This window comes from Notolepis coatsorum (genome assembly GCF_963971535.1).
Source record: "Notolepis coatsorum genome assembly, chromosome: 2".
NCBI lineage: Eukaryota > Metazoa > Chordata > Actinopteri > Aulopiformes > Paralepididae > Notolepis > Notolepis coatsorum.
The window spans coordinates 125504157-125576245 of NC_140166.1; positions in this window are offsets into that span (position 1 = coordinate 125504157).

Consider the following 72089-nt stretch of genomic DNA (forward strand, 5'->3'; position numbering starts at 1 on the left):
GCCCTCCCACTCCCCAACCCTGAATGTCCACCACCCAGATCAGAGAATAGTTGCCAGCGCGGACGCCGGGCACCTCGGCTCTATTGGAACGCCCACACCTACCCTGCCACCCTCCGCGCCATCCCTTATCACCATCATCGCACACGCAGGCGCAACCGAGCGGTGTGGGTCCCCAGACGCAGAACCAACCGCGCCGAGAGTCCTGAACACGTACGTCACACACACCCTGATAACATTCACACAAACCACTATAACCGCAAACATCACCACAGCACACAGCAAATACTTAGCAATCGTCCATCCTATGTAGCCCATCCAACCTTGACCCCAGCCCTCCCACGAGTCCTCCCGTGCGGGCTGCATCTCCCTAGTGATATTCTTCAAATGTTCTATAACCTCTGGCATCCCTACTTCATCATTTTCGGGCACATACGTGCAGCACTCCTGGCCTATTAACGCACACGTACCCCCTGAAGCTGCCAACAAAAAATCCATAGCCGCCCTTGTCTGCATCTCCATTAACCTTAATGCCCGCATTTCCTCATTTCCTAGGCTAAATCCCTTTGTCGTTGTGATCGTCATCTCCTCAAACAATGCAGCTAAATGATCAATCTCCTGCTCATTAGCATATGTCCCATACGCAGGATATGCCATCTTAAAAAAAGTACCTGGTCCCACAGCTCGTGCCTTCCTAGCCCCACGGTGCGTCGGCAAAACATCAGTTATCCTCATTGCCGGCACCAGATACCCCAACGCACACCTTCCTTTCCAACCCGCCGGTAACGCCGCATACGCATTCACACCACAAATCCAATATGTACCTTGGGGAGCCCGTGCAGCCATCTTTGCAGCCCCCAGGCTCACCCCCCCTACACAATTCCCCAGCGTGCCCACATATACACCATTCTCGCCGTCCTCACATCTCGTAAATTCCTCTGGCCTAACTGCCACCGGAATAGGCGTAACATCCAACTCAGCCTGCTCCGCCACCGCCCCTAGCAAACCCTTTGTTTTATGATACACCTCTTGCCTTTCCTCACTCACTCCCTTACATAGGAAAGGCAGATTAAAACCCTTCAGCACAGAGTTATGACACTCAGTGACTGGGTGGGCTATAAGCGGTAAACCGGCTGCAGAAGATTCTGGCGCTAGGCCGCACACATAACAATCAGTCTTATTCGCACTTTTCGCCACCTCCCTCGCAATTTTTATAAACACATTCGTGTGAGGCTCACGCAATTCCCGCTTGTCCACATCTATATTTATAAGCTCCGGTGTCTGGTCCCAAAAATACCACATAACCCCTGCCGTACACAATATGACAGCTGTTACCAGAGCGCACGTCACCAAAGCGCACTCCGCATTCCTAGACAAACCCAACATCCTTGGACCGGCCTGCCCTCCTCCTTGTTATCCCTGCTTCTCTCCTCCTGCTGCGCGTTTCCTACTCTCCCTGCAACGCCCCACAGACAACAACCAACAACATCCCTTATTACAAATTGTTCACCATACAACATATAACCCCGTTCTATTCCCCCCCAACCAACCCTCCAATATATCCCTAATAGGAGAGCGGAAGAGAGGGGGTGGGAAGGCGCCCCCGGGCCGGGGAGGGGGACACACACTGGGAAAGGCCCGGGAGGGAGGGAGCACACCCAAATCCCCCAGAGGAGAGGAGACCAGGCAAGACCAGAGTACGTCATGCTAGACAGGAAGGGAGGGAACGTCCCGTGAGGGAGTATACCACCAGGGAGGGAGTGACGTACCTAGGAAAGGAGCTAGGACAGGAGGGGAGGGAACGTCCCGTGAGGGAGTACACCACTAGGGAAGGAGTGACGCACCTAGGAAAGGAGCTAGGACAGGAGGGGAGGGAACGTCCCGTGAGGGAGTACACCACTAGGGAAGGAGTGACGTACCTAGGAAAGGAGCTAGGACAGGAGGGGAGGGAGGACTCGACGGGGGGGGGGGGCCGAAACAACAATACCACCTTATACCACAACACCACAACACAACCTATCCCTAACCGCCGGTTGGCGGTGTCTCCTAACCTTCCGATTTTGGTGGAGACCGCCAGCCAAATCTATCATGGGTCTTCACCAGTGTTTTAAAGGCCGCCTCCGCTTCTTTTTGACTCAAAGACACCCCCTCTGCACCCTCTTCCCCCTTAACCATGCGACTCCGACCCATCACCAAACTAGTAGCAAACTGCCTCACGACAGCCTCCATGGTGTAAGCGCTAGACCAACCACTTGGTGTCAACAATTCCATACATATGACCCCACCCTTACTCACATAACCATGTTCTAATGGCGGAGAGAGCACCCGCATGAACGGCGGAGAGAACGGAAAATCCTGAGGAAAAGAGACACCCAGCAATATAAACTCCGTCTTAGTCTCCTTCATATCCTGCCACAACAAGGAGTCCACATCCAACTGAAACAACCTAACCTCCCAGCTGAACAGATTATCCCCAACCAACTCCACTGTAATAAAACCGCCGCCCTGTCGTCCGATCTCCTGAAGTTCCCTCATAAGCCTTTTCGACCGGACCAGGGCTCCCCGAGTCATTGGCGACGATGCAGATGGCGCACTGGTTCCCCTCATTCTTGCGATCGTCCTTGCGAACCAGCCCTGTGGTGCAGACTGCCGTTCCACCGTCTGGCCTTTCACCATCTTTCACTAGTCAGATTAGTCAAGCATTAGTCAACCTCAATTGCTCAATTAATCCCCACATACAACACCCATACCCGTCAGTACTCTAGACCCTGCCTACAATGTCCCAGACCCCAGACTGGATCCCCCAAAAGGGACCCAGAAATTAGGAAAGAAAGCCAGGGCAGAAATCAGCGCGTGTGTGCCATACTTTGCAACTGCCCAAACGCCTCCTATGGAGGAGGAGGAAGAGAGAGAGAGAGAAAAGAAAGAAAGTCACAGAAGAGATAAAAAGAGAGAGGGGGAGAGAGAGAGAGAGAGGGGGCCAAAGAAAGAGGGGAAGAGAGAGAGAGAAGGAGAGAGGGAGGGAGGGAAAGAGAGAGAGAGAGAGAGAGAGGGAGGGGAGAGAAAGAGAGGGGAAAGAAGGAGTGCGGGAAGAGAGAAAGGGAGGGAGAGAGGGGAGAGAAAGGAGGGGAAGGAAGAAGTGCGGGAAGTTTAGAAAGGGAGGGAGAGAGGGAGGGAGAGAGGGGAGAGAGAGGAGGGGAAGGAGAAAGAGGGGGAGAGAGAGAGAAAGGGAAAGGGGGAGAGAGAGAGAGAGGGAGAGAAAGAGAGAGGGAGAAAGAGAGAGAGAGAGAGGGAGAACGAGAGAGGAAGAGAGCGGGAGAGGGGGAGAGAAGGGAGAGAGAGGAAGAGGGGGAGAAAGGGGAAGAAAGAGAGAGAGGGAGAGAGGAAGAGAGCGGGAGAAGGGGAGAGAAGGGAGAGAGAGGAAGAGGGGGAGAAAGGGGGAGAGAGAGAGAGAGGGAGAAAGAGAGAGAGAGGAAGAGGGAAATAGAGAGAGGGAGAGAGGAAGAGAGCGGGAGAGGGGGAGAGAAGGGAGAGAGAGGAAGAGGGGAAGAAAGGGGAAGAAAGAGAGAGAGAGGGAGAGAGGAAGAGAGCGGGAGAAGGGGAGAGAAGGGAGAGAGAGGAAGAGGGGGAGAAAGGGGGAGAGAGAGAGAGAGGGAGAGAGAGAGAGAAGGAGAAAGAGAAAGAGAGAGAGAGAGAGGAAGAGAGCGGGAGAGGGGCATTACGTACACCTAACCATATACCACAACACTACCTCAGGACGGGAGTCAAAAATGCCTCTACCGCCTCCTAGCGTAACACCAACACCCTCACAACGGTCACCTCCACACCCCTCCAAAAACCGGTCTCGTGCCCCAGGTTGACTCTAACGCCACCTAGTGCACTTCCAACCACATCACAATCACTTAAAACGGCCGCGTTGCCCAGGTTGACTCTGGCGCCACCTAGTGCACTTTCAACCACACCATAATTAATTTCAGTCACTCCGCCTCACACACAACGACCTTTCTCACAAGTGCGCATGCGCGCACACTAAGGCGGCCCACTCATTCACCGTGCATCCTGCACACGTTTAAACTTTCAGCCAATATTTTGTAAACATTAGCCCATTCCTCATAAAAGACAATACAGTTATACTGCAATTCCTCCGCTTCCACAACATACAGTACTGAACATCCCATGCGAGCCACGACGAGCTATTTGTTCATAGCACATAGCTTCGAGCTAGCCGGTCATAGCATGTAGCTTTAGCCTAGCCTCGCGCCATGACACGCACGAGTCCTGACGAGAACACGCTCTGTCCAGCACGAGCACCGACGAGCATGTACGCGCTGCACTTTTACCAACAGCTGGGTGGTTCAATGGACGAGGCGCTCGTCCCTATGTACCATATCCAATATTAAAAAACCGTTCTCAGTCATATATTAAGTGCCAATTTACAGATTTAATCCATACTATATCACACAACGTACAACCTAACCATAAGTCCTTCCACTCATACACAAATAATGCCTAACCATAGCTGCAACATCATTCATAACCAACCCATTTTAGTTCCTGACGCCCGCGGTAGTCTCCACATCCCGTCAACAACCACCGCGCAACTTCCTAAATGCAACATCAGGCATATTTACCCTCCGTACTACAGACAGTGTTTAAGTTTACTATATTGCTTTCTATAGCCTTTTAATAACCTTTTCTTTAAGTACTTATTTTGTTACAGCCTAACGCAGTTAATTAACACGCCTGCTGCGCTCAAAATCAAACAAGACCCTTACAGTCTGCCCGGCACGGTCCTAACACGCACACGTACCACCGTTTAACTTTGAGCACGAACCAGACCCCGCTTTTATTAAAAAGCCACGTATCTGGGTGTACTTCAGCTCCTCCGTAGAACTATTCCCCGTACTCTGTAACCACACACGCCACTCTCCGGTCCCGAAGGTTCACCTCATGCTTACCACACTTAACTCGCATGTTCTGAATGGTAACAGCGCTCTGTCCTCTTCCCATATTCTCTGTACTTCAGCTCCATTTGCGGAACTATTCCTCGCACCCAATTTCACAGAGCTTCCCCTTCCATCCAGAACACCCAAATCATTCCTTATTAACTGCGCTCTCGTCTCGAGTATTATTTTCTAGGGTTCTAATAATCCCTCGAGAAGCGCACCATCGCACGCAAAACGGACCACCGTGGTTTCCTGGCCAGAAAAACCGTAGTCAGTCGCAATACGACGCTTATAACCTGTCTCGCAAACCAGTTTTGGCGGTGCACACTCATCTTTACCATATCTGACTTGCATGTTCTGAATAGTAACAGCGCTCTGTACACTTCCCCATATTCTCTGTACAACAGTTCTCCAGTGGAACTCCCCTGTACCCAATTCCACAGAGCTTCCCCTTCTATTCAGAACACCCAACTCATCACCTATCACTTCATGTTCACATGAGGTTAAGTCTTTAGCAAACCCCCCTTTGGTTCGAATTGAACACCCGTACACTCCATAACACTCACCTTCTAGCGTAACTCTCCAGCTACGCGAAGACGATCTGATGTTGTTGTCGATGTTCGAGGTGAAGAAAGAGGAAGAAAAAAAAATTCTCTTTTGTTGTCGTTCAAAAACGGACGTTTCTATTCAAGGATCACAGCACCAAAAATGTAGTATCTTCCTAGCTTAATCTTCGTACTCTGCGTTGTGTTTAAACCTTAAAAAGCTCTTTGAAGTACTACGGAGCTACAAATGCAGATAACCATGTATATTATGGTTTCTGCTAGTACACGGCGCGGCGGTTGAAGAAATCGAGTTCCGAGCAGTTTGAAGAGAATCCGTTTTTAATGAAAAAGGATTTCAACAGATGTTACAAAAGAAATATGTGCAATGAACCTACGAGATGCATCCAATATGCCGGAGGATCGTAGAATTCAGACTAAATTCTCAATAAAAAAGCTTGTCTATAAACATTCTCGCGTCTCGGCTTCTCCAAGATGGTAGTTGCGGGGCCGTCTTTCTGCTCGTGGTTTCCTCAATATCTAGTGGAGAAAAAGAGTGTGTATTCTGCTAGTTGTTTCCTGGTCTGGTCTCGTGGGGTTTGTGTGTTCCTCTCCCATCGAGGAGTTTGTCATATTCAAATCTAGGCTCCGCCTCTAATGTTACGACAGGCGGGCGTATCCAAGAACTCGCATCGAGCTTTCTAATTGGAGAACACTTGTTTTAGCTCTCAATAGGCTAAGCCCTACAGTGACGTTTAAGACTGAATTTATTACTGGGCGTTTTTCCCGCAGTTCAAGATACCCTATTAGGTCACAGAGTGGACTCAAACGGTCCTTCTTTGATCTCTGCTACATCTGCTGTCCTTTGTCTTAGAAGAGACAGCAGCCCCCCTTAGTGGGGCTTTGTCTGGCGCCTTATAAGGCCGTTTCTTTAGTATCTTTGTATATTCAATCTGTCTGACCAGATGGTTCTCTAGTCGCTTGGTCGATCTCAGAGCTGTAAAACCACACATTTGTTGACTTTCCCAGGAGATCAAACAGCCACTGTCTCTCACTTAATCAGCGCCTGCATGTCTCATCTTCCCCCATGAGGAGGAAATCTGAGACAGGCAGCTGCCTGATTAAGTGAGAGATGTGTGTCTATGCCTCGTTGTGTTACAGAGAGAGGGGAGATGGGGGGAGAAATTTGTGAGTGTATAGTACCTGTTCCTGTTGCCATTCTGTAATCGTTGGTTGTGTTGTACAAAATAATATATAACAGTTTGCTTTGACTGAAAACTACCACACAGTCTCCCGTAGGTGTTTTTGAAAGTGGGTAGTGATTCACATTCCTTTACAGCTTTGGGTAGGGCGTTCCAAATTAATGTGGCATAATTGCGAAACGTGTTTAGTCCCTTGTTTGAGCCGAATCTGGGTTTAACATGATTTGTGGAGCTCCCTCTGGTGTTGTGATCGTGGTATTCACTGACCTTTGGGAAGTATTTTGACATGTACATGGGTACCTTGGTCGCATAGTGTATCTTGTAGACCAGGCCCATTGCAAGTTGCTGTACTCTGTCGTCTACTCTAAGCCATCCTAGGTTGTCAAAGTGAGCAGGGGTGAGGTGGGTTCTAGGAGTCAGGTCAAGCAGTAGTCTGACTAGCTTGTTTTGAGATGTTTGTAATTTGTTTTTTAGTGCCTTTGAGGTGCTTTGGTACCACATGAGGTGCAAGCATAGTCGTAGTACCCTTGAATGAGTGCTCCTGCTAGAGTCTTCAGGGTATTCTTGTTTACCAGAGAGGAGATCCGGTACAAGAATCGAGTTTGTTGGTTGACTTTTTTTATTACATTGGATGCCATTTTGTCACAGGAAAGATTAGCCTCTAGGATGGAACCCAGGTAGGTCGTCTTTCCTTTGACAAAATGGCATCCAAGGTAATAAAAAAAGTCAACCAATGAACTAGATTCTTGTACCAGATCTCCTCTCTGGTAAACAAGAATACCCTGAAGACTCTGGCAGGAGCACTCATTCAAGGGTACTACGACTATGCTTGCACCTCATGGTACCAAAGCACCTTGACGTGTATTTCTAAATGACTGATCGTATAGTGGATCTCTTTCTAGTATCTCTGCTGTTGTACTCACACGTTTTAGTTCAATTCTTATAAAATGAGATGGAGTCGGAGCCAGGCGCTAAGGTACAATGACAGTCGGCTGACGTTTATTGGAAGATCCAAAGACAGCTTAAAGTTCTCGTTTAACTTTTCTTATTCTATAACAGCATCTGCAGCACGTCTCGATTGGATAGGTTTTCAGCGCTGGTGAGGTCTTCTCAAGCTGCTTTCTCCGTGCGTCCTCGTGGTGTTCTCGTCTCCGTGCGTGCTCTCCTTCTCAACCTGTGGTAGAATATATAGGAATTCCCCAACCCACGCCCTAGGTCGAGTTTCCGCTCCGTGATGTCACAGAAGGAGACTCCGATCCCTATTTTCATTGGTTTAACACGATCTCTAACCAAATAAGGAAGGGACATCTATTTCAACCGTTTCCTTCCTTCTACTGAAACGGACTAAACCTTTATTATTTGATTGACTAAATGAATGAATAATTTGCTCACAGATTTGCAGAATGGGTACAACACAGCACAATACACACAACTTTGCCAAAGGGATTTAGATTAGCAAAAACCCTCTTTGGAAAGTTTACATCAGGGTCACTCATTTTCAATTTCCTAGTTTTAACCTTTTTCTTACTAAATGAACACACACTACTTTACTAAATGCTTTTTTACTGTTACATTCCAGATTGTGCTAGACTATCTAAATCCTATAGTATAATTCAGATTTAGATCATTGCGGCCACAGTTTCCTTATAACAACCTGTATAATGTTTGATGCAAAACTCCATATCTAATTAATGTATCAGGAGAAAAGGTAATAGTTGTTTTAATCTTACTTTGTCTTAATTTAAGTTCTAAATCCTGTGTTATTTAATTTAGTCTCTCGCTGGTAATGGTCTTTAACTATTAGTCCTAAATTAACTATCTTATTTCTTTGACAATGATATGTTTTCTCCTATTTTATTAATGTTCTTTTAGTGGGTATTTCAGCATTTGATCCAATTTCCCTCTCTGTCTCCAATTTGAGAGGAACCTATGTGGTGTTTCCCTTTAGCAGTGAGTCTGGTTATTACACTTCTCAGTGATCAATTAGTCTCCTTTTTAGTGTCATTTTGCTTGTACTTTCTTGATTTGTCTCCTATAGTTATCTGTTGCTTAATAACTTGCTTTTTTTAGAGTCTTAACTTTCTGCATTTTTAAGTCATTAAACTGTGTTTTGACCAGCTGCACGCTATTCCCTGCTATCTCTTCCTCAATCTATAGCACCAACTGTCTGGCTGTCCTTAAGCTGTCACAGAGGGGGGAAGGTTACACTTTTTACTTCTGGTATAGGCTTTTTATGGCTATCTGACCTCGCCAGGGGGGATGTGGGGACACAGTCATTTCAACCATTAACCAAAATGCATTCCTTGCTGTTTGCTTTTGACTCGAGCGTCCTTCCTCTTTAGCTGTGACCCTGTGTCTCCTTAAAACCCTAACCTTACTTGTACCATACTTTTTTGATTCAATTAATTTACGACAATCCCTTCTCTGAGGGGTCTACCCTCATTATGTAACCAGTAAATTCCCAAAATCAAAAATGATATAATTTCCATAAAATATAAAAAAAAAATCAAAATTTTCAAAAATTCAAAAAATCCAAAATTTCACTTACCTCTTCTTCTTGCACAGTTATACACATTATCAGTTATTATTATGACATCCAGTCTAGGTCCGTCTCTCTATGCAAAGAGATGATCGTACCATTCTCAGTTTCTTTTTGTTTACGACTATATTTATCCATGTCCTTACTTACCACCTGTGTCTATTTGTGTAATGGCCTCTGCAAGAAAAGATTCTACTTCACACAAATAGAAGACTAACATTTCTAATAAAAACCCCGAAGGAGACTTAAACCATAAACATATAAAAACTAAATTTCTCCTTCGCAAAAGACCTTCTGAGGTCTATTTCCTCTTAGCTGCAATTCTACCAGTTATCCTCACTGAAACCTCTGAGGTCTATTAATAACCCTTTTTGGCCGTGTCTCTTTCGTTGCAGTTGCGCTAATCGCTCTCTCCTCCAACGTCCTTGGTTCCGCTGTTGGTACTCCGCCAAAATCCACAGAGGAAAAATCATCATTTTCCAATTCCAATTCATGATCTCCTCTGTCTGGCTCCTGCAAAAATCCTTCATTTCCCCTAGAGGGACCATCATGTTCGCCTCTGTCTGGTTCCCCATAATCGTCTTCATTCTCCCCTTCGTCGTGCCTTTCCTCCTGTTCTTGATCAATGAACAGGGGTTCGGATTCCAATTCTTGCCCATCTTGCAGGGCTTTTACGCAATGCGAAAGGTGAAACCACATTGAAGATCCTTTTACCTGTAGCGCTCTTTCCGTAGCTCTTACGACCTCGTACGGTCCTTCCCGCCGCGCTCCATACCACTTGCGTCTGAACACTTTAACATAAACGTAGTCCCCTGGTACTATCTGGGGAACATTCCGCCTATCCTCCTCCTCCTCTGTCTCTCGTTTACTAGAGACATAATCATAGATTGCCCCGTGGAGCTTTGACATGTACTTCACGTACTCACGCATCTCGTGGTCTAGAATATCCAAACTCGGACCTTTTCCTGCTGCGCGCAATCCGGGCACAACCATACATCGGCCAAACAACATTTCGTGCGGAGTTAAAACGCAGGCCCCGGATCTCGCTAGATCTACAAGCCATTAATGCTAACGGTAACGCGCTCAGCCAGTTTAGACCGGTGTGTTGACAGATCTTAACCAATTTGTTCTTAAGTACCCCGTTCATGCGTTCCACAGCCCCCTGGCTCTGAGGGTGGTAAACGGACCCGAAACGCTGTTTTATCCCCATCTGTTGGAGTACTAAACGTACTGTTTTGTCCACAAACTCTTTTCCATTATCCGACGCGATTCTATCGGGAATTCCGTAACGGCTTATTATATCACGGCATAAGAACTTAGCCACTGAGGCAGCATCCTTATGTTTAGTCGCACAAGCCTCCACCCACTTTGAAAATCGACACACCACGACAAGAATGTACCTTTTTTGGTTAATCGGTTTTATCATGTCTACATAGTCAATCACAAGTTCTCTCATTGGGCCATTTGGGGTGGGGATGTGTCCCGGAGACACAACGATCCCTCTGCGTGCATTGTTCTTCAAGCAAATTGCACATCTACTTATTACACAATCAATCTGCCGTAGCAGGTTTGGTGCCCAAAACCCATACTCCTCAATTTTTCTACTCACCTCTCTCCGGTGGGCATGACAGAACTCATGCGCAGTTTGGATCAGCAGTCCGACCAGGCCAGTTGGTGCAACCACAAGTCCTTCATGGTTCCGCCACAAACCTGTCCCATCCCTACTAGCCCCTCTTGCTGACCAGAGATTTCTCTCCACCTGACTCGCCTCTTCCTGAAAGGTCAAAACATCTTTGTAAGTAATCTTATCTTCCAACTCCACCTCATGTGTGATAACCAATACCTTACCTGCTCTGTCCGCACCTGTCACTTGCTTGGCAGCGACATCCGCCATGTTGTTACCTCTGGTCACTTTAGACTCATCAGACTGATGGGCAGCACATTTGATAATCGCAATTTGTTTGGGTTTCATTATTGCTTCCAACAAATCGGTTATCTGACTACAGTGTCTTATGGCGGTACCATCTGCTCTCTTAAAACCTCGCCCTTTCCACACTGCTCCGTAGAGAAAAGCTATATTTTGTGCGTAGCTACTATCCGTAAAGATATTACAGCTCTTACCTTCTGCCATTTTGCACGCTTCAGTCAGAGCGACTAGTTCCGCCAGCTGAGCTGAACAGGGTTGTGTCAAGGCTTCGGCCTTTTCTACGACGAACCCATCACCTTGTGATTTTACTACAGAGTAACCTGCTTTTAGGTCCTCTCCAACTCTGTAACATGAGCCATCTGTCCAAAGTTCCAAATCAGGACTGCTAAACGGGAAAGCCTGCAAGTCAGCTCTAAGTCTGGAGTACCTCTCAGCTTGTTCCACACAGTCGTGAGGTTCTCCATCCTCAGGCTTAGGAAGGGTCTGCGCTGGGTTCACTGTGGAACACCTAGTCAAAGTAACATCTTCCTGTTCCAAAATCCTGTAATAGTTTTTCAGACGGGGTATCGTTAGTGCAGATTTACCAGATTCCAACAAATTTTGGATCGCATGTCCTACCATAATATTGACTGGATACCCCATCATGATACTTGCAGATTTCTCGTACATCAGGAAGACTCCGGCGCAATCTCGGTAGCACGGAGGCATTCCCATTTCCACCTCTGAATAGGCGATGGAGTAGTATCCTATTGGTTGTGGATGGATCCCCACTCCGGTGTTTTGTGCCAGTACTGCGCATGCATACCTCTGATCTGAAGAGGAAGAGACATACAGTATGAACTGCTTGGTATAATCAGGCAAAGTCAAGGCCGGGGCAGCTAACATACGGGTCTTTATGGTCTCAAATGCCCTTAGGCCCTCCTCAGTCCAGGTTACTTTAGCACTCAACTTATCATTTCCGCAAACTTTTATCATAGCTCTTAAAGGCCCTACTAGTTCTGTATAATTCTCCACCCAAGTGGAACTATACCCGACGATTCCCAAAAACATCATCATCTGTCTTACAGTCACTGGCTTTGGAGCTTTCCTAATAGCCACCAAATGTTCCTCTGTAATAGCTCGATGGCCTTTTGAAATCGTTTGACCTAGATATGCTACTTTAGGTTGACAGTACTGCAATTTTTTCAAAGACACCTTGTGTCCCTTCTCTGCTAGTAGTTGCAATAGTTCGATAGATTCCTTGTGACATGTTGTCTGATCGTCGGCACACAAGATAATATCATCCATATACTGAATGACTCTGGATTTTAATCTCAGGTCCAACCCGTCCAGATCCTCTCTCAAGATCTTGTTAAAGATGTGTGGGGAATGCTTTAATCCCTGTGGGAGCCTAGTGTACTCATAATGCTCATTCTTATAGGTAAAACCAAAAAAATGCTGGCACTCTTTGCTCAAAGGTACGCTAAAATAGGCGCTACACAAATCTATAACCGTAAAATACTCAGCTTGCGGCGGGATGAATGTCAGTAGTGTGTGGGGATCTGGGACATCGGCGGGATAGTCAATTAAAACCTCATTGACGGCCCTCAAGTCGTGTACCAGACGGTACGAGGTGTCAGGTTTCTCCACTGGCAGCAACGGCGTGTTGCTCTTGGGGCTCTTTGTCTTTCGTAGTACTCCGGCTTCTAGAAGTCCTTTGATTTGTGGCTCAATTCCGGCCACCGCTTTTTCCTTCAGTGGGTACTGACTTTTCCAGGGCAGGGTTGCTCCTGGTCTAAGCTCCACCCTCACTGGTTGAGCAGATTTGATCAGTCCAATGTCGGTGCTATGTTTTGACCACAGCACTTCTGGTATGGCCCCCATCATCTCCTCCTGGAGGCTCAATTTCTGGGGGGTTTCTTCTACTGTCTCCTGTGACAGCTGCACCGTCTGGGGACGTCCCATCCCTGTGCCTTGAATCATTATCTTGACGAACCGTTTGTCCGGGCTTATCCATATGAGTCGGTTCTCCGTCGTCTGTTCGAACTTTATTCCTTCTGCCTCTTTCATCATCCTTCCGATGTGTTGTTGGTCGCACGAGTCGGTCACTTTTAGCGTCACGTGGGGAACGCTGTCTGTGATCTCGTGTTCCTTTTGTAGATAGTTGCTTCGTGCAAGCCGTATTGCTGCTCCTTGGGGACCCATCACTATGCTGGTGGCGTTGAGCTGCACCTCCTCTGGTTGATTTCTCATCCACTCCTCGGCTTGTCTTTCATCCGCATCTTTATAGTATTGTAGAGTGCAGTGGTATGGTGTCTCTGGGTTCCTCGCCGATGGCATATTGGCGGTGATGAAGGTCTCCCATTCCAACGCTGGTCCGAGCAACTCCTGGCTTAGGTTCCCCAACCAGTATACTTCCGGGGGTCGGGGGTCTGTTCTTTGCATCATTTCGTAGTATTGGTCTTCTGGGACGTCGATCACACAACCATCCGGCGTGCATAGAATGTTCATCCCCAACATACCAAGGCCGTCTCTGCCCAGTAAGCCAATGGGTGCGGTGTCGGAGACCAAGATGGAAACCGTCGCCTCTTTGCCTCTGTACTTCAGGGTGACAGGCTCTGTCACTGGAATCAGCTTCTTTATCCCTTCAAATCCAATGGTCCGTACATATCGACTGGACATGGGCAGGTGTGTCGCATCTTTAGGTTGGACCACAGTGTACGCCGCCCCGGTGTCTGCCATCATCCTGACAGATTTATTATTCACCGCTACGTGCACTATCGGTTCCTCCCTTAAGTGTGACAATGACAGCTGGCACCCCCCCATTGAACTCTCTGGGCCTCGTCAGAACTCCTGTTCCGGCCCTCTGGACGGATTCACTGGGCCCCTGTTCTGTTGCTGGTTCTGGTCTTGCATCTGGTCTTGGTTCTGGTATTGGTTCTGGTATTGGTTGGGTCCGTACCACTGCTCCTGGGATCGGCCATAACCTCTTCGACCACCTCCTCTGTTATTTCCTCGACCCCTGCTGCTGGGTCCTTGGCTTCGCCAACCAGCCATCGGACAGTTCCGGCGAAATGTCCGATTTCTCCACAATGCCAACACTCCGCTGACGCTGGCCATTCCAGGGGTCCACTTCTTTGCTGTCCATTTCCTCGTCGTGACTGCCCGTTTGATCCCCTCTGATTTGGTTGTTGAGTGGGTGCCGGTGCTTCCTGTTTGGTGGGCTGTGCTGTTTCCTGGTTGTTCAGTTGTCCACTATTCCCCGTCTCGGCTCTGGGTGGTGTGGCTTGTACCAGGGCTTGGAGGTACTCTACCATCTTGACTGCCTCGACCGGCTGTTGGTACATGAGCTTTCGCTGACTTGCCGTTTCTTTGTCTTTGGCCTGTTGTTCCTTCTTCCTGTGCAGCTCCACTTGATGGCTCACGTTCTCCAGGTATGCATTTAACGGAAGGCTTCCCAGGCACACCACTTCGTTCAGTTTCTGTCTCACCTCATTGGAGAGGCCCTTCTGTATTTTCTCTCTTAGCATCGCCTCTCCCATTGGATTTTGTGCAGGGTCTTGGCCGGTCATGTCTCTCCAGGTGGCGTAGGCTTGTGCCACATACTCTCTGGGGGGGGTATCAGGTCCCAACGCACCAATGTGGATCTTATCTGGATGCATCAGGGTGTGATAGGTCTCTCGCAGGACCCGCCACAGTGCTCCTCGGTGAGCGGCGAAGAGGTCCTGGTCGTGGGCTCCAGACACCACATACCGCACCAAGGCAGCCTTGGTTAGTAGTTCTTCCATGCCAGCGACTCCTATTTTGTGAGAGAGTAGTCGCTTGACATCGCCGATAGCCAGCTGTTGGCCTACCATTATTTCCTCCAGCTTGGCAATCCATGGAAAAGCCCCATTCTGGAGGGAGGGCAACTTCTCCGATATTTGGGACATGTCTGAAGCATTCCATGGCTGGTACTCCAATCCCTGATGTCTTATCATCAAGGGTTGTATGTTGACCGTAGGCTCTCGGGTACTGGATCTGGTCACTCTTTTTTCTTCCGCCCTTTTCAACGCTTTGATTTCATCTCTTGCTTCTCTCATTTGGTCTTCCAATTCTGTTCGTGCGTCGGTGCCCCTTCTCCAGCGTTCGGCGATTGCTCGGTATCCCTCGGAATCAGTGTCTTTTTCCTCTTGGTAGGCCTGTATCTGTGCTTCCATCTCTCGGTTTTCCTTATTCATCCCATGATGTCGTCGCTTTAATTCCTCCATGGTAGCCGTCAGTTTCATCCGCCGGTTGCTTCCTTCGAGGGAAGGTGAGGGCACGGAGAGTGTTGTAGTGAATTTTGGAGCAGGTAAGGTCTTCGGCGTCACTCCTTTGATGGGTCTCTCCCTTCTCTCCTCTTCCTCTCGTTCTCTGTCTTTCTCCTGGTACTTGTTCTGGGGCTCCCATGTCTGGTCCTCGTCCTCTGTGTCTTCCCAGTATTCGCGGGCTTCGGGGGAATAGGACCGGCGATAGCTGGGAGCTTGTCTTGACCTCTCCCGGGGATAGTCTCCTCTGTGGCTGCGACTCCTGACGTATAGACTATCTATTTTGTCGTCTATCTCCCTGATGTCATCGCTTCGACGTCCCTCTCCTTCTGCCCAGAGAATTTCTTTGGCTGCGGAACTGAGTGGTGTATATATGCCTCGATGTCTCTCTTCGTCTTGATATCTCTCCGCCGCCCTGGGATAAGGAATACTGTGGGACTGAACGTCTCGCTCCCTTCTTCTCTCCTGGTCCGTTTCGTCTACTTCAGGTGTTAGGGTGATTGTTGCCACTGCCCGTCCCATCTCTGTTCTACGGCCGCTATTATTGGTTATCTCGTATTGACTATCCATGTCTATTATAGGCAGGATAGGGTAGATTGGTTCCCTATTCCTGCTGGCATATGGTGGAGGTGCTATAATTACCTCAGGTGCTTTTTGGGAGATGACTATTGTCCTTTTAGGGGCCAGGGGAGTGATCAGAATGGGAGCTAGCTCCTCTGTCGGCAGGGCCTCCTTATTGACAGTCGAACTGTCCTCAACCATACTCTTCCTTCTCTCAGCTTCCCGAGCGAATTTTGATAAGGTGTCCATTTCTAACATGCGTTTTTTCCCTCTCTTTGTCAGCTTTCCCACTTTTTCCTCTCCCGTTCTATATGTCCTAATTAGAGCATGCAGATCTGATATTATTTCTAAATCAAAAGAGCCCTCAATAGGCCAGGGTTTGGTGATGTGTGGCCATCTTTTATTCCATTTCTCTGATAATTCAATAAGTCTTTCCACATAGTAAGGATTGTCCTCTGTGTAAGGATTATTTTTAGCAAGCACTTGTATCGGGGTATCCTCCATCCAACCAATTGGTGTACTCACATCTTTACTCGCCTCCGTTGTCATTTTTCTATATGCGTTTCTTCTTCTCATGTACTTTATTTTATTTTTTTTAAATGGCAGCAGGCAAGAGTGATCTTTGTATTCCCTGTCTAAGTGTAGGTGTCTATGCTTGTGTGACTATCTCCTACTCGAACAACCGCTAACGGTACCTGTAGCCCTGTCTATTCTCTCCTTTCCCTTTTCACTGGTGATCTGTAGTCTTACCTGACTTGTGGTGCCCTTGTTGCCTGGCAGAACTGCTGAAAAAATAGAGCACAAAATACAACAGTTCTTTTTAATTTTTCAACTGGAATTTCACTTTTTCCAGTATGAATATATCTTCTATCTAATATTCATACCACATCTAATTTTTGAGAGATTGGTTATCAACAGTATGAATAATCATTTACTTAATTCATACAATTTTTTTCAAATTTTTGAGAGATGTTGTGATTGACAGTGGTGTTTGCGTTTTCGGTGTCTACTCCCTTATTTCCGCTTCTATGTTGACTCCTCCTTCGTTGAATATCCGCTTTCCGATGTTTTCCCCGTTCTCCCGCTCCAATGTTCTGTTTCACCTCGAAAATCACAAAGTTTTTGATTAGTGTCTCAGCCCTTATTACATTTCATTCAATCATCTTGTTCCCATTTTTCAATACTACTTCCCCCCAGTGGACATTTGTCCTCCTCAGACACGTGTCCACTAACTTTGTTTTTACGCACCTTCCGACATCACTCCCTGCACGCCGCGAGGCCCCACCCTCTGTTTTCCGAAGCGTCCATTACAGACTCCCCACAGAGGACAGGATAACCTCACCACAGGTACAAGGTAGTTAACGCCCAGGCACCCCTTCTTGTCACTTACCCCAGGAAGCCCAGTGCCCTGCTAAACGATCATCATCATCATCATTTTATTTATCCGTACATGGAATCACCACAGTCCAACAGTACATATTCACATAATTCACAAAAAATACCATGGCCGAAAGGAACAGGAAGAAGAAAAAATCTTATATATACCTGCCCCTACACACGTACAACACACCGATAGACATATTGTGTAAAACCAAACAGAATATACCCATTTTGCAAAAAATAAATAAAAATTTAACATCAACACAACCAAATTAAATCAACATAAATAAACCCATTTTGTCTATCTATCAGTCAAACTACATATTTAGGTTAATTCATTTACACACACACACCCCCACACACACACACTTATATAATGTATTATACTTCTATATACTATCTAATTTCTATTTTATTATAATATAACTAAATCATACTATTTATTCTACACCATATTGGTACAGTATTATACAATATTTTAATATATTATTATTCTATGTTACGCTGCTATATACTATATTACTATACTCATACTGGCCTACACTACAACTCTATGCTACGTCCTGACACGCTAAACTGCAATATTATACTAAACTGTGCTATACTGTCTATGTATCTTTTCTTTGCACAACCTTTTGAAGTGAAATATATTATTGGAACTCTTTTCATCGTTCTGCAAAGAGTTCCATAGTTTGATACCTATAACTGAGGTGCACCTTTGTTTTAAGGTTGTTCGTGCAAATTGGTGTTTAAAATTTAATTTCCTTCTGCTGTCATCTGGACAGGGAACGAACAACCTCTGTATATTTGCTGGTAATACTCTGCATTTTGCTCTAAACAAAACTAATAAAGTCTGTATTTCAGCTAACTCTTTAAGTTTCAATAGTCTGGATTTAATAAATAATTCGTTGGTATGTTCTCTTGAATCTACATTGTGAACTATTCTTACTGCTCTCTTCTGTAATATAAATAATGGCTTTATGTTGCTTTCATACGTGTTACCCCACACTTCCACACAGTAACTCAAATATGGTAGGATGAGTGAACAATATAATATTCGCATAGAATTATAATCAAGCACATTCTTTGCCTTGTTCAAAACAAAAACACTCTTGGCTACCTTATTTTTTATGTACATTATATGTGGCTTCCATGTCAATTTCTCATCCAACATAACACCCAAAAATTTTAACTCGGATACTCTTTCAATATTAACTCCGTCAATACATAATGCCACATTGTCCTTCTTTCGATTAGTAAATATCATAAATTTCGTTTTTTCCAAATTTAGGGATAGCTTATTGTTATCAAACCATATCTTAAGTTTACACATTTCATTTACAATATCATCTGCTAATTTTTTAAGGTATTTTCCTGAACTGAAGAAATTTGTATTGTCAGCAAATAAAACAAATTTCAATATGTTTGACACTTCACATATATCATTAATATATAAAATAAAAAGTTTGGGCCCCAGGACCGAACCTTGAGGGACACCACATTCAATATTCATACATTCAGATGTGTAACCAGAGAGTTGTACATATTGTTGTCTATTTTCAAGATAGCTACTTAACCAGTTCATCGCCACCCCTCTCACACCGTATGTTTGTAATTTAGAAATTAAAATGTGATGATCTATCGTATCAAATGCTTTTTTTAAGTCAATAAACACCCCTATTGTGTAATTCCTCTCATCTACTGCTGTGGTTATTTCTTCATATATATTCATTAAGGCTAAGGCTGTTGATCGATTTGCCCTGAATCCATACTGACTCTCACTCAGCAGGTTATTCTTTTCAATAAAACTATCTAATTTATGAGCAAACACTTTTTCAAGAATCTTGGAAAATTGTGAAAGCAAAGACACTGGTCTGTAGTTGGTAAAGCTGTGTTTGTCCCCAGATTTAAATAGAGGAATAACCTTTGCTATTTTCATTCTGTCTGGAAAGGTGCCTGTTTGAAAGGAAAGATTAAAAATATGACACAGGGGGTTAATTATACAATCAATGGTCTTCTTCACAATTATCATGTCAATTCCATCACTGTCAGTTGATGTCTTATTTTTTGAATTTAATGCTATTTCTATAATTTGTCTTTCACTCACATGTCCTAGAAACATAGACTGCAACACTTTACTTTCCCCTGTCCAGTCTTTATTTGCTTTCCCTTCATTATGACTTTGGATATTCTTAGCAAGGTTTGGGCCTACATTTACAAAAAATGAATTAAATTCATTTACCACTTCATTCACGTTTTTAATAACCATATTGTTGTCATTAATGAAGTAATTGGGTAAATCTGCAGATACAGCTTTGCTTCCAATGACATTTCGTAAAATCTTCCAAGTTTCTTTGATATTATTTATATTTTCCTTTAAGACATTATTATAGTGTTCTTTCTTTGCATTTCTAATTATAGTAGTTAATTTATTTTTGTAAGCTTTATATTGATTTTCAGCCTTTTTTGTTCTTAATTTGATAAAATCTCTATAGAGTTTGTTTTTCTTTTTACTTGCATTTTGTAAGCCCTTTGTCATCCAGGGTTTTATTTTATAATTACATTTTTGCTTCCGTACTACCATTGGACAGTGTTCTTCATACAGCGACAAGTAAATGTCCAAAAATGCCTCATATGCAGCATTTACTTCTTCCACATAAACCCCTTTCCACTCCTCATTAACCAGATCATTCCTGAACTTGGCTATTGTGTCATCAGTTCTTACCCTTGTGTATCTAAGGGAGTTTTCTTCCTTCTTTGTCTTAATTTGACAGTCATATATTACAAATATAGGTAAGTGGTCACTAATATCATTTATCACAAGTCCGCTTTTAATATTGTTCTCCAAAGTGTTTATAAAAATATTGTCAATTAATGTAGCACAAGTTGAGGTTACTCTACTGGGTTTTGTGATCAGTGGGTAGAACCCTCTGCCATATAGAGCATCCACAAAATCTGACGTGCAGTGATTAGATTGCTTTAAGAGATCAATGTTAAAGTCTCCACAAATCAGACATGTTTTGCTCTCATTTAACCCATTCAATAACTCTTCCAAACTGTCTTTAAATGATTCTATGCTTGACCCTGGTGTTCTGTATACACAAGTAACAACAATATTCTTCACCTTATCCATTTCAATTTCCACAGTTATACCTTCCATTAAGTCATCGATTACTATACTTTGCACTTGTTTACATTTCAAGTCACTGTCCACATACAGGGCCACGCCCCCTCCCCTTTTGTTGTTTCTATCCAGGTGATACAGCTCATAACCCTCCAAGTGAAAATCAGCACAATTCTCCTGCTTTAACCACGTTTCAGATAATGCTATAACTGAAAATCTATTATTAAATGTTTTTAAGTATTCATTAATCTTGGTGAAATTCGCATAAAGGCTTCTACAATTTAGGTGTATCAACGAAAACCTATTTTCTGGTTTAACAATGTCATTAAGCTGTTCATCTGTATAATATTTACAGGTATTATTAATTGCATTAAACACATGAGTCTCAGGATCAACATCATATTCAAAATCATATATTTCTTCCGTATCCGACATTGTGGTTATGTACTTGATTTCCGGGCTCCAGTGAGCCTACTTCTTTAAAGTCACCCATGTATGTATCTCCAAATACAATTCCACCCAAGTTGACCATACCATACAGCTGGCCAACATGAGCCCTTGGCTGCCCAAGACACATCTCCATAGTCCATGCTGTAGTTGTCCACAATGCCTCTCCACAAAAGTAGTCCATGCCATAACTGTCCGTGGAAAACATATACACACCCAGATCCAAAATTGAAAACAATAGTCCATGTCCATAGTCGAGCAAAAAGTAATTCAAGTTATCTCTTTCAGTCTGCAGTATCCATGCATTCAACATGCGGTAGGAAACAGAATCCCAGTCCAAAAAAAGAAAATGGAATCCCAATAGACAGTATAGATAAAAAATAATCCATGATATCTCTTTCAGACCATAGGTTCTATGCCAACCAAAGAATGCCATAAAGTTGAAAATGAAAAAGCCAAAAAAAACAAAGAACAAAAAAAAACATAAAAGAAACATATCTTCCACATGTCCAGACAGAAAACATCTTGGCCATACAGGCCTACCAGAAAAAAACTCAGTCAATAAGGTAAACAGCATGAATGAAATCCAAGTCATCGGTCCCAAAAAAATATATTTAGGCATTGTCACTTGTATTGCTCCAGATCATTCAGATTTCGTACCGCAACCACCCTGGCCTGCTCTGGTGGTCCGTTTAACTTTATAAATACTTTTCCATTTCTTGACCAGGTTGCTTGGATCTTGTTTTGCTTTCTGAGGGCACGGCCATACCAAGCTATTTCAGAATTCTTCTTTGTTAGGTGCTCGTTTATATACACTCCAGTATCTCTAAGGTTTTTGGATTGTCTCAACACTTCAACCTTATGCTTTCGATTTGCAAGCTTGACAACAATCGTGGTCTTGGTGTTTTTTTTGTCCTTGCTTGGGAGAATGTGACAAGCCGAGATGTGCTGGCTCTCTAAGGGAATGTTCTTACTTCTCATGTATTGAACCACTTGCTGCTCTACTGTATACAGTTCCTCAGGTGGTGCATCCTCACCTTGTCGGTCACCGGCTGTTGCTCTGGCATAGCTGCGATGTTTGATTTCCAGCCCAGTGATGATAAGGTCATCAGCACGAGAGTACTGCTCCAAGTCGTCAATCCTTTGTTCCATCAGTTCGATCTTCTGGTCCCTTTGGTTGATTGTGGCCTTCAACTCACGAACCTCCTTCATTAGTTTCATGATGTCACCTTGTTGTTTTACCACTTTGCTGATCTCCTCAGTCATAAAATTTAGTGATTTTTTAAATTCTTCAAATTCCTCTGCCAGTTTTTTGATCGTCATAGTCATCTTTGCTCCAGCCGGTCACAAGTAGACAAAGAAAAAGGCTTAATGAGATACTACTATGTTTCAAACCACCATGTGCTGCTCCCAGGCCTTTAACAATGTCCTTGTTCAAAATACACCAACTTGCAAAGATTTACCCAAAAACTGGAAATAAACATTACTTTGCCATCAGTGGTGATTTCATTCTGTATGGATGGCACTGTATTTTGGTGATTTCTAAAGGATTGTAAAGTATTTCAGGAAACCCTGAGCAGAGGAAAGGTAGTGACGGCCATCTTGCTTTCCAAAAATTCATACAATTTTTTTCAAATTTTTGAGAGATGTTGTGATTGACAGTGGTGTTTGCGTTTTCGGTGTCTACTCCCTTATTTCCGCTTCTATGTTGACTCCTCCTTCGTTGAATATCCGCTTTCCGATGTTTTCCCCGTTCTCCCGCTCCAATGTTCTGTTTCACCTCGAAAATCACAAAGTTTTTGATTAGTGTCTCAGCCCTTATTACATTTCATTCAATCATCTTGTTCCCATTTTTCAATACTACTTCCCCCCAGTGGACATTTGTCCTCCTCAGACACGTGTCCACTAACTTTGTTTTTACGCACCTTCCGACATCACTCCCTGCACGCCGCGAGGCCCCACCCTCTGTTTTCCGAAGCGTCCATTACAGACTCCCCACAGAGGACAGGATAACCTCACCACAGGTACAAGGTAGTTAACGCCCAGGCACCCCTTCTTGTCACTTACCCCAGGAAGCCCAGTGCCCTGCTAAACGATCATGCATAACCGTACAGACTCAGCACCAGACCCCAGGGACCTAACAACTCAACACAGTCCTCCTCCTTGTACCTACTTATGGAAACAAAACTCATTCACAAAAACAACATTATCTTTACAATATCCCCAGGCACGTCCCCCAATATCATACCCCATGCACACCCCATCCCTCACCCCTTGACCCAGACTGTCCAGCAGCCCAGATCAAAAAGCGACAGACAGGGCGTACTCATGGTACCTTTGCACCAACGGAACGCCCACCCCCGCTCGGCCCCCTTCGTCATCCTCCTTTACCGCCATTATCCTAGTCATAACAGGTGCAGCCGAGCGGAGTGACTTCTCGACCACCGGACCGGCTGCGCAGAGAGTCCTAATCAGATACCCAAAGCATGCTCTAATCACCGACACACACACGACCAATATCACAAATATCACTACTGCACAGAGAACGTACTTAACTATCACCCAACCTATATACCCCATCTGCTCCTGACCCCAATCTTCCCACGATGTCTCCCGAGTCTCATGGAGATCCCTCGTAATGTTCTTCAAATGTTCTATCACATCTGGCATCCCTATCTCATCATTTGCTGGCACATATGTACAGCATTCCTGACCAATCAACGCACACGTACCCCCTGAAGCTGACAACAAAAAATCCATAGCCGCCCTTGTCTGCATCTCCATTAATCTCAACGACCGCATCTCCTCATTCTCTAGGCTAAACCCCTTAGTTGTTGTGATCGTCATCTCTTCAAACAATGCAGCCAAGTGATCAATCTCCTGCCAATTAGCATACGTCCCATACGCAGGAAGTGCCACCCTAAAAAAATGATCCGCACTCACAGCTCGCGCCTTCCTAGCCCTAGGGTGCGTCGGCAAAACATCAGTTATCCTCATCGCCGGTACCAGATATCCCAACGCACACCTTCCTTTCCAACCTGCCGGTAACGCTGCATATGCATTGTCCCCACAAATCCAATACGTACCTGGGGGTGCCCGTGCCGCCACCTTCGCAGCCCCCAGGCTCACCCCTCCTACACAATTTCCCAGCGTGCCCATATATTTACCATTTTCGCCGTCCTCACACCTCGTAAACTCTTCTGGCCTAACTGCCACTGGAATAGGCGTAACATCCAACACAGCCTGCTCCGCCACTGCCCCTAACAAACCCTTTGCCTTATGATACCCCTCTTGCCTCTTCTCACTCACACCCTTACATAGGAAAGGTAGATTAAAACCCCTCAGTACAGAGTTATGACACTCAGTGACTGGGTGGGCCATCAACGGCAAACCGGCTGCAGACGACTCTGGCGCTAGGCCACACACATAACAATCAGTTTTATTTGCACTTTTCGCCACCTCCCTTGCTATCTTTATAAACATATTCGTGTGAGGCTCACGCAATTCTCGCCTGTCCACGTCTATATTTATAAGTTCGGGTGCCTGGGGCCAAAAATAAAACAAAACTTCCGCCACAACAAGCAACCAACCCGTTACCAGAGCGCCCAAAACCAACACGCACTCCGCACGCCTAGACAAACCAAACATCCTTGGACCGGCCTGCACTCATCTGCGTTATCTCTGCTTCCCTCCTCCTGCTGCACGTCTCCCCACTCTCCCTGCAACGCCCCACAGACAACAACCAACAACATCCCTTATTACAAACTGTTCACTATACAACATTTTACCCCTTCCTACTTTTCCCCCTAACCAACCCTCCACTATATCCCTAATAGGAGAGTGGAAGAGGGGGGGTGGGAAGGCGCCCCCGGGCCGGGGATGGGGACACACACTGGGAAAGGCCCGGGAGGGAGGGAGCACACCCAATTCCCCCAGAGGAGAGGAGACCCGGTCTAGACCAGAGCACGTTTATGCTAGACCGGAAGGGAGGGAACGTCCCGTGAGGGAGTACACCACTAGGGAGGGAGTGACGCACCTCGGAAAGGAGCTAGGACAGGAGGGGAGGGGGAAGAAATATCTGACGAGAGGGGGGGCCGAAACAACAATACCACCACATACCACAACACTACCTATGTCTAAATGGCGGTCGGCGTTGCCTCCTAACCTTCCGACTTTGGTGGAGATCGCCAGCCAAACCTATCATGGGTCTCCACCAGTGTTTTAAAGGCTGCCTCTGCCTCTTTCTGACTCAAAGACGCCCCTCCCGCTCCCTCTCCCCCCTTAACCATGCGACTCTGACCCATCACTAGACTAGTCGCAAATTGCCTCACGACAGCCTCCATGGTATAAGCGCTAGACCAACCACTTGGTGTCAATAATTCCATACATATGACCCCACCCTTGCTCACATAACCATGTTCTAACTTCGGGGAGAGTACCCTCATAAAAGGCGGAGAGAACGGAAAATCCTGCGGAAAAGAGACACCCAACAATATAAACTCCGTCTTAGCCTCCTTCATATCCTGCCACAACAAGGAGTCCACATCCAACTGAAACAACCTAATCTCCCAGCTAAACAGATCATCCCCAACCAATTCTGCTGTAATAAAACTGCCACCCAGACGTCTGACCTCCTGAAGTTCCCTCATAAGTCTTTTTGACCTGACCAGGGCACCCCGAGTCATCTGTGATGATGCAGATGGCGCACTGGTTCCCCTCATTCTTGCGATTGTCCGTGCGAACCAGCCCTGTGGTGCAGGCCGCCGTTCCACCGTCTGGCCTTTCACCATCTTTCAATAGTCAGATCAGTCAAGCATTAGACAACCTTAATTGCCCAATTAATCCCCACATTCAACACCCCAACCCTGTTAGCACCCTAGACCCTGCCTACAGCGTCACAGAACCCAGACCGGATCCCCCCAAAAGGGACCCAGAGACAAGGAAGGGACGGGGGGGGGGGGGCAAAAAGCGCACCATTTCCGCACGGGGTCTCACCCCTCTGGCGGAGAGAACTGATATCTCAATCCTACAGCGGGGCGGGGGGCATATACCATAGCATAAACGGAAATGAGGGAACGATACACTAGGGAGGGAGGGGAGGGAGGCGTCTAGGGAAAGGGGGGGGAAGGGTGCATCACTGTAGGGGGGGGTACTCCTGGGGAAAGAAGGGAAAGGGAGGGAGGAAGGGAGAGAGGGAGGAGTGGAGAGGAAGGGAGAGGGAGGGAGAGGAGGGGAGGGGGGTTCAAGGGAGAGAGGAAGGGAGGGAGGGAGGAAAGGAGGGAGGGAAAAGGAGAGGAGAGAGGGGGGAGGGAGAGGAGAGGGGGGGAGAAGGGAGGGATCGGGGAGGAGAGGATGGAGGGGAGGCGGGTTCACACTAAACCTCTGCTGACTGTACCACATAGGGAGGGAAAGAGAAGTGAGGGAGATTGGAAGGGAGAGAAACGGAGGGAGGGAGAGAAGTGAGGGAGACAGGGAGGGAAAGGAAAGGAGGAAGGGAGAGGAAGGGAGGGAGGAGGGAGGGAGGGAGGGAGGGAGGAAGGGAGAGAAGAGGAGAGGAGAGGGAGGGAGGAGGGAGGGAGGGGGAAGAGGGAAGGAGGGAGGGAAGGGGGGGGGGAGGAGGGGGGGGAGGAGGGAGGGAGAAGAGGGAAGGAGGGAGGGAGGGAGGAGAGGAAAGGAAAGGAGGGAGGGAGGGAAGGAAGGGAGGGAGGGAAAGGAGAGGAGAGGAGAGGAAAGGAGAGGAGAGGAGAGGAGAGGAGAGGAGAGGAGAGGAGAGGAGAGGGAGGGAGGAGGGAGGGAGGGAGGGGGGGAGAGAGAAGGAGGGAGGGAGGGAGGGAGGGAGATGAGGGAGATTTGAAAGCACCCCTCACAGCAAGGGGACCGTGGCACAACAGAGGCTATATTAATTCCTAAGACAACATCGCCCCCTGCTGCATTTTTTCGCACATCACTTCTATTGCACCACAGTACCCCCAAACATCCTGCAGGAGGCGCCCTCAACCTTCTAACAATACGTGCATCATTACGTAGCACGCCAGCCCACGTGCCCTCTCAATTTTAACCCCAACACCCAGAATCCCCTGCACCGAATTGTAGTTCGTCTTGCAGGCCGGCTTCCTGCAGACGTCATCCCCGAAACTACGTCACGTCCGCCATTTCTGAGATCTCGTTGGACACCAGAATAGCAACACGCGAGGCTTTGTCACGGGACTTCATTTGTTTACAAAATTATCTGTTTCATTCATTCATTCCTAACCTCCTAAACAACTCATCCCCATTCTCTTTCATACAACGCCACAATCACACACATACTCTCATCCAACATTATAATAACCTTCAGCCCTGGGCAGCTCAATACAGCATGTAGCCCCGCCCGGTAGCTTTCCAGCCACCCGACACGATGCTATAAGCTCCACCGGCTCCCAGCATCACCCGTTAGCTTGTAGCCTAGCTTTAGCATGTATCCAGCCTGTCTCAGCATAACATTAGCTCACGGGTTCCAACGGCAACTTTTATCACGGTTTCCGCCGCACCTCGCGACGCTAATGTTAAGCTGGCGCATCAGCCTCCTATCACACCGAATTAATGCATATCTCAATTTACATCCCTTACCCATATTTTTATACATTTCTACACAGGTCTTTATTAGCCCCGCTACTAAACAGTGCTTTATATACTAACTCATAATGCTTCTAAGTGCCTTTCTTTTAATTCTATTTTAAGCGCAGTTTCCACAAGTGCTTCATCCCAAGGCTTACTTTTTACCCCCACCAACCCTCTTCTCAACCTCTCTATCTTTGACATTCAAGTATCGTTGAGGAGACTACACGTCTCTCCCTCAATCGACCAAATGCCTTCCTATGAATCCGTACAAATTGGCGAATTCTATAAGCAGATTTACGTCGGGCCACCATATATCAGATCCGTCTCAAAACGTCTTTTTAAACTCGTCCGTACATGCGTGCCGATTCTAAGAGTGAAGTTCGTGATTGATAGCACGGAAAAAGCAATTTACCTTTCTGACGACGCGGCCGAACGAACACAATCTAGTCTATTACATTTATGATTGCGTCCTGTCCCAACTGCCCGCGTCCCCTCCTCTGTTTCCAGCGTTTAACTCTTCATCATATGGCCGAAACCAGTCAGTCTTGTGAGAACTGGAACCAAATCTCGGCCGCTCTGATGTCATTATCCGCTCCGTCACAACCCACGATTCACAGCTGCCCAAACTCCATCTTTCTAAACCCATCTCCCTTGTTGCAACTTACCGTTTACTCTCTGCCGGTGCTTGGATATCCGTTGTGTAGAGTGTAGACAGTCGTTGAAAACGTCGTTGCTCTGCCAGTGAGAGATTTTGTCTTCGAAAGATGGTATAGTGGATTTTTCAGTTTAGGAAAACGGCTCCAGATTGACGTGTATTTCTAAATGACTGATCGTATAGTGGATCTCTTTCTAGTATCTCTGCTGTTGTACTCACACGTTTTAGTTCAATTCTTATAAAATGAGATGGAGTCGGAGCCAGGCGCTAATGTACAATGACAGTCGGCTGTCGTTTATTGGAAGATCCAAAGACAGCTTAAAGTTCTCGTTTAACTTTTCTTATTCTATAACAGCATCTGCAGCACGTCTCGATTGGATAGGTTTTCAGCGCTGGTGAGGTCTTCTCAAGCTGCTTTCTCCGTGCGTCCTCGTGGTGTTCTCGTCTCCGTGCGTGCTCTCCTTCTCAACCTGTGGTAGAATATATAGGAATTCCCCAACCCACGCCCTAGGTCGAGTTTCCGCTCCGTGATGTCACAGAAGGAGACTCCGATCCCTATTTTCATTGGTTTAACACGATCTCTAACCAAATAAGGAAGGGACATCTATTTCAACCGTTTCCTTCCTTCTACTGAAACGGACTAAACCTTTATTATTTGATTGACTAAATGAATGAATAATTTGCTCACAGATTTGCAGAATGGGTACAACACAGCACAATACACACAACTTTGCCAAAGGGATTTAGATTAGCAAAAACCCTCTTTGGAAAGTTTACATCAGGGTCACTCATTTTCAATTTCCTAGTTTTAACCTTTTTCTTACTAAATGAACACACACTACTTTACTAAATGCTTTTTTACTGTTACATTCCAGATTGTGCTAGACTATCTAAATCCTATAGTATAATTCAGATTTAGATCATTGCGGCCACAGTTTCCTTATAACAACCTGTATAATGTTTGATGCAAAACTCCATATCTAATTAATGTATCAGGAGAAAAGGTAATAGTTGTTTTAATCTTACTTTGTCTTAATTTAAGTTCTAAATCCTGTGTTATTTAATTTAGTCTCTCGCTGGTAATGGTCTTTAACTATTAGTCCTAAATTAACTAGAATCTTATTTCTTTGACAATGATATGTTTTCTCCTATTTTATTAATGTTCTTTTAGTGGGTATTTCAGCATTTGATCCAATTTCCCTCTCTGTCTCCAATTTGAGAGGAACCTATGTGGTGTTTCCCTTTAGCAGTGAGTCTGGTTATTACACTTCTCAGTGATCAATTAGTCTCCTTTTTAGTGTCATTTTGCTTGTACTTTCTTGATTTGTCTCCTATAGTTATCTGTTGCTTAATAACTTGCTTAACTTTCTGCATTTTTAAGTCATTAAACTGTGTTTTGACCAGCTGCACGCTATTCCCTGCTATCTCTTCCTCAATCTATAGCACCAACTGTCTGGCTGTCCTTAAGCTGTCACAGAGGGGGGAAGGTTACACTTTTTACTTCTGGTATAGGCTTTTTATGGCTATCTGACCTCGCCAGGGGGGATGTGGGGACACAGTCATTTCAACCATTAACCAAAATGCATCCCTTGCTGTTTGCTTTTGACTCGAGCGTCCTTCCTCTTTAGCTGTGACCCTGTGTCTCCTTAAAACCCTAACCTTACTTGTACCATACTTTTTTGATTCAATTAATTTACGACAACCTCAAAGGCGCTAAAAACAAGATTACAAACATCACAAAACAAACTGGTCAGACTTCTACTTGACCTTACCCCTAGAACCCACCTCACCCCTGCCCACTTTGACAACCTAGGATGGCTTAGAGTAGACGACAGAGTACAGCATTTATATAGAGCTTTTATCCAAAGTGCTTTACAACTTATACCTCACATTCACTCACAGACGGCAGAGGTGCCAACCTGCTCATCAGGAGCAATTGGGGGTTAAGCGTCTTGCTCAAGGACACTTTGACACACTGCCGGGAGGGGGGATCGAACCGGGAACCTTCTGATGACCAGATGACTGCTCTACCTCCTGAGCCACTAGATGACATTATTTCAAGAGTCATATAACTAGCACCTTACACCAGGGTTAGAAATATAAAAAAAAAATCAAGGGCTTTTTTTGCCCCCCTTAACCTGTTCCACTCGACAGGGTCGGTACCGACCCCTTTTGACCTTATTAAATTATTATTATATTTTTATGAAGATGGAAAATAATTTGTGATTTTAAAATCAACCGTTTTCAAGTATTATTATCACTACTATGTCACAAATACATGTAGAATGTAAAACGTTAGGTTGGCAATAGTTTAGCAATAGGTTAAAAGTGTATTTATATCATTTTAAGTTTTTTATGTGCAAACGTTTTTTTGACCCGGAACCGGATATGGAAATGTTGAACCATGGGAATTGGAATCTTTTTGCGGCCATTTTGCAGAGGACATCGCTGGCTATCTGCCAGCGTTGGAATTTCTCCAATCTACACTTCCTGTGGTCCACTATGGTGGTTCAAAGTTCGGCGTTCTGAATGAATCATATCAATAATTGTAAGTTATGATTCGCGATAATAAGCTACAAAAGGTAACGTTTTTGACAAATATTGAAACGCAGTCAGTTTCTCCAAACTATTGTTAACATGTAGGAAGAATTAGATCTGAAATTAGTTTCAATATGGTTACACTGTGGGGGAAATAAAATATTACAGTCGATTACAGTAAATATCAGTATCTGTTATTATGCAAGCCTGGTGATACTATATCCAAATTGAACTCGGCCATTTGAAAGATACTATATATATATATATATATATATATATATATATATATATATATATATATATATATATATATATATATAAATGTGCGAATTGGCTATAATATGGTAATGTATAAGCATATATTCTATATTCTATAATAATATTTCAAATTGCATTGGTCCGGATGGGAGAATTCAGTACTGTATATACAGAACCTTCAATTTGATCATCTTCCCTTTATTAATTTCCTTAGATCTTTTGTACACATGATCTCAAGAGGGTACTGAATGAGCTCAGTGGCAGTTCTTTAAGTTTGGTCATTATTATCATGGTTTTATTCACTGTCAAAGATGAAAAGAAAAATCATAATTAATATTTTCCTTTGTTTCATCACAATTTAAGCAAGCCTAGTAATAGACACAATATTTCTGACACTGAGAATACATTCATTGAGGTCCATAGATGTTCCTAGATACCAAGAATATGCAAATAGCCCTTGTAGAAGTGGAGCAATATTCCATTTACCTAGGTATACATTTTATGCAGATTTTCACCTGGGGTGATTTTCGGGGGCTTTTTTTGTATTTCGGGGGCACTGAATTTTTATGATAAACGGTAGGGGTGGGACGGTTCACAAAATGGACGGTTTGGTTCGTATCACGATTTTGGGGTCACGGTTTTCAGTTCGATATACGTACATTTTTATAAAAAAAATATTTAACACTCAAATCTAAACATGCTTCTCATTTATTAAAAATAAAAATAAAAGCAGCGGTTAGGTGGCCGAGCAGAGATTGCGTTCGTCACCAACCCCGGAGCTGTGAGCTGGATTCGCCTGTTCGAATCCAGCTCACAGCTCCGGGGTTGTCACCAGCTTGGCTGGCCGTCTGCACTAATACAATTGGCTGTATTAGAGGGTGGGAGAAGCTGGCGGGGTGGGTCCGGGTCGTTGTAAACAGTGACTCCTACAGTTCGGTCGGGGCGCCTGCTAAGCGCGGATAGGACTTGAGGGGGATAGTGTGGTCCTCCCACACGCTACGCCCTCTCGATGAGAATCCGCGCTGCCAGGTGAAAAGAAGCGGTGATTGGCTGGACGTGTGTCGGAGGAAGCACGTGGTAGCCTCCACTCTCCCAGATGATCTGACTGTGGGGGGTAAGTGCGCAGCGACCAGGAAGGGACTGGGAATTGGCATACGACTAACATTGGGATGGGAGAAAATCGGAGGAAAATGGAGGGGGAAAAAAAAAATAAAAGGTTTACAGTGTTTACAGCCTTAAATAATGTTTGGCACACAAAGACCGAACTGACTGAAAAATATAGGCTACATTTGTCAAAGTATTAACTTAGTGCAAACAAACAATATGCTCAGCCAGCACTAAACACACAAAAACAATGTCAACCATGTTTAAATTCCCTGATTGTCAGTTCTTAATGGAAAGATTCGTTTTCTGCTTGAAATTATTATGTTTCTGTCTACATTTATTTAGACTAACATTATTGAAATATTGAGTGCAACTGTGGTGGATTACGTAATTCGGTGAGTTGGAACTATCTATGGGTTGGCGCCGGGTCCCCACGGACATTTTAGCGTCACAGACCACCAGCTCAGGCAAGGAGGAGTTCATAACATCAACATGCAGTGGAAAAGCGGCAATAGTCCCGGTTGGAGTTAGTAAAACACAGTTGTATGTTAGCCTTTTTGGATGTTGAATAAACGCCTATCATTGTCTTTAAACACCCCGCCTCTCAGACTCCCATTTCCTCCTCTGCTACAGTAGCTAGTAGCTACGGTGACATTTCATTGACTGTACAGTATTAGCTTGCGGGCTGCGTCGGGCTACCATAGTTAAAACGTGCGTTGTGTTTACAAACTGCTAACGCTATGGCAAGATGTGTGTAGGCCTATGTAATGTTAATGGCTATGTTTTTAAAGTCGTAATGAAGATTGATTTATATTGTGCGTGCCATTTTTACACAAACTGACTAGCACCTGGCTGCAGTGCTGCTGCTGCTGCTGCCTGCAGCCAGTGCAGAACACCGGCTCCGCCAAATGATTTTTTTTATTTGCGCGTCATATGAACCGTACGATACACAGACGCTCCATTACCGGATAAATATATATATATAATTAGTAAACTGTCGGGGGCATTAAGTGCCCCCCTTAACTGATTTTCGATGGCATTTTGTCCATTTTCAAGGGCATTATGCCCCAAGCCCCCGTTAATTTCGAACCCTGCCTTACACTCTATTAGCACAACAGATATTGAACTTGAAAACAAGAGATCTAATGTGATTAAGATCCATTAACACAACAGACATTGAACTTGGAACACATGATATCTAATATGATTAAGAGCCATTAACACAACAGACATTGAACTTGAAAACAAGATATCTAATGTACATTAAACTTGAAAACAAGAGATCTAATGTACTTTGAACTTGAAAACAAGAGATCTAATGTACATTAAACTTGAAAACAAGTTTTCATTCAGTCTGTCTCGTCTCTCCCTCCATCCCAACAGGGGGGTAAGTAGAGTGACTATACTGTGTATATGTACTGTAGGTGTGACATTGTAATGCGGCGCAACCCCCACACACACACAAACACACACCATTGAAATGCTAATTGTTGGCGCAGCAGAACTGGAACACACTGATGCTTTTTTGGCTATGTCTCTCTCATTCATTAAAATCCTTAAGCTACTATCTAACCATGGGGCTGATTTGACTGTGAACTTTTTTAAAGGAGCATGTTTATCTGCTACACTCATGTACCTCAATTCCATTCCCCCCAAGGTTGAGAAGAAACCACAGTACAGGGAGATAAAGTGTGCTTTGACTGTCCCATATTATGCTCGCCTTGTGGATTGTTTGCTTTGTCGCTATAGATTCTCCTATAATGTTTGTTGTGAAGGATCAGATTAAACCGAATATATATATTTATTTATGGATATATATTTAATAGTATTTGTATATCGTTTGATATCCCCTGTATATTCCTTGTACAATGTGCACTGAATATCCCTTTAGTCTACTAACAGCCCATAATAGTTTCATTCTACCATTGGACGAGAACCTGGCGCCAGCAGCCATGCCCCTTGGTTCAAGTTCAATCGTGCCGACCAACATGTCGTGGCAAGCCCGGTTCCGCGTAGGAATACGTCTGGCGAAATACGAATGGTACTATTTGTTCACAGCGCATATATATATGGCGCAAGTAAAGTAGAACTTTCTTTTAGTCCATTAGTTCTTTACCCTCCAACCTAGTGACAGACGCGAAGCCTCACCCACGACGCACGTGTGGTGCAGTAAGGCCTACTTGGCCTCAGAATAGGCATTGAGACATCGTGTGGATTAATAGTTGAATTGTCATAGTTTGGCACTATACCGTCGAGTTGGACGTATTTCTATTAAGTTAATAATAGTCTATTATGTATGGTGCATCGTTCGGTTAGAGTTATAAAGTGAGCAGTACCCCCATCGTTCCTGACGTTATCTGGAGGCTTAAGCAGGCTGGGCAGACCACGTGTGGTGCTTGCATCCGAGGAGCTACGGGCCAGGACGAGTGGACCTGTACATTGGATTACTTTACCCGGACGACGGCGAGCCTTCCACGGCTTGGATTATCTACATGCTTTGGGTGCTTTGATTATTCCATGGATAACGGCCAACACTGCTGAGTGTTGGAACTACCCCCCGGAGAGGAGTCCAGGTGAGACGGCGCTCTACCCCGAGTGAGGTCGCCTCACGTCTCTTCATCTGTGGACCGGCAGCTACCGTCCACCAGAGGGTCCAGCTGTATTCATCTGCGGACCGAGGTTCTGTGGGCATCGTGTTCAGGACTCTGAATTCTCCCAAGAAATCGTCGGCCAGATGGGATACCGCCAGCGGCTCTTCTAACCCCCCCCCTACTGTCTTACAACCAGCGGGACCCCCCCCCCCCCCTTAGTGTATCCAGCTATAATCATTTAAGTACCATCGCTATAGTTCCCTAAAGAACCAGGTTGTATATTTGCTCCCTGCGTAACCAGAGATTGGACATTCAATGTTGATTTACCTACGAATACTCATTTGCCATACAAGTGCATTTCAAATCATAAATGTCATTAAGTGAACGTTGTATATACCCTTTGCTATATAAAATATTCGATTTATACATTTGTGTGGACTTCGTTTCATCAGGTGGGAAAGTGTTCATCATATCTATATCATGTACTGGATGGCCAGAAGTTAAAGTACAAGCGGTAGTGGTTTAATAATACCATACTTATCAATACAGTCAGGGAATTGTACCCCTCAGTTACAATTGGTCCTTCGAGCCGGAGGGTAACTAGTGTAATATTAATATAGTGTTATTAATATTAAAATGGCCTATGATAAACACTCCACGAAACGGTCCTCCTAACGTAGAACGCCCGCAGCGCAGACGACAGCCACCTCAGTACTTAGAGGATTACGCTGTCAGTCAACTACCTAGCCTTCTACAAACGGTAAATGCGGTAAAAGTAGAAAGTAAAATTATGTCTGACCTTAACGACCAGGTTTCCCCGACCACAGAGGCCCTAGTGGGTTCTAATGTAACTGACCAAGCTCACGGTGGGGACCAGGAGGGAGCTGACATGCCTTTACCCCCCGCCAATACCGAAGAAGTAGTCCCCGACCAGCCCCGGGAGGAAGGCAACCCTACAGAGAGAGAACTCTGCACGGAAGAAGAGGAGGAGAGCGCCGAGGAAATAGAGCTCCAGGACTCCCCAACGAGCGGCTCACCCAGGAGCGGCTCACCTCTACAACCGTCTTCCCCCAGCGAAGCGGAGAGGATGCTACAACAGGCGTTCCTCGTCAGCCTGACAGCCTCTACCGAACGCGATCGACTTCAGGGTGAACGCGATCGACTCCAAGCACAGACGCTTAGCGAGCGCGAACATTCTACCATTGAAAGAGAACGCCTCCAAGCGCAGCAACGGAGCGAAGAAGAGCGCATACGCCTGGAGATGAGACGCCTTCAGACGGAAGAGAATATGGCAAGAGACCGAGCAGACACCCAGCGTGCCGCTGACGGTGCCCAAAGAGAGGCAGAGCGCGACCTCGCTCTCATCCAGCGCGAAACCGAGCGCGACAGACTACAGGGCGAGCGCGACAGACTACAAGCCGAGCGCGACAAGTTACAAGCGCAACTAATGGAGCAGCTGATCCTCAAGGCAACACCCTCTCCCTCCGCCAGGGGTTCAAGGAACTCGTCGAGACAACAGTCAAGGGCAGCGTCTCCTAACCGAGCAAGCGACCCTGAACTTGACCAACAGACCAAGCCTATACCCCCCGCAGACCCCCTTCCCAGACCGGTCCAAGCGAGACCCAGCTACAAGGAAGGAGCGGCATACACTGCGGAGAAGCTAAATAAACGATTACAGGATCTAGAGGACCTGATAGAAGAAGAAGAGGGAGAGGAGCTCCGGATGTGCTTAGAGACAATGATGGTGGATGTCGCTGATGAACGCCACAAGTATGCAATATTACTGAAGCACCTGAAAGTACCGCGAGCGCACAATATAGCGCTAGCCTATGCCACCTCTACGACCCCATACACCGCAGCCCTAGCAGCGCTGGACCAGAGATATGGACGTATATGGGATTACGTAATCCAAGAGATAAGGCATATTGATCGCCTACCCCCAGCAACAGACAATCGCTCATTAGACGACCTGTCAATCAAAGTGCAGTCCCTGGTAGGGATGCTGGGAGCGCAACGGGAAAAGGGCATGCATGAGCTATACGCCAACTCTAACGTCGAGAGGATTTTGGAGAAGCTGCCACCCGCAAGACAAGAGCGTTTTAGGCGGCAGAGAGACCACCGTGATCCTAACGGTCCCGAACCATCCCTCCTTGATCTAGCCGACTTCCTGGCGAGAGAAGTCAGCAGCTTACGACTGGATACGTTCGTGCAGAGCACGCCAAGCTCCAGAGAGGGACCCAGGAGAATAAACGATGGAAGAAGATCGGTGACTGTCATGCACCAATCGGAGTCAGTACCGAGCAGTAAGAGCCACAGCACCCCCTTGAGAAAAGAGAAGTGGAAGATGGTGTGCCCCTACTGTGAGAAAGAACACTGGCTGTCACAATGTGACCTGTTCACAAAGATGAATGCAGAAGAAGCGAGTCAATGGATAAAGTCCAACAGGCGCTGTTACCGATGTGCGCGCAGTCACATGGCAGCCGAATGCCGCCTAAAGAAAAGGTGCAGTCGGAGCCCATCTAGATATACTACACGACAGTAACAGAAGACGGCCTTCACCTGCACCATCGAGCGGCACCAAGGCAAGTGTCATGTACATTGACCCCGCCAGCAGCAGCGGCGCCCAAGTGCTCTTAAAGGTAGTCCGTGTGACATTGAGCTACCAAGATAAAGTCATGGACACTTACGCCGTCCTTGATGACGGGTCAGAGAAGACCCTTCTGCTCGCGTCCGCTGCGGCCCAGCTGGGACTGCGGGGGAGCGAGAACCAAATGACGATTCGGACAATAAGAAGAGATTTAAAGACGATAAAGGGCGAGAATGTCTCCTTCACTATCGCAGCAAGCGGGCAGCCAGAGCGACGGTATAGGATTACAAATGCTTTCACCAGCCAAGAAATAGGACTATCGCAGTACACCTACCCCATCGCCAAGCTGATGGATAAATATGTGCACCTGCGTCAACTACCTATCCCGCTCATAGACGGCGCCACCCCGACCCTGCTGATAGGCTCCGACCATGCAGAACTCATAGTCCCGATTGACCGGGTCCATACAGGACCCCGAGGCTGTCCTGCAGCAGTCGAGACCCGCCTAGGGTGGACACTACAAGGCCCCCTCGCTAAATCTCTCAACCGAACAGCAGCCACTAGCTGCCTCCACTCCAGAACGACAGAAGAAGACACCACACTCCTGCAGCATGTCGAGAAGAAAATTGACTGGCGACGTCATGCGCTGCTCCGCGCCTCCCTGATCAAAGACGGCTTTGATCTCCGGCAGCGGGCCAGCAGCGACCCCCCAGTATTGCGCAACCTCAACCCAGAGGTCGCAGAGGACCCAGCAGCAGATGAAGAGGTCCGACACAGTGTGAAGAACAGTTTCTACGTGGACAACTGTTTACAAAGCGTTTCGACTCAAGAAGAAGCCGAGGCTCTCCTAATCAAGCTACGCGCCTCCCTGATCAAAGGCGGCTTTGATCTCAGGCAGTGGGCCAGCAGTGACCCGCACGTATTGCGCAGCCTCTCCCCCGCGGACAAGGCTGCCAGCAGCGAGACCTGGATGGCGACCATCCCAGGAGAAGCCCAAGAAATGACACTAGGACTAGTCTGGTGCTTCAAAACAGACTCGCTCCACTATAGACACAAACCCCTGACTCCAGAGCAGGGAAGGTCGACGGCGACACCGACCACCAGACGGAGTGTGTACAGAACACTCGCCAGACAATATGACCCGTTGGGATGTATTCTACCTTACACCACCAGGGCAAAGATGATTGTACGAGCACTATGGGACAAGGACCAGGGCTGGGACGACCCAATACCCGCACACCTTGCCTCCACATGGAGAGAGTGGGAGACGGAACTCCGCTCACTCCCAGGCGTCAATATACGCCGCAGCTACTTCCCACCCACGGTGAGGCCAGAGACATGCAAGATGGATCTACACGTCTTCAGCGACGCCTCCGAAGTAGCCTATGGATCGGTGGCCTACTTGCGTGCCCAAGAGAAGGGAGGAGAGATACACACCGCTTTCATCCTGGCTCGCTCAAGAATAGCCCCACGAAAGCAACAATCTATCCCGCGTCTAGAGCTCTGCGCAGCCCTAGCAGGAGCGCATCTAGCCACGTTAATCCAACGTGAACTCACCATTCCGGTGCACAGAACAATCTTGTGGTCAGATTCCACGACAGTACTCACATGGATCAAGTCTGATTCATGCAGATACAAAGTCTTCGTGGGAGTCAGAGTCACCGAGATTCAAGAGTTAACAGAAGCAGCGAGCTGGCGGTATGTGGACACCAAACACAACCCAGCTGACGTCATCACCCGGGGAATGTCCCTGGATGACCTCACCCGTCGCAACATATACAGTGACGGACCAGAATTCCTCAAGCTCCCGGAAGAAGAGTGGCCTACGCCCACCCCACGGGAAGCAAGTAAAGAGGAGGCTGAGAACAAGAAACCTATGTTCTGTGGACTGAGCACAGTCGCCTCCACAGACCCCAACATAGATGACTGCATTACCCTACAGAGTGCGCAGCTAAAGACATTCCTGTGGCACCACCCAGAGATTCAGTCTACCACTGACATTTCAGCAGCTGACTACGAAGAAGCAGAACTTCTTCTACTACAACGAGCCCAGAGAGACTCGTTCCCTGATGAGCTAGACTGTCTACAGGGAGGAAAGCCCGTCCCATCAGACAGCAGACTGCTCCACCTGGCACCCGAGAGTGACGCCCATAATCTCATCAGAGTGGGTGGTCGCCTGCGGAGAGCCCCCGATCTACCGGATGACATTAAGTACCTGATAGTCTTGAACAGCCGACACAAGGTCACAGAGCTGATCATAAAGAAATACGACGAGGATGTACACCACGCAGGAGCAGAGAGAGTCTTTGCGGAGATCAGACGCCGCTATTGGATACTTCAAGGAAGAGAAGCGGTGCGACGCTTCCAGCGAACCTGTCTAGACTGCCGAAAGTGGCGCGCGCAGCCCAGCATACCACGGATGGCTGACCTACCCCCCTGTCGCCTCCGACTCGGCGACAAGCCATTCCACTCAACAGGCATGGACTGTTTTGGCCCGTTGTATATAAAGAGAGGAAGAGGAACCGAGAAGCGGTGGGGTATTGTATTCAAATGCATGACCACCAGAGCGATCCATATCGAACTCCTTCCGACCATGAGCACAGACTCATTCCTTATGGCCTTCCGAAGATTCACATCACGGAAAGGAAAACCGTCTACATTGTTGTCTGATCACGGGACAAACTTCAAAGGCGGAGAAAGAGAGCTGAGAGAGAGCTTCCAAGCTATGGGCCCAGAACTTAAGACCCACCTCGCTCCATCCCAGATTGACTTCCAGTTTAATCCCCCGAACGCACCCCACTTCGGTGGAACCTGGGAACGAGAAGTACGTTCCATAAAGACAGCCCTGTACGCCGTGCTTGGGGCCCAGACTGTGGCGGAAGAAGTCCTAATGACAGTCCTCACGGAGATCGAGGGAGTATTGAACTCCAAGCCCCTCGGCTACGTCTCCAGTGATATAGCGGATGTCGACCCAGTCACCCCCAACACACTCTTAATGGGGCGGCTGGACCCCGCGCTACCCCAGACAATGTACAGGCCTGAAGAAGCGAACGGCCGAAGAATGTGGAGGTACAGTCAAGTACTAGCTGACAAGTTTTGGAGCAGCTTCCTACTCCACTACCTACCGTCTCTACAGACCCGCCAGAAGTGGGTAAAAGAGAGAGACAATTTGACAGAAGGAACAGTCGTCATGATTATCGACCAGTCACTACCCAGAGCTATGTGGCCGGCTGGCCGCGTAAGCAAAGTGATCACCGGTGCCGATGGCAAGGTCCGAGCAGCTGAAGTGCTCGTCCAAGGGCGAACTTACACACGACCCGTGGCGAGGCTAATAGAACTGCCCAGACTCCCAGACACTATCGATGACGACCATGACCCCATGACTTTGTGAGTTGACTGACCCTTACAGCGGACCTTGAGTGGTAGACAGTGCGGTTAATCTGTCTCTGCTTAGCTAATTAGGTGGGACTAATTAGGGGGCGGCTGTTGTGAAGGATCAGATTAAACCGAATATATATATTTATTTATGGATATATATTTAATAGTATTTGTATATCGTTTGATATCCCCTGTATATTCCTTGTACAATGTGCACTGAATATCCCTTTAGTCTACTAACAGCCCATAATAGTTTCATTCTACCATTGGACGAGAACCTGGCGCCAGCAGCCATGCCCCTTGGTTCAAGTTCAATCGTGCCGACCAACATGTCGTGGCAAGCCTGGTTCCGCGTACGAATACGTCTGGCGAAATACGAATGGTACTATTTGTTCACAGCGCATATATATATGGCGCAAGTAAAGTAGAACTTTCTTTTAGTCCATTAGTTCTTTACCCTCCAACCTAGTGACAGATGCAAAGCCTCACCCACGACGCACGTGTGGTGCAGTAAGGCCTACTTGGCCTCAGAATAGGCATTGAGACATCGTGTGGATTAATAGTTGAATTGTCATAGTTTGGCACTATACCGTCGAGTTGGACGTATTTCTATTAAGTTAATAATAGTCTATTATGTATGGTGCATCGTTCGGTTAGAGTTATAAAGTGAGCAGTACCCCCATCGTTCCTGACGTTATCTGGAGGCTTAACCAGGCTGGGCAGACCACGTGTGGTGCTTGCATCCGAGGAGCTCCGGGCCAGGACGAGTGGACCTGTACATTGGATTACTTTACCCGGACGACGGCGAGCCTTCCACGGCTTGGATTATCTACATGCTTTGGGTGCTTTGATTATTCCATGGATAACGGCTAACACTGCTGAGTGTTGGAACTACCCCCCGGAGAGGAGTCCAGGTGAGACGGCGCTCTACCCCGAGTGAGGTCGCCTCACGTCTCTTCATCTGTGGACCGGCAGCTACCGTCCACCAGAGGGTCCAGCTGTATTCATCTGCGGACCGAGGTTCTGTGGGCATCGTGTTCAGGACTCTGAATTCTCCCAAGAAATCGTCGGCCAGATGGGATACCGCCAGCGGCTCTTCTAACCCCCCCCCCTACTGTCTTACAACCAGCGGGACCCCCCCCCCCCCCTTAGTGTATCCAGCTATAATCATTTAAGTACCATCGCTATAGTTCCCTAAAGAACCAGGTTGTATATTTGCTCCCTGCGTAACCAGAGATTGGACATTCAATGTTGATTTACCTACGAATACTCATTTGCCATACAAGTGCATTTCAAATCATAAATGTCATTAAGTGAACGTTGTATATACCCTTTGCTATATAAAATATTCGATTTATACATTTGTGTGGACTTCGTTTCATCAGGTGGGAAAGTGTTCATCATATCTATATCATGTACTGGATGGCCAGAAGTTAAAGTACAAGCGGTAGTGGTTTAATAATACCATACTTATCAATACAGTCAGGGAATTGTACCCCTCAGTTACAATGTTGATGTTACATAATGCTTTATATATGGATTCTTATTTAATTATGTGATGATTTGGTTTGTGTTAAGTTGTAGAGGAACATTTGTATACTCTTGCGCTGAAGTGTGCTTTGCTTTTAACCCGTTCATTTGTTCTGTGAAATAAAAGGAAAAATATGTTTTTTTTGTTTCTGTCTTGTGTTTACTTCCCTCTTTGTTCTTCCCCATTTTCTAATAACATCTCATGTAAGCCCCGGTCTCAGGGAGATTTATCCACCTACACTTGAGTTTTGTAGAGTTTAGTCAGTGTCAGTCAAGGTCATTCGTACTTCTCATCACAGTTAGGACAGTCGAAACCCGATCAATCTTTCGCCGTCGACTAAAAACACACTTCAATCAATATCTGAAATAAATATTAAATAAAAAGCGGGTCCTTGCAAGGGTTCCGGTGGGTCCCTATAGCAAAATCAGGAATAGTTGACCTTCACCATAAGAATGACTATTCTGACACAGGTTCACAGGTTCCCCTCAACTACAGTATAGACTGTTAATAGATGACGGGACCTAAGATGGGTTTACACACTGTACCAGGAGAACTGTAGACCAAGAGTTCTGTTACAAGAGAAGTGATTCAAAACTAAAACTTTGTTTGTAATGACAGCTGCAAGGATGCTTTCTGTATGATCACCCGCAGTATTCAGGTGTGATTTTGGCCCATCAGTATCCTTCTGACTCCCTGATCAGAAATGTTGCGAGGAGCACCTGTGCATGGCCGGTTGATGATGGAGTGATGTTGCTTCCACTTATGGATAATGCCCCCAATGGTGCTTACTGGAAGATTCTGAAGTTGTGAAATACGTCTTTAGCCAATTATATTTTCATGATTTGCAACAATCTGTTTGTGAAGGTCTTGAGAGGCTAGCCCTTTGCTTTTACCCATCAGTTGATGTTTCTTGTGTGGCACCTTGGTAACAAAAAAAAACATTTTATAGCCCATTAATATATTCTAACCCAGTTGACATTATTACCACAGACAGGGGTTAGACATTAGAGTTGCCTCCTAATTAGTTTTGGTTTTCAGCTAGTTCCTTGCCTTTCCTTGCTGTGGTGTACTGCTTTTTCTTAGTGTGTCCAATACTTTTTTTCCTGTTTCATTCCACTTGATTACACATAACTTTATTTACATATGGACTTTAATATTTAGATTTCTTGAGTTAATACAAACGTCTGGTGCAAATTTCGCTTGAATACGCTCATTGGAAATACATTTACTGAACAATACTTATTTCCCCCATTGTACACTATAAGAAGTGCTTCTACTTTATTCACCTGCACTGCAGAGTATCACGTTAACAATCAAATGGCTAGCAAGCTCACCTGTGACATACTGTACAGTGCAAAATACAAGAGTACAATCTTAGTCGACTTTTATGAAAACAATACACAAGTTGGAACAGTTTGAACGTTTTATTAGTTTATTTACTGTCTTTCGAGTTTCAATGCATAATCCAGACAGTTGCATTCCAGATGAAAAACATAACGTTACTGAAATGAATAAGGAATGCAATGTTCGCTAGCTTACCAACGTATTTCATTCACTGTAGCTGAGTACTGAGGCGGAAGTGACAATTTTTCAAAGTAAAAGAAAACAGCTTTTTGCTCGACGGATAAATGCAATTTCACGGAGAGAATATGTCTGGTGGCCATATAATACTGTATTATAGCTTACTTGAATGAACAATCTCCCTCCCCACTTTACCAGCGTATTTTAAATTCACAATAAAGTCTCTCTCAGTCTCGCGCCGTCCCAACGTTGACAGTGGCTCGTCTGTTATCGACACAAAGGTACAGTGATGAATGAGGAAGTCAATAGACCGCCGCCGGTCGACTTTGCGCCTCCTGGCGGCATAAAACAGAACAGCAGCCTGGGTTCCTAATGAATTCCACTGACGTGACATCACCATGCGCCCCTCACGGCAAAGTGTCCATGAAAACTAAAGGCTTCATCTGTATATCGGTATCGGTAAAAAAGCCAATATCGAGCATCCCTACTCCTAAGTAATGGGTCTGGATGCCTCTGGGGAGTGAGTTTACTTGCAGTACCGCTAACATCCACAGTCACTTCACAACACTTGAAGTCCATCGTGACTGTGGATATACTCGCGGTACCTCCGTTACAGGTGCAAACATAGACAGAGGATCATAGGCCTGGTGAGCTAAAACATTTTTTTTTTTTTTTATAATCTTGACAATTTCACTCAGACCCAACAATATTTTAGTTGATATTTTATTTCATCTTTTAACCAACAAATTGGACGTATAAAGCATTTTCCATTGTGATCAATCTTATTTGGAAACATGACACAAAATAATAGTATTTAGCTTTTTATTTTAAACAATATTTAATCGTATGATTATAGATATTCTTAGAGAATAAATAAATCCAATGAAGTTGTCAATTTCACAGACAACTCTGCTGAGGAGGAGGGAGCGTCCAGACTCTCTTCAGCGCGTCGGGAGCCAAGCGTGTTGACTGACGCAGTCCTACAGAACCAGCACATTGACAGAAATAAATGACAAGCTGACCCGACGTTTGCACTGTAATGACTGAAATGAACGAGTCGCTGAAGCACATTGTGCAACCCAATGGAGAATAAAAACCCGTAACCACTATTTTGCGCTTGCGTTTGCCATATACTGCTAAATAAATGCCTTTCTTCGTTGATGTTTTTTTAAGATAGATTAAGACCTTGCAAGGGTAGACTTACTTAAAACTGCTATATGATCCTCTTGACTGAATTGCTGCTTTCAGCAGGCCAACTGCGCTCTACAATGGCTCTTGTGCGCGCGTGAGCCCGTTATAATTGCACTCCTGTTCGTCGTTGGGTTGGTCAGGCATTAACTATGGCTTCAGTGGATAACCCTGATCACCTGCATTTAAGTGCTATTTTAATTACAGATACCCCAGTAATAACATTACAACTGAATTAAATAAAATTAGGCCTGAATGGGTAACGCTGACCAATAAGCCACCCGTCTTCAACAGCATCTCTATGGAGACGAAGGCCCACAGAACGAAGGGTTATGTATATAACCCAGTTATGTGAGTTATGGTGCGCTCAGCACCTGTCTGCATATATCTCGCTTCAGCGTATATACACTGAATAAAAAATTCCACCATGTACCTTTACATGCCAGCATTCATCTGGCCACACCCCCATCCGCTTACCTACATAAGCAGGGGTGGGGCCACACACTCATCTCCTTCCCAACAAATTTCACCACAATGAAAAATCAAGGGCCGCAGCGGCGTCCAGGTGCTGAGCGCACCATAACTCACAGAACTGGGTTATATACATAACCCTTCGTTCTGTAGCGTTATGGCTTGCTCAGCACCTGTCTGCATAACAGGGGCTGAGCGGAGCCATAGCCCGACGAATGTACCCCGCTGAGGCCCCCCACAACCATCAGACCGGGGAGGACCGAGCCCCCCCGACCCTCCCTAATGGAGGATACCCTCCCTATTGGAGGTTCACGGGAGGGCGACGGATCCGACCGTGCGAAGAGGCACTCAAGCAACTCAACGCACAGGGTGAGCAGACCGTGGCTTGACCCCACGACTACACACACGCACAACCCGCATGCCACCCGGGAACAAACGGAAGGAACAACCTCGTTACTGCCCCCAGAAATCACGGGGTGAAGAGCAAACCCAACCCCGTGGCAAGGCCGTAGCAGCGGAGCACGAAGGAAGACCCAGACCCACTGAAGGGACTGGATCCCCTGGAAAACGGGGGCCCGGAGAGGTCAATGACGCCAGGCATCAAGACCCCACCAGGTGGTCACTTAGTGACACCACCCCCCACATCGCCAGCGTATTCGGATAAGGCCCCTCCAAGAGCGGGCCCTTTCCCCCCAATAGCACACCGCCTGGCACACTGACCCTGCAGAACAGGCAGTCAGCATGGCCGTAAGCACACAAAAAAGGTTAACCAACGGAAGCAGGCAGCGCACCGGGGAAAAAGCAGGCAACAGGCTGTAACCTGAGCCTGGAGCACTGCGGACAAGACAGGCACCAAAGGAGTCAGCTGAAAACAGCCCCCCCGGCGGAAGGGGCGTATGCTGGCGTTGTTGCATGACAAAGCCTCCATTAAAAAAAACCCACCCAGAGGGGTCGAGGCAGAGAAGGCTGACATGATTGGCAGACGTCATGAACGTGCAGGGGCACACTCAACCGGGTAACCCGGGAGTTGACACTGCTCCAACACACCAGGGAATCAACCACCCTCTTGGTACCGACGGTGGTTGTTCCTATAACCCCTCAAGAAAAAACTCCAAAACACACCTGCGGGCATACACTGGCTATACCGCAGTACAAGTGTTTCAGTTTTCAAAAAAGGGTTATCCCAGGCCTATGGTATCAACTAAACTTTACTTCGGACCGGGCCCGGCGGCACGGGAAGCACAGGGTTACCAGAGGAGGTCCAAGACCACCCCAACAGCCCCCTCTTCGCCACGTGTGAGAGAGGAGCGAAAATAATGGAGAACCAGCCCTAAGCACACCGCACTTGGTATTCCCAGGCGGTCTCCCAACCAAGTACTAACCAGGACCGAACCTGCGTAGCGTCCGAGATCGGACGAGATCGGGCGTGCACAGGTTGGCATGGCCGTAAGCCATTACGATAGTGCAGAGTACAATATGTACCCAACAAAGGGTCTCCATAGCGCCTAACCCTGTGACACCCGGACCGACCCGGCATTTTTCCCCCCGAAAAAAGCACAAGTCCCTCAGGGTACCAGAACAGCAGATCTGCATCCCCGGCGGACAACGGGTTAACTGACCTGGACCAGCGTGACCAGACCAGTCCCGTGTCCTAACCACGCCGACATGCCCACTCCAGAAGAGGGGGTAGGTATGCGTGTCGATCTAAAACATGAAAAGAGGGCGCCACCCAGACGGTCCCATTTGGACCGTGCTCAGTGGCCCACCCCAAGGGCGTGAGACCCCTCTACCTATGTTCAGATCTATTCCGTTAACATCCCCCAGATATGAACGAGAATTCATCGAGACAACCTAGTAAACTGGAAGAGACAAAACTCCATCCCAGTTGCCCTATAAAAACGCTGTTTTAACAAGCAACCAAGGTGCACTTAGCCCCTGTGTGATTCTTTAACAGAAATACACCGAGCCAGCACTATGTATGCGTCGAGACCCAAACACATCAATGGATAGTCTAGCAAGACACCAAACATTGTTCCTTCAAGTCGTCTGGGAGAACGACACGGAGCCGTCGTGCTTCATGTACCTTCCTCTTTTTATTCAAAAAAGAAAGAACACAGACTGACATGAATCCCTCGTGACGCAGCTGAGGGTATTTTTTTTTTACATTTTTACATCCCACCGCCCTCCCATAGGGAGGAGACGGAAATCCCCAGAGAGACTTCCCACGCGAGCTGTATAGATTGAAAAGAATATATTGCAACATTGAGCTATGTAAAATTTGGGTTAGGGCTTTCCGAGGAGGAGGCACTGAACCAATACACACTCAATAATCGAATTGAATCGAATACACACAATAGAGCAGGACTCCTTTTTGAAGTTCTACTCACCTTGACAATCTGAGGAGGAGGCTCTGAACTCTGAGGAGGCTCCCTCACAGGGAAGGAGAGTCCTAACTCACAGAAGGCCCGAGTAGAAGCTTTGTGAGGAGGAGCTCTGACAACTCCCTGAAACAGATCCATCATATGGACCTGAACAACTCACGGAAGTCTTACTAACAGAGACGCGCACAGTGACGTACTCTATGGCGGGGGAACTTCTGCGGTGCACACGCCCAATCTTCCAGGGGCGTGGGACCAGGAAACTCCCCCCCCCCCCTTCTTACCCTGTAACGTGCCGAACAGCAACGTGACAGGAACCTTGAAGGACAGGAGGTTTTAACCCCTGCCCATCAAAAAGGGGAGGAAAGGATTACCAGTGCACCCCTTTACGACCCCACACCCATGACACAGTCACAGTCAGCTACATGAAGTGTCTAACAGCTTCACACAGCTAATGTGCTAACCTGCTATCTGATTTTTACTAAGGAAAAAACACAGAATAGAGAGGGCCCCCTTAAGAGCCCCGGTACCAGACTTACACATGTGCTTCTGTGGCCAAACCTAACCCAGTTGTAGATCACAAGACACACACAACCCTTTATCACAACAAAAAATGGCAAGTACACTCTTGCTACAGAGGAACGCCGTTTTTCATAACGAGAGAATACAGAATCCTCGATTATGTATCGGCCACAGGCCTTGCTAAGCACACATGATAAGCGACCAAAACAACATACATCGTATCCCCACAAACACAGTGACACAATATATTGTAAACAACATGTCTGAAAGGAGGGTGGGGAAGCCCCAGGGAAACCGGGGGGATCACCCCTCCTACCTTACCCTTGATACGGCCAAGTTGAACAGGTAACCCTGTTAATATGATAACACACTGTTCATTGTCATTACAGGCTGAGAAAAGAATTCATTCTTCACTCATATGTCACTAAGCATAGCTTTATAGGTTAATTAACCCCCTTAGTTGTGAGTTCACGGTACCTGAACACACATGATGTTCTCAACACAACTAACCAGATCATTTTTACACATGTAAAACAACAACCCGATTTGTATGGAGAGAGAAGCTATACCAGTGACAAGACAATTCACACACAACACGCGTCGTATCCTAAATGTATTGCAGCAACACCCGTTTTGGAAAACATCGTTATTACAAAACATTTAGAAGGGAAGGAAGAAGAAGTGTTTAAGGTCCGGTCGGGACCTTTCCTACCCTGAGCGCAGGCCAAGCGAACTGCAATCTGGCTAACAGGGCACAGACGTTGAACACAGCATTCCTGTGTTGATGACGAGGGCAGCGTCGCTGCGCCACCCAGCCGCTACGGTTGTCCATGTTGACGCAGTCCTCGCTGGCAGGGCTCCCGGTGTAGGTTCGACTAACATCCTCTGTCAAAGATGACGTCGTAGTCAGAGTGTTTTAAGGCATGTTATAGTCATAGCAATGTTCAATAGTGTAGCATCAAGCTAACAGCCGCTCTCGACTGATAGCACCAAGCTAACGTTTCCTAGCCTAGTGACACAACGGGCTAGCGCCGCAGCTAACAGCTGACTGGCTAACAGGTAGGCCACAACTAGCACGCAAGCTAAGCAGCTATCACCTGAACTGTACAAAACGACATAACAAGTCACACTTCAGACAGGCCGCCGTCTGAAAACCCTCCTCATCCTTTAAGAGAGAAGAGAAAAAGAGATGTCAACACAGTTTACAACGGTGATTTTACCAGACATCCGGCGGAGCCAGCACAAGTCCCATCTGGGCTGCAGCCGACATGAACATGGATCTTCCGATAACGAACATCCATGCCCACATTTCCTCGTTAGGGTATACTCTCATTTGTATATGAAAGATGGGGCCTGCACGGGACAAAGAAGCATCCGCTCGTCCAGAGAATCCTGGGATCACCAGTTCCTGGTCGCGGCCCACTAGTTGACTATAATGGGCTTCAGACCAAGATCCCCGCCGTCGCCTAAGAGGCTGAACAGAGGACCCTAATCTGGGGCCGGCTTTCGTAAAAATTGTCAGCTAGCCCCCATAGCACTAACAGACAAGTGGTGCTCGCAAGCAAACATTACTCACCCAGGCTTGAAAACCAACCAGTCCCTCACAACAGACTTCCACAGTCCAGCTGCATAGCAGGAGGGTCAAACCCATCCAGCCGCAGCAAAGGAGGACTGCAGTTTGGGGAGTATATTAGCGACGCAAGCCCCTAATACGAAAAAAACTGTGGCGGTTTAGAATGATCATCATCTTCCAGACACTCCAGTGATGAAGACAATATCGCCGTATTTTCTCGAAAATAGTGAGAGAGAAAATAAAGATATGATGTCAACGTATCTCCTTGTTCTTCCTTTCCTCAGACTAAATATTTTTCTCCACGTCAAGTGGGCATGTGAGCAGCACTAGGCTTGTGGCTGAAATTTGAGAAGGAGATGAGTGTGTGGCCCCACCCCTGCTTATGTAGGTAAGCGGATGGGGGTGTGGCCAGATGAATGCTGGCATGTAAAGGTACATGGTGGAATTTTTTATTCAGTGTATATACGCTGAAGCGAGATATATGCAGACAGGTGCTGAGCAAGCCATAACGCTACAGAACTGTTCTGCACCGGCAAAGAAAAGTATCGGCCAAATCTGCATTGCAGATTATCTGTACATTGACAGAGTAGAATCTCTTTCTATTCACGTAACTGAATTTGTTGATTGATGGAGCTTTGACAGCTACATGGGTACACATTCTATTGCTCCGATGATGTTTGGAAATGCCCCAGCGATCTCCAATCTCACGCTGAGAGTAATCCCAGGTTGGAGAGGACTTGAATGTGCACGACAGGGATGGCATTTGTGCGAGTTGTTTCATGCTCCAATTTGTGTCCCGGGTAGCGGACTCTACTTATATTCTCTCTGCAAATAGACTGCCATATCCGTGACAAGTCTTCCGATAGCGCCAGATAAACCATGCTGCATTAATTTGGAAAGACCTATGCTAAATGCTATTTATAGGGTTGGACAATAATTACACTCATGTCTCTATTTTACAATTAACTATGATTAATTAATTATGAGTCATACCGAACACGTCGGTGTTGGAACTCTAATGCATGAAAGCTTATTCCGTTTTCCTATTCGACCGCTTGGTGCCATGTACGCACGGTCGGAGCTGTGCGTAGATATACCTACGCACAATCTCAAGCACACGTTCATATTGATAAATCCCACACTTTGCTTAGGAATGATTGTATGCACGGATTACGCACATAGCTGCATTGATAAATGAGGGTCCAGGTCGATGTCCATATTAACACCATGCTTATGGAATGGTGTTGCTAGTCTAACGACGTATTTAGCAAAGATCTGTGATCTGTTATCCAAGATCCAATGACCTGTCATGAGTCATATACAAATGGTTTTGCTTTACTAATGTACACTAGATTACTTAGCACATTTAGTTAACATTATTAGCTCAAAGAAACTCAGTTACCAAAGCTCTGACCTTCATGTTTGAAACACGGTTGACTGTGCATCACATTTACAGTAATGTTAGCCTAGGAACGCTGACACTTTGGGGGATTAGTGATTACATTGAATACAATGGCACTAAGCAAGCTAACTTAGTTTATTTTTAGATGGACAGTGCACAACCATCAATATTTCTGTACATGTGCCTGTATTAGCAAAGCAGATCATTTCAATAGACTGCATTATCTCAACATCACAATGATCAGAATTAAAACAAACATTTATTTTGAAAAGGCTTATTCAGGGCTCCTTGTTAATGATGATGATTGTGTTTGTGCCATAAACCAAGCATAAACTGGCTTCGGTTTAAATGTTTAAATGCTTCCAAACTTCTGACATTTTGTCTAGCTGCTCCGAGTCATCAGGTGGACCTGCATTTTTTTCTTTTTGCTCCCGATTTTTTTTCCCCATCCCGATCTTCTGAAAATCATGTGATCGGCTTGCGATCCCGATCACGTGATCGGATCGGGACATCCCTAATTGCAGCCATTGATACCAGGAGTTCAACTGGAGATGATGACTTGGATTATTCTTTCTAAAACTGTCTGCCCCAATTGTCAGAGCAATTAATGCATATATTCAATATTTAACGGGCATATTTCCTAATGTTTGGTAAATGGCCCATGTGATTCCTTTACATAAAGGAGGTGATAGAGATGATTTAATTACAGCCAACTCTCCAAATTACCCTGCTTAGCAAGATTCCTGGAATATCTGATAAACAGTCAATTTAAATAATTTATTTGAATTCACTCAGTACTTAGTCCACAACAATCTGGATTTAGAGCTAATCACAGCACCATTTCAGCTTTTTTTGATTGAATAGTTTATTGGTTTAGAATGTAAAATCACACATATACATTTGATCATAATATGAAACAGGTATACATTTTCTCCATTTACCAATAGGATTTCATATATAGTCAAGTTAGACCGCGCTCACAAGTTCTCACACTGGGTGCTGTAATCCCATAAAGTTCAGTATATCAAAGCAGGGTAGCCGGACCAGCACATTGTCCGAAACATGTCTGCTTTTGATTCAGGCTGCCATTAAAAAACATTGAACCTGTGAGTGCTGGTCCGGCTACCCTGCTTTGATATACCAATAGGATTTCATAAAACACAATAAAGCCATAGGCTTGTTTCCATTGTGGTCCTTCATCATTGGTGTCAGTGGATTTATGTACTGGTGTGTGGACGTGGGTAATGGTAAATGGCTGCTTTTTTATATAGCGCTTTTATCCAAAGCGCTTTACAATTTGTTAATCACATTTTACCCAATTCACTCACAGATGGCGGAGGCAACCATGCAAGGTGCCAACCAGCTCATCGGGAGCAATTAGGTGTTAAGTGTCTGCTCGGGAGGAGCGGGAATCGAACCGGGAACCTCCGGATTGCCAGACGACTGCTCTACCTCCCGAGCCACTGTTTATTGATTTAAAAAAGGCATTTGATACCTTAGATCATAATATTCTAATTTCTAAATTACGTTCATATGGTGTGAGAGGAATGGTTCTTGAATGGTTGAGTAGTTATCTCCACAATAGGCAACAATATGTGCAGTTGGCAGATGTTAAATCTGAGCTCATGAAGATTGAATGTGGGGTACCGCAAGGTTCGGTTTTGGGGCCCAAACTCTTTCTTTTATATATTAATGATATTTGTGATGTTTCAAAACTATTACAGTTTGTCTTGTTTGCTGATGATACAAATTTTTTTTGTTCTGGAAATAATTTAAAGGAACTAGCTGAATATATTGTGTATGAAATGACAAAGCTAAAGAAATGGTTTGATGTAAATAAGCTATCACTGAATCTGAAAAAAACTAAATTTATGATTTTTGGCAATCGAAAACTAGATGAAAATATAGTACTGGCCATAGATGGAGTTGATATAGAGAGAGTTAATGAATTTCGTTTTCTTGGTGTGATTATGGACGATAAATTAACATGGAAATCGCACATAGCACACGTTAAAAAAAAGATGTCCAAGAGTATTTTTGTTATGAATAAAGTAAAGGATGTGTTAGAGTATGAGGCAATGAGAACACTCTACTGCTCACTCATCTCACCTTATATCAGTTATTGTGTTGAAGTATGGGGGAATACTTATGGGACAAATATAAAACCATTATATATACTACAGAAGAGGGCTGTACGAATCACACATAAAGTGAGTTATCGAGAACACACAAATATATTATTTATTAAATCTAGAATAATTAAACTTGAAGACATGGTTAAGTTTCAAACAATGTTAATTATGTTTAGGGCAAGAAATAATACACTGCCAGAAAAACTACAAAATCTTTTTCATTTAGAAAGTGAGTTTAGTAGGAGAAAATACAATTTTAAACATCAGTTTGCACGTACCACACTTAAACAGATGTGTCCTTCAGTTATTGGTGTAAAGTTGTGGAATTCTCTCCATAGCGAGCTTAAGGGATGTAACAGTGTTTATCAATTCAAAAAAATGTATAAAAAAAAATATTTAGTCAGTATGAAAATCAAAATGTGATCTGAATAGTGAGATCTTTTCTTTTTTTTTCTCTTCTCTTTCTTTTCTTCTTTATTCTTTATCATTATTATTATTATTAAAATTTTTCTTGTTTAACTGTGGATTGTGTTTCTTTTATAATGGTATAAATGATTATTTTTGTAAATAAGGTTGTACGCCGACCATTAAGAAAATACATGTTAGTTTAGGAATAAGGGGCAGGTAACTATAAGATTTATTCTTCTTCCTGCTCCTTTTGTCCATGGAATGACTATTTATGATTTTTTTTAATGAAGAAACTATGATTGTATTATTCCATGTGGCAAATAAAAACTCTGAACTGAACTGAACTGTCGCCCCTGGGTGTTTGTAGTGTCTGTATGTCAGGATGTGTGGTATAAAAACAAAAAAATACATACAATAATATTCCATTTTATAGACAATAAAAGAATAAAAAAGGAACAACACATATTAAAAACCCTTTGTTCACTACTCCCAGCTTCTGCTACTTATGATCCACCTCTTTATAGCTAATTTAAAAGTGGAGAAGGGGCCTATGGTCTTCAACTCCATTGGTAGGCTATTCCATTGTACTGCTGCTGAATATAGGAAAGCGTTTTGGCCTATTTTCCTATTGCATCTCACTGGGACGATGTCTGTAGGGCTCCCCCTGGTGGCGTGTCCGTGTACATCCCTTACCATGTTAAAATATCCACTGAGGTACTGAGGGACAGTATTCCCGAGTATCCTATGTGTTATGTTGAGTTTTATTTGAGAGACCCTCTCCTCAACCCTGGGCCATTTGAGGCTGTTAAAATGTGTCTGTGTAAGGTGAGTCCTGGGATGGAGTTTTAAAATCTTTCTCACTAATTTGTTCTGAGCTGTCTGTAGCCTACCTTTCAGTGCTACTGTGATGCCAGTGTACCAGGAGGAGCATGCATAGTCATAATGACATTGGATCAGTGCCCCTGCCAGGACTTCCATTGCTGACCTGTTAATATAGGTGGACACTCTACCGAGACATTTTATTCTCTGATTGATCTTTGTGACCACCTTTTGTGCCATGCTCACCCCTGATAAGGTGTTGTCCAAAATACATCCTAAGTATGTGACTTCCTCCTTTGCTGTTACCTCGATATCTCCTACCACTACCTTGAACCCAGGAGACCTATTAAGTCGTATGGCCGAGCCAAAAAGGATAGCTTCGGTTTTACCCAGGTGTAGGGATAACCTGTTTTCGACCAGCCAATGACTGATCTTGACAAGCTCTATGCTGAGTGACCTCTCTACTTCTCTTTTGTCCTGATGGGAGACCATGAGCTATTACAAATGATATAATATCTGCATTCGACAGGACACTGGTACCATTTTTGGAGATCTGTCTAAAACATTTGATCACCCCTTGCTCTTACAAAGATGATCTAGTATTAGTTGGGATAGAAAGGCATGTGATTGGTTTCAGAACTATTTGTTTGAGAGACAATGGTGTGTGAAGTCAGGAGCAACAGATACAAATGTTCGTACATCCCCAGGGCACTAAATGCACTTAACTTCCTTTAAAATAACAGTAATGCATTATATTTGTCCGGGTGGACTTTTCTAGTAACGTGAATCTAGGGCTTCACCCGATCGCATTGAATCATTTTTCGGGACCCCCGATTCATTATGCTGTGGTGGGTTATGTCGTGGGCCAAATGGACATACGATCTACAGGATGGCAATCAAATAATTGGAATATTCTTTTTGGAATCCCACCGGCCACAGGTAAGAGCAATTTAACGTCAATTTCAGCTTAATTGTGCCTTGTTTTCATAGCCATCGCCCTGATCAGCGTATGTTGTTGTACTAACGAATGCCGTTATTGACAATCAATTAATCAGAAATGACCCCCCCCCCCCCTTTCATGCATTCATGATGGAACATAATACAGAGATCATATGCATTTGAATTTTTAAGTGTGCGTGTATAGGGACGAAATGCCAATGGATTTGAAATTGGAAATAAACCGCTTGAGATATACTATCTCGTTTTCGAGGGGGTCCTTAAAGTATAATACACGTAGCGGGCTATTACTAGCCTCCCAGGAATTACCCTAAACTGCTCTAAAACCATACTTATATTCACCACGGTATAAAACGGGAATGTATGAATTAGAAAAATTATTTCTTTTTCACATCTTGAACGATAGATACTCGGTGTCAAATGGGCCATAGTATTGCATCCATAGCTATAATATAGAATATAGTTATAGCCCTGCAAACAAGGTGACTGACTCCAGTGGTTTAATGCGTGGCAGCACATAGCCATATCCCGTTCCCAGTGTGGCAGAGAAAGAGTTAAGGGGATGCAGACCAGAGAAAGACTTCCGTCTTGTTTACATCAGGGTCCCCCATTTTCAATTCATAATGACATTTATGACATACACAACATACAGATATACAGATATATATCATGACATTTATGACATACATGCAGGGCTTGACATTAACACCCGCCAAATGCGGGTAGAATTCGGCAGTGGCGTGTTACTCTACCAGCCACTTTGGCGGGACCGTGCAGCGTCACCGTTTTAGAGTCGTAGTGAAGAGTCTCTTTCTCTCTCTCTCGCTTACTTGCATTGCGCGTAATGACTTGCTCTGTCTCTCTCTCTCTCTCTCTCTCTCTCTCTCTCTCTCTCTCTCTCTCAACGCAGTGCATGCTTACTTGCGTTGCGCGTAATGACAGTCTGTCTCAACTAGCCAAACTTTACTACTACAAAAACTAACTGGTGATAAAGCGTTCTTTTATTGACCTTGAAAGATGAGGAGAGGGTGTTAGCAATCAAATATTTATTACAGAGTGAATATTCAATATTACAGAGTATTTACACAAACAGCTGAGAGTGGACACGGTTCTACTTAGCTTGTTGATGGCACAGCAGAAGTGTGTCCCGCGGCCCCCATCACATTTCATTTGATAGTTTTCTGGTTGGTGTTCTGAGCGAATGAGGTGGCTTTCTTCCAAATTAGCAGCAACGTTCAGGGCTTTAACAAATGCCTATATAAGGTAAACAGTTGAAATGGCAAGGATCTAGAATCACGTCTGTCTCCTGGTGGTTTCAGACAGCTGGGTTCATGGTGACACATAGGCCTGTTTTAATACCATATAATAATAACACATTTAAATGGTACACACATTTTTTATTTTTTTTATTGGTCTTTTTCCCCCTCCATTTTCCTCCGATTTTCTCCCATCCCAATGTTAGTCGTATGCCAATTCCCAGTCCCTTCCTGGTCGCTGCGCTTTACCCCCCACAGTCAGATCATTTGGGAGAGTGGAGGCTACCACGTGCTTCCTCCGACACACGTCCAGCCAATCACCGCTTCTTTTCACCTGGCAGCGCGGATTCTCATTGAGAGGGCGTAGCGTGTGGGAGGACCACACTATCCCCCTCACGTCCAATCCGCGCTTAGCAGGCGCCCCGACCGAACTGTAGGAGTCGCTGTTTACAACGACCCGGACCCACCCCGCCAGCTTCTCCCACCCTCTGATACAGCCAATTGTATCAGTGCAGACGGCCAGCCAAGCTGGTGACAACCCCGGAGCTGTGAGCTGGATTCGAACAGGCGAACCAAGCTCACAGCTCCGGGGCTGGTGACGAACGCAATCTCCGCTCGACCACCTAACCGCCTGGTACACACATTTGTAGATATTTGTCTATATGGCTCTTACAATAGATAAATGGATTGATTCATAGATATTATACATTATTGGGGTGTAATACCGTATTATACCAGCAGGGGTGTAATACCTTATTATCCCAGCAGGGGTGTAATACCTTATTATCCCAGCAGGGGTGTAATTGTGTGTATAATATAGAATCAAACCCCGCCCTCTTTTCTAGATCCTCCAATCACAAACATTGCTTCCCACGGACAAACTTGGGGAAGCAACAGTTGTTGATTGGAGGATCAAGAAAAAAGGGCAGGGTTTGTGATAGGTGATGTTTAAATGAGTGGACTCTGTATTTAGGATCTTCTTCTGTGTCCTGTTAGAGCCAGACACTGGAGCGGAACACTTCCTGGACCGATGTCTCCCTCAACGCTCTCCATTCATAATGCATCCATCATTCATCTGTCAGTATTAATATCCTCAGACTACAACGCTACTAAAATACCCTCGGCCTAAACATCCATGTTTGCAAACTTGGAATGTGAAAAAAGAAGATTTCAACTATGATATTATTGTATGATATTATTCTCATATAGTTGATATTATGTTACATAGTAACACTGCTGAGTTTTTTTTTTTATTTTTTTTTATCTCTTATGTGCGTGATGTAGACATCCTTGTCATCTGGGAACTGTCCATCTGTTAACAACTTATTTGACAGGAATGAGAACAGTTCTTTCTTGTTACACCTGGCGCAACTAACTCCTTGTCGACAGAAATGTCGCTACTCGACGTGTATTGTGTCTAGCACAATAAAAGCATTCCCATAGAGCTCTGCATGATGTTTGAAGTGCTGCATTCTCAGTAGGGCTGTACCGAATGCTTCGAAGCTTCCATCATAATGTTGACATTCGAATTCTAAATCAACATTCGAATTTAAAATGTTTAATACATTTTCTTTATTTTAATTTAATTTTTTATCTTTTTTTTTTATGTGTCTATTCAATCTGTTTAAACCAATGGGGGTTTTCTTCACAGTTGCAGTTAAAGTTTAGGCTACACTAATATTATAATATTATACTATAAGACGTCACCATCACTTTCATACCAACCGTGCCCTTATTGGATTATTTATGTTGATGAAACTGATGAGTTATATTCATTAAAGAAAGTTGATTTAATAAAAGAGACTCATTTAATCAGATTAATCACTTTATTCAAATTGAGGATTTAGTTGTAAATAATTTATTTTATAGACATTCGAAGCTTCGTTCGAATACTTCAATAGAAGCTTCGAATGTTAAAAAATTACATCAGTACAGCCCTAATTCTCAGCCTATTTGCTGTCTTCTGTGTTTTATTCTCATGGAACAACAGTAAGTTATTTCGCTTGATCGGTGGTGTCAGAAGTCTGTCATTTGATTCAAGCACTCTTCCTGAAATTGTTGTACTGCTCTTGTCCCGTAGACTCGAGTTGATGGACAGATACGGCAGCAGCCGCAGACTCACACACCTTATTGTCTAATGTAACCAGGTCTTTACTGCCCTCCTCAAAGGGATTCCCATTGCTCAGCTACACCTCCATCAGGTCTTTGGCATGGCGTTGACATTGGTGCTGAGATGCAGATCCTTTCTTGTGATGAGGACGTTCTTCACAATCAACTGTTCTCATATCTAACTTCTCCACATATTTATTGTCTCATTGTGTGAAATATCATATAAGATATGCTCCAATCATGTTTATTTTCTTTTTATTCAATTACTCATTCATGAAAACCTAGGAACAGGCACCAACATCACCATTCTAGGTTCAATAGAATAAAAGTTATGAAGCGTAATTCGAAATAAATACAGAAATTGCAGCCATCTTTGATTTTTGCCATACCAGAATATTCAAAACATCAATATTTGAACTCCAGTTGATTCCTCACACAGTATTAACTTAAAATAGCAATACAAAATTATATTACACAGCAATTGTGTGAACATTAAGACGTTTTTAAAGAATTCATGATTTCGATTGTGGCCATTTTGGATACATTTTTATTACTGTAACTTCAACTGGTTCCTTGACACTCGAGCCAAAATTGTTCTATAGATCCTTATCTTCATATTAGAAGTGAAAACGAAACTTTCGCATATACATTTTAAATGACTGAGTGTCCAGGCACCCCACTATCAGAAAAGTGTGTGGTTTTCTGGTCAGCAGGAAATGTGCATCTCTGGCAGCTTATGGTCAGTGGCATTGTTCGTCAAATAGTGTTGAACTTGAGTTCAAGTTCAACATAGCTTAGCACGGTAGGTAGTAGTATACGGATAGTAACATAGTACATAGTAGTAAGGTACTAGTAAAAGACAGTTATTTATATATATATATATTGTAGAAATCATCGGAATAGAGAAACGCACAATTCTATCAGTTGACAACACAAAGCCTTGTGTCATTTATTTCGCAGTAGCACAAGTGACAGCTGTCAGAACTATGCCGGGCTAGCTTCTGACAGCTCGTAGTAATCAAACATTTACCAATGAAACCCCACACAGGGCGTCTCCTCTCAGCCCAACCCAAAACCAATCTCCTTAAAGTGACAGTGCCCCATCAACACAATACCATGGGGAATTATGTCTCTATAGAACCCACTACAATATAAATATTATATTTATTATGAAGGTTATTTATTTATTTGCATCTCAGATATTGATTGAAGAGGTGTGTTTCTATATGGGTGACATGTCCCCATACACAGGGCATACGAGGGCATTCGCATGCAGTCACCAGCTATCCACCCAATCCAATGCCTATATGGGAGATTTCCCAAGACCTGTTAAGACGGCAATCTCACGTTAAGACAGCACTCTCTTAAGCCACCATCGCCAAAACACCAAAAGAACATCAAATCACTGACCTCTAGGACCATCATTCAGGTCATAGTACCAGTTAGATTAGATTACATTGAAATGTATTGTCATCATACAGCATAAGTACATTACAATGAAAATAAGGGTGGCATCCAACCCCAGTGCAAATGTAACAGTAAAGTGCAATAGTAATATTAATATAGTGATTAAGCTGGGTATAAGATATATAAATTTGTTCTACTGAGTATAATGCTAATCACATGTATGTACAGAGTTGTAATATATTTAAATGTTTCAAAAATGTTCTTATGTACCCCAGTTGCTATTGCATGCACATATTTGTGTTTTATTACACGTATATGTACATACATACCAACTATTTGCCTGTTTTATTCTCCACCCATCCATAGCAACACTATTATCACCGACATCCAAGAAGGGAGATCCCCCCTTGAACGGCCCTTCTAAGGTTTCTCTGCTCCACATGGCCTGTGGTGCTTTTTTCCTATTGCTAGGTTTTTCCTTACCTTCGCTGGGGTATGTCTGGGAGTGTTGCATTTATTTATTTTACATTTATTTTGGATTTCATGGTGGGTTTTTTGTTCTTGATTTATTGGGATGTTTCTTCTTGAATCGTTTAAAGAAGACTTGTCTGGCCCATGGGGACATTCACTTGTGATTTCGGGCTTTACAAATCAATTTGATTTGATTTAATATGCATTTATATGTCCAGTGATACAGGTATAAAGACACTATGGTCAGGCACTCTACTACTGGCCCCTGAGCAGCTAACACTGGAGCGGTTAAAGCTGAGGTGCCTTGCTCAGGGGCACAACTAGCAGGCACGTGCACACATAGAGCCCAACGGGTGCACAAGCACCTGCCCTTTTGTGCCTCATAAAAAAGTGCCCTTTTTATGCCAATTATTTTGACCATATTTTCTTTTTTACCTCCATTTAGAGAGAGTGATCTGTAATCTGCTTGGGTTGGGGGTGCAATTCCTAACAGGCTCAACCATATCGATAAAAGTTCCCATATTATGTGCATTACACAAACTAAAAACAGATATTACATTACACAAACTAAAAACAGATATTACATTACATTACACAAACTAAAAACAGATATTACATTACATTACACAAACTAAAAACAGATGTTACATTACATTACACAAACTAAAAACCGATATTGTCTGAATTACTAGAAGAAAGAAATGCACCACCTTTGGCTGATAGTAATTTATTACTTTCTTAGGATTTCTTTTGGTCTAATAAATGTATAAGGTTCTTAGATGGATCCCCTGCTGCCTCCTCCTCTTCCTCCTCCTAATCCTCCTCCTCCTACTCTTCCTCATCTTCCTCTTCCTCATCTTCCTCCTCCTCCTAATCCTCCTCTTCCTCCTCCTCCTCCTGCTCCTCCTCTTCCTCCTCTTCCTCCTCCTGCTCCTCATCCTGCTCCTCCTCTTCCTCCTCCTTCTCCTGCTCCTCCTCCTCCTCTTCCTCATCTTCCTCTTCCTCCTAATCCTCCTCCTCCTCTTCCTCCTCTTCCTCATCTTCCTCCTCCTGCTCCTCATCCTGCTCCTCCTCTTCATCATCTTCCTCTTCCTCATCTTCCTCCTCCTCCTAATCCTCCTCTTCCTGCTCCTCCACTTCCTCCTCTTCCTCCTCCTCCTCCTCCTGCTCTTCCTCCTCCTCCTCCTCATCCTGCTCCTCCTCTTCCTCCTCCTCCTCCTCCTCCTCCTCCTCCTCATCATCATCCTCCTCCTCCTGCTCCTCCTCCTGCTCCTCCTCCTCCTGCTCCTCCTCCTCCTCCTCATCCTCCTCCTGCTCCTCCTCCTCCTCCTCCTCCTCCTCATCCTCCTCCTCCACGGGGAGCAGCGTACTGGCTCATGTTAAATGGCAGGCCATGCATTATGCAGCAGCTTAGGCCACAGCGCGGGATCTTCATGTCCTCGGCTACAGTCCACTTGTCGCTGCTCTGGTCGTAGCGCTCCACGTTGGAGATGGTGTTGAAGCCATTGGAGGTGCCTCCGACCACGAAGAGCAGGTCGTCCAGCACCGCGATGCCAAAGTAGATGCGGGGGGTGAGCATGTCGGGCAGGGCGCTCCAAGAGTCAGTCAAGGGGCTGTAGGCCTCCGCGCTACGCAGGTAGTTTCCTGCACCGTCAGTCCCTCCCGACACATGAGAGGAATGTTTTAGTGTGTGGCTCAGGCAGGCAGACACTGTATTAATCCATTTAGGGAAATGAGGGCATCACAGCAGCATTGCAAGTCAAATCATACATATCTATATAAATATTGAGTATAAAGCATTTGTCTCTGTGTGCACCTACCGCATAGACTTGACCTCCGTATGCAGCGACTCTCAGTCCCCAACGCCTGCTGCTCATGGGGGCGATCAGAGTCCACTGGTCGGTGTCTGGGCTGTAGCACTCAGCTGTGAGCTGACACCAGCCACCACAGATGTAAACCTGTAATAAGAAAGAATATTCTAATTTAGTTTATATATTCCATTTGATTTCATTCTACTTTAATTGTCTGTTAATGTTGATGCACCAAAGGACCCAGACACATCTTTTGTATGTGCAAGCTTACTTGGCAATAAAGACATTTATGATTTCTGATATAACGTTCCTTGTGTTCATCTAGCACCCTGTGTCCCTCAGTTCCACCCACCTTGCCCTGGAGGGCTGCTGCCCCGGCGGCGATCCTGTGCTCCAGCATGGGTGAGATCACTGTCCACTGGTTGGTTTCAGGCTTGTAGCGCTCTGCGGTGTTCAGTACCACGCCTCCGTCTTGCCCTCCTATGGCGTAGATACAGCCGTCCAACACGGCCACGCTGAGGCTACTGCGGCGTGAGTGCATGGGAGCCGCCTGCAGCCAGCTGCGAGTGACGGGGTTGAACCTGCGCACACTGCTGAGATCCTGTACGACGCTGTCCCAGCCGCCGACGCAGTAGACCAGACCGTGGAGATAAGCGGTGCCGTGTTCTCTCCGGGGACTCTCCCCCTCAACGCTCACGTCCATCCATCCACCGGCTCGGATATCGTAAGCCTCCATGGTCATGCTGCCGTAATGATTAGACTGACTCTCCCCTCCGATGGCCAATAGGACCTCCTGGGGCAGGCGTGGACGGGTCAGTGGGTTTGGGAGCCTGTCGGAGCCAGGGGGGTTCAGGACGCGGAGGATGAGGGGCCTGCAGTCGTGGCTGTCCCTCACCACAGGGTTGTTCTGGACGTTGTTCAGCAAGTAGTCAGGCCTCATCAAGCCCATGCGAACCTGGGAAGAGACAAGCAGACAGCGGGTACAATTTAGACATCGGTTGTAGACGGTTTCTGTTGTAGGGAACAGTTTGGACCCAAATGTTTGAGAACCACTGTACTAGGGAACCTAGTCTTGTTTTAAGGGGAGACCACCCACCTAAAATACCATTTTCCTGATTTTGGGGCAATTTTGAGATTTTTGTATAATGTTGCCCCTTTACATGTCTTCTTTCAAACTAGTGACAAGAAAACTTAAAAAAACACATTTAGTTGCTTATTTTGCATGATTGCATCCATAAATACGCACATATTGAATGGGGAAGTGCCTCATTTGCATATATAAACATACAATTCAGAAAACTTGCAATATATTTTTTCTTAGTTTATATGTACATAACAAACTGGGAAAGTTTCATAGTGATATCTATTCAAATATTTTTTTTGCCTATTAGGGGGTACAGTAATCGGTTGTGTTGTTTGTTACTAAACTGTTACTACTACTACATCATTATTATTATGTTATTATGTTATTCAGTTATCAGGCATGTGTTTAGGTTGTCTATTACTAATGGTTTAATTGGGTGTTGTTTGTAAATAGCGGTTTCAAATAAAAATGTATGGCATTTTACAATACAGAATGTTATGGTTTGTAATGCGACCCCAATTGCACAACACAGACAGGTATTCAGTTAGCCAAAACCAAGGGCGTATTTATTAAACAACAGAAAAAGGCAACACTGTTCCTTTAAGGGTAAATTACACTAGAGTCCAGGAATCATGAACAACAAAAAATGCAGCACTGTTCCTTTAAGGAAAAATTGTTGTGAAGAAAAACGAGTCCTCTCAAGGCAAAAACAAAACAACCCGCAGGCGATGAAAAACAGAGTCAACGTAATATGTCACGGTTCGGAGTGCCGTCAGTCAAGGACTCACCAGGGGGCAACTGCCAAACGGGCAATTCAAAAACACGGATCCCAGGAAAGAGAGCGAGCGCCCAGGGAAAACATCCATGGGACGGTGGGGAGCGATGCATGTCTCACACATGAGTAGGGATGCCCCCCGGACCCCGGTTTTAAACGGGAACCGGTACTATATTAGAAAATACCGGAGTATTTATAAGCTCTGACGTCCTCGGTACTGCTATCGATACTCTAGAGAAATTATTATTATTATTATTATTATTATTATTTAAAAGTTGCGAACGATCCTCTCTCTGTCTCTGCACGAGAAGCGAGCCGCAGCCAGCGAGTCAATTATTACACACACTCCTCGCGAGTCGCTCGCTAGTGCTACACATAGACATACGGGTCCTACATACGGGTACTCCTTAATGAAAGTGTCCCCGACGCCCCGTGCTATAGCGCTCTGCACACAGACAGCAGCTCTGCATGCACTGAGTCGTGATCATGGCGGATAGAGCGAAGCGTTCTAAAGTATGGATATACTTTACAAGGGTCAATGCCGACAATGCACGTTGCCACAAGTGCAACAAAACATTTGCCAGTAAGGGTGGCAATACGAGCAAATCAATTTATCAAAACATCTGTTGGCAAAACATGATATTAGTGTGCAGAAATGCGCGTATTCGACTGCCTTGCGCGCAGTGTTCCATCTGCATCCACTGCAGCCGTAACCGTAAGCCAAGATACGGAGTTGCCTAGGCTAATAACGAATTATTACAAATAGGCTAATAAACAAAACAATTGTTTAGCTACAAATACTACAATCTAAACTTTTTATAGATCGTCAAGCTGAGGCGTCAGCCACTATGTCCCAGGCCAGTGAGGCCACCACACATCCTCCCTCCCTCTACCTCCCTCCACCACCCAAAGTCCTTTCTCCCTAGCAGCTAGAGGAAGGATGACAGAGGATAGGGTGAACGAGTGTCACAGTTCTGTTAGCCTTTTGCATTTGTTGTTTATTATAAAAAGTCTATAATTCAGAGTCAGACACATTTAAAACATTGTTGCTGCTGTTGCTGAAGAAATTATATTAATTTATTATATTTATTTATAAAGTTATATAAAAGAACATTGCTGCTGCTGTTGCTGAAGAAATTATATTTATTTATAATACTTATTTATAACGTTGTATTTATAAATAATAAAGCAATGTTGATTCTGTTCTTAATTAATTGTCTTTTTTTCTTGCAAAAAAAGAACCAAAAAGAACCGATAAGAGTATCGATAAAGTACCGAACCGTTAAGCAGTATCGATAAGAGTAGTAGTATCGATAAAATCCTAACGATACCCATCCCTACACATGAGACACGGGGGTATACCGTATACGGCACGACCTCACGCCGAACAGAGGGAAGCCTGCCCATTTAAGCTCTCCAGGACGAGCAGATTGAAATTCCTCTCAGGTGCGTGACGAGCAAATCATCCTCAGGTGCGTGGTGCATGCAGGGCCCATCCAGCCCTCACACAGAACTTTGAAGGCGTTTTCCCAAAGGGTAGACATGTACCATTTCCCTAGCATCTACACACACCAAACTTTCCACCTTTATTCATATCTATATCCTGCTTCTTTGTGCCAAATGGTTTGTTTATATGTCATACATAGCCTGATTTACAGACAATACAAAACTTTAAAGGCGTTTTTCTCAAAACGAGATTTTATGAGTTTGTATTACACATAAAACAAAAAATCTCAATTTCTCTAGTACCTCCACACACCAAACTGGCCACGTTTCCTCCTATCCATATACCACAACTTTCTGCTAGAGGATTTTTTGATATATCACTCATCCAGATTTTTAGAACATTTTATACAAAAAATGTATGCAAAACATTTATTTTTTATGACTAGGGGGTCATAAATTCCTGTTCGGGTGGCATATCAAAAAATCCTCTAGCAAAAAGTTCGGTATTTAATGTAGTAACATGAAAAACCATGAGAAAATATCTATATATCATCCATTTTTTCTAAATTCTGTTTGGGGTAACATGCAAAAAGGGGCCATTTTGAATAGACCACGCCCCTATTTGGGTAATACAATTATGCGACCAACATTTTTTTTATACATTTTCTTTCTTTTTTTGACTATTCTAAACAATTAAGATGTTTGCAAATGATTTCATCCTTTATTTTGTTTCCCTATCTAGGTGGGTGGTCTCCCCTTAACACATTGACTGCCAGCCATTGTACCCATCAAAGTACCCAGTCTGCCACCATTGAAAGCCTATGGAGATGTTTACCTTCTTTGCAGGGCTATAACTTTTTTAATTGCATTGCTATATTGACATTACTATGGCCCATTCAACATCGATTATCTATCATTCCGGATGTGGGAACGTTATATTTTTTCATTAATACATTGTTGTGTTAATACCGTCGTGAATATAAGTATGTTTTTAAGCTTTTCTGCTGTAATTCCAAAAACGCTAGTTATAGGCCCAAACGCGTATGATAGATTATCGATTGCCGTTTCTTTCCTATACACGCTATATTAAAAAATTCAAATGTATATGATCGATATACATTATGCTTCATCATGCGGGAAGGAAAGGGGGGGGGGGGCGGGGGTCATCTATAATTCCTTTATCGTCAGTAACGGCTTTATGTAGTATGGGTTGATATATTGATCAGACTATTTGCAAACAAAGAAACGCACAATCGGGCTGAATATAACGTTATATTCCCATTATGGAAGCCATCCAAATGCATGCCAGTGTTTGTCTGTAGTCCCGTAGCAAGATACTACTGCCGGAGGGATTTCCTCAACGCACCGATCACCACTTCCAGTTTTGGCGAGAGTGTAACTCGCCCGACCATCCACCAGACGGCGGTATTGAGGCGTTGCAATCTCATACAGGGTCCCGCTGCAGTCCCGGAGGTTGGCTGGATGAATTATGAATGCCAATGGCGAAAAAATAAAATATTGATTTCAAAAACGGCTTTCGCCGTTCTTGGCGTTCAACGCATGGCGGGCAAACACGTCGTAAGCCGTTTTTGGCGACCAATGTGTTAATGTAATGCACAGTAATACAATTAGTTACCTTGGGCAGCAGCAAAGGGATGTGTGTTTTACGCTCCTCACGGGAGTGGTCGATCCAACGGAGGACGGCCTCGAACACCGTCTCCTCGCTCTTCACGTTCAGATCATCCCTCTCGATGATGTCCACCAGTTGCTGCGGGGACAGCTCCACAAACTCCTGTGAGACATGCAACATCTCCTCAAAGTGCCTCACGATGCAGAGATGGGCCTTGCGCCTCAGGTCAGGGCAGCAGTAGATGTCCACGAACCTCCAGATGCCGACACAGTTTTCCAGAGACAGCTGGCCTTCTAGGAAGTCAGAGCACGCTCCTACTATGCCAGTGACGCGAAGCTGGTCTGCAGCCACCAGAAGCTCTTCCACGTTCTCTGCTGTCACTGGCACAAAGCGTGTGTAGGAGTACTCTATGATGAGCTGCATCATACCCGGGGACACCCCAGGGATAGTGTAGACTGCTTTCTCTGAGTCGCTCCAGCGAGTGAAGAGGGCTCTGTGGGACGCAGAGTATAGAGATATCTGATGAGTAAACAGTAAGCAACATTCTGTCCTGTGTAGTAATATATGTTCACTGTAGAAGTTTAGCGTCTTAGCACAGTAGAAGTATAGTATCTTTTTACAGTATAATTACAGTATAGTATCTGTTTACAGTAGAAGTACAGTATAGTATCTTGTTACAGTAGAAGTACAGTATAGTATCTGTTTACAGTAGAAGTGCAGTATAGTATCTTTTTACAGTAGAAGTACAGTATAGTATATTTTTACAGTAGATGTACAGTATAGTATCTGTTTACAGTAGAAGTACAGTATATTATCTGTTTACAGTAAAAGTACAGTATGGTATCTGTTTACTAACCAAGCTAACCTGAACCAAACTAACCTGAACCAAGCTAAGCTGAACCAAGCTAACCTGAACCAAGCTAACCTGAACCAAGCTAAACTTACCTGAAATAGTCACTGCAGTCACACAGGAGGGCCTTGTGGGCATTCAACTCAGTGCTGTTGACTTTAATAACCACATCACAGACCCTTCCCTCCAGACGCAGCTCATTAAGGACTGTGCAGGACATTGTTTCCTTTTCCATGTGGGGATTTTAAATTGTATCTACAGAATATATTCAAGCTTACAGACAAGTAGCTAGAAACAACAAGTGAGATATTCACTTGTCTTCTGATATCTGAGATCTTCTGAGAGAATTGTTGAATATATACTGTACACAAATGTTCTAGAATGTTCTATTGTGACATCATACTGTGACATCACAAATGTTCTCGAATGTTCTATTATGCCATCATACTGTGACATCACAAATGTTATAGAATGTTTGATTATGACATCATACTGTGACATCACAAATGTTCTAGAATGTTTGATTATGACATAATTTTTTTTTAAATTTTATTTATTTATCCTTTATTTATCCAGGAATGTCCCATTGAGATACAACAAGATCTCTTCTTCCAGGGAGTCCTGACCAACACGGCACACAACAAGTTTCAACATAAAAACAGGGCATTAAACAAAAAACATACTATTCAAATATAAATACAGAAGGCCATTTGTGCAGTGGCAAGGAGCATAATCAGATCAGCAATAGCATCAGCTAACCTGAACCAAGCTAAACTTACCTGAAATAGTCACTGCAGTCACACAGGAGGGCCTTGTGGGCATTCAACTCAGTGCTGTTGACTTTAATAACCACATCACAGAACCTTCCCTCCAGAGGCAGCTCATTAAGGACTGTACAGGACATTGTTTCCTTTTCCATGTGGGGATTTTAAATTGTATCTACAGAATATATTCAAGCTTACAGACAAACAACAAGTGAGATCTTCACTTGGTCTTCTGAGATCTGAGATCCTCTTCTTCTTCTTCTTCTTATTTGAATTTCCGGCAGAGTAGACGCATCGTGGCGTATTACTGCCCTCCGCAATTCTTTTTATGGGCTCTTCTTCTCCTCCTTCTTCTCCTTCTCTTCTTCTTCTTCTTATTTGAATTTCCGGCAGAGTAGACGCATCGTGGCGTATTACTGCCCTCCGCAATTCTTTTTATGGGCTCTTCTTCTTCTCCTTCTTCTCCTTCTTCACCTTCTTTTTCTTCTTCATCAACTACATTGTCCATTGGAGTGCAGCTACTGCTGCTACTTCCTGTCTGAGCCCCCCTCCGCGGGACCCACCTTGCCCCCTGCTATCTTATCCTGGGCTGCTTTGTCCCTCGCAGCCTTGTCCCTCGCAGCCCCCTCAGCCAATTCGCTATACACCACCTCCCAGTCCAGACCTTCCAATCCCAGATGTTGAACCGCTATCCTAACAATCATCTTCACCATCGCTGTTTTACCCTTAGCCTCTGCCATACCAGTAACTACCCCTGCCACGAAGGCCACAATACCTAATTTCTCCTCCCTTCCCCTCTCTCTTTCCACCTGCTCTACCCTCACTGCCAAATGCCCTCCTTCAACCCCCTGCACCCTTTCTTGGCTACCCTGTCCTGCCCTGCTAACCGCCCCAGCATACGTCAACTTACCCTCCCTTCTCTCTCTCCGATCCGCGACCTCCTTCATCATCACCTCGCACCCCCTAAACGCTACACTATGCTCCCCACCACAACTACAGCACTTCGGCTTCACTCCCTCTCCACACTCCCCATATTCATGTTCCCCGCCACACCTAGCGCACCTCAGCCCCTTCCTACACGTGGTAGCTATATGGCCAAACTCCTGGCACCTATAGCACCTAAGAGGATCATGAACAAATTCCCTAACCCTATACATCCTATGCCCCACAAACACCTCCCTAGGAACAACCCCACCCTCAAACGTAATCACTACCGTCCCCGTCACTGCCCTCTCCGCTCCCCTCTTCATCCTTTCTGCACTCTTAACTATGCCATTACGCCCGTCCTCCATTAGCTCTTCCACCAGCTGCTCTTCTGTAACCTCGACCGGTACCCCAGCTATCACCCCCTTACATCCCCCCCCCCTCTTCTCCCCTACTCTCGCCACCTTACTTATACCCACCCCCCCAATGCCCCGCATCGTCCTAGCCACCTCCACCTGCCCCTCACTACCACACCCTACGGCCAGATTCCCATCCCACAAAACGTTCACGTACTTTACCTCTCCTAGTCGCGCGGCAATGAGTTTGGGCCACTCGAGCCTACCTACCTTCCCCTCACCCCTCTCCCCCTCAAGCCTGACCACTATATGGATCACTTCCTCTTTTGCCACATCTTTTCCAGCACCCTCGTCTCCCGGCCCACTTGAGCTATCGTCCCCCACTTTCTTCCTCTTCCCCCCTTCTCCCACCCTCTCCTCCCCCCTACTCTCACCCTTGCCCTGACTATCCCCATCGCTGTCGTTCCTCTCCGTCCGCTTCTTCCTCTTCTTCCCCACCGTTTCCCACCCCTCCTCCTCCGTCTCTTCTTTCTCACTCTCCTCCCCACAGTACTCCGACCCCTCGCCCTTCCACTGATCGCGAATATCGGTCGTTCTAGAAATTCGTAGCTCCATTTGCCGTTCTTCCTCTTCCTTCTTCTTCTTCTTTACAGCTTGTTCTTCTCTCCTCTCATCCCCTTTGACACAGCAAGACGGTGGGCAAGGCTTGGCCACCGTTCCACAGCAAACGTACTTTCCCATGCCGCTCTTTCCACCACCCCGCTTCTTCTTCTTCTTATTTGAATTTCCGGCAGAGTAGACGCATCGTGGCGTATTACTGCCCTCCGCAATTCTTTTTATGGGCTCTTCTTCTTCTCCTTCTTCTCCTTCTTCACCTTCTTTTTCTTCTTCTACTGGACCCCGTCATCAACTGCATTGTCCATTGGAGTGCAGCTACTGCTGCTACTTCCTGTCTGAGCCCACTGAGAATTGTTGAATATATACTGTACACAAATGTTCTAGAATGTTCTATATGACATCATACTGTGACATCACAAATGTTCTAGAATGTTCTATTATGGTCATCATACTGTGACATCACAAATGTTCTAGAATATTTGATTATGACATCATACTGTGACATCACAAATGTTCTAGAATGTTTGATTATGACATAATTTTTTTTGACTATTATGTTGCCCGTTTATTATGACTAGGGATGGGTATCATTTTATCGATACTACTACTCTTATCGATACAGCTTAACGGTTCGGTACTTTATCGATATTCTTATCGGTTCTTTTGGATTATTTTGCAAGAAAAAAAAACAATTAATTAAGAACAGAATCGACATTGCTTTATTATTCTTTTATATAACTATATAAATATAAATAAATATGATTTCTTCAGCAGCAACAGCAGCAGCAATGTTTTAAATGTTTCTGAATCATAGACTTTTTATAATTAACAACAAATGTAATGCTGTTTTACAGCAAAAGTTCAAACAAACATTTTTTTTTTTTAAATGAATAAATAAAATATTAAATAAATAAATAGGCTACACATCTCTCTTTTTGTGTTAAAAATTGTGCTCACTGATATGAACATAGGCCTCTTTACTTACTTAAAAAAAAGGAAACATCAAGAAATATGTTTATGGTATTCCACCATGCCATGTGTG